Source organism: Magnolia sinica, chromosome 3, assembly GCF_029962835.1.
Source record: "Magnolia sinica isolate HGM2019 chromosome 3, MsV1, whole genome shotgun sequence".
In the NCBI taxonomy this organism is placed as follows: domain Eukaryota; kingdom Viridiplantae; phylum Streptophyta; class Magnoliopsida; order Magnoliales; family Magnoliaceae; genus Magnolia; species Magnolia sinica.
The window spans coordinates 67,311,125-67,383,213 of NC_080575.1; the positions used below are offsets into that span (position 1 = coordinate 67,311,125).

Consider the following 72,089-nt stretch of genomic DNA (forward strand, 5'->3'; position numbering starts at 1 on the left):
TGCGGGGAATATTCCTTGTTCTGCATTCTATTGGAAGAATCACTTTGACACCTTCAGTGCCACTGGATCCTTGTCCATCAAGTATATTCCCAGAGAAGCCAACGCAGTGGCAGATAGCTTAGCCCGCTGGGGCAGCGCAAATCAGCAGAACAGGTGTTTTCAGATACTAGTAGACCTCCCTACTATCTCTCGTGGGGAGCTGGTCTTAGACAGGGCAGGACTGGGTGTGGTTCGCTTTTCTTAGCTTTAGCTGTTTTCTTTCGTTGATATGATAGGAGGCCCCTTGAGGCGGGAGTCCCGAATGTGTTTTCAGTGTATAGCCTTGGGTCTTGGCCCATTTTTTTGGCCGAGCCCCCTGTTTAGGTTGTAAGACTCTTTTGCAATCAATGAACTATAAGAGTTTTAGATTAAAAAAAGAGAAGAAAAAAAGCAAGGGCTTCTTGCCAGGCCATCATCTCCACCCTCTATTAATGTTAAAAGAAGATAATAGTAACTAATTGAAATTAAACTTCATAGAAAATAACAAAGTAGTTACTCAAAACAAGGAAAATTTCTAAGAGGAGGAAGTTATAGGCCAAAATCAAAATAATTTCCTAGAGGTGTCTCATTGCAACTTAAAAATGGTGTTGTGCGTCAGTTTATAAATGTATTGTGATTTCTACATCAGGTAAATTCTCAATGAATTCCTCTAACGATTTGCTGAGTGGCGATGACAATAGTGAGGGGTCAGCCTGACATCATTCGTTTGGCATTACGGTGCCCCTCTAAAGGTGGCGGCTCTTGCATGGCTTGTGGGAAATAGTAAGGTCTTAACAGTTGACAGCCTTTGGATAAGGAAAATGGATCTTCCAATTGTTTGTTTGATGTGCTATCATGCCGAGAAAACGGTGGATAATTTTTCATTCATTGCTCGTTGGCTAAAAATTGTGGGAGTCATTTTTTAATCTATTTGAAGTAGCATGGGTATCGCCCAGTTCTACTGATAGTTTATTTTTGGCATGGCATGGTGGGGGTAAGGGGAAGGTGGGGAAAAAAGTTTGGCATTTATGTTTATTGGCTTTGTATTTGGTGCATATGGTTAGACAGGAATGATCGATGTTTTAGGAATCGGATGAGGCAAGCATGGGAGGTGTTCAAAAGGGCTAAATCTCTTATTATGGAATGGATGATAGTAATACAGGTTCTTGTTCAATTCCCAATCAGTTGGGTTGATGATGTAGGACGGGATGATCTAACCTAATATGATGCGTCGAAACTAGATAGCGGATTAACTAGAGCAATCAAAAGACAAAATAACACTAAACTACCACAAATTAAAGAAACTTAGATTTATAACATGTTAAGGTTCAAAACATGTAACAATCCGGCATTGTGATTCTTTTAAAGTATCAAGTAATTAGGATCGTGTGGTAGATATCAAGTAATTAGGATCGTGTAGTAGATAGGACTCCCACTTAGCATAGGTATTAAATCTGAACATTCACGGAATCACTTGAGTTCTAAGGGTTTCGCATGTTTCGAGCTGTTTTAAGGGTTAGGGAATGTGGGGAATAAGTTTGTAGTATTTAGCAAACTAGGAATTTATGGTTTCGATATATGGATTTGAGGATTTAGGATTTTGGGGATAGGTATTTGAGGGTTTAGGGTTAATAGGTTACGGAAAATTGGGAAATTAGGTGTAGGGTTATAGGATTTTGGGGGAATTCAGATTAAGGTTCAGATTTGAGGATTAGGGATTTTGGGATTTGGGAATCTTAGGTTAGGGTTCGTGGTTTATGTTTAGGGGTTATGTAAAAGGTGATGGGTGATCAAAGGGAAGAGGGAAGTCGAAGATTCGAAGCAAGGGGGCTACAGATTGGGGCTGTCTTTATGAACACTGTTCACGGCTAGAGCTTGGGTTCAGTTAGGTGTAGTTGGTTTAGAATCATTAAAAAAAAAAAGAAAGAAAGAAAGAAAGAGAAGAAGAAGATGAAGAAAGAGAGATGAGAAGAGAAGTATCTTGAGAGAGAGAGAAACAAAACAAGAGGATAACCAAGGGAATCACTCCCCAAATGGCTTCACACCATCAATCCCATCATAGGATGAATTACTAAATCACATAGCAAAAGAGTGGAAACTTTTTTTGATATTCATGATTCATAATAATCCCAAACCTTTTATAGTCTCAGAAAGAGATTTTTACAAAAAAACCTCTCTCATGAAAGAATTCTCATTAAAAAAAAAAAAATCACATCTCAAGTAAAACATAAAATAGTCCAAAAATAATAAAATAAATGACAAAAACTACTCAAAACAAATAAATTTAAACTATCCTAAACTATTCGTGGCTAATGGGGTGGACCACAATCAAGAGTGGTACAAAGGTCTATCGTGTGTGATCCAATGGGCTGATCGATACGCCTATGCAATTCAATGCTCCAAACACTCCAAACAAGCAACCTACATGCATCTACCCAGTGTGGGGTCTTCAACGATGGCTAGGAATGCGACTGGGGCGCTGTGGGCCCCATGTGATGATCATCTAGCCATAAGTGCTTGGACGTCCTCATCAATTGAGTTGTAATTTTATTCATTTTTGTTTTTGTTTTCCGGGTGTTGTATTTTAGGCTGCGGCCTTTCATAAATAAATTTATCAATGTTAAAAAAAGTGATTTCTAGATCTAAATTAGCAAGAGCATTCTTGCCAGGCCATCATCTCCATCCTCTATTGATGTTTAAAGAAGATAATAGTAGCTAAAATTAAACTTCGTATAAAATAATACAATAGCTAGTGTTCAAAATATCATTATCACATTATGTTATCGCACCCTTGGGATGCGGATGCATATCGGTTATTGCATGGGATGTATCGGTTGTATCGTGTAATGTATCACTGTTGTTGGAAACATGGGGAAACATTAGAAAATTGGTCGAATTTTTCAATGAAACTTCAATGATTGTTAAAAAAGACATCAATACACTTTTAAATCGAAGCATTATAAAAAACAAGTGCACATAATAGGTTTTCTTTGTATGGGGTCCTAATCCATGCGTTGTTTAACTGAATTGATTATTGGAAACATGGGGAAACATTGGGAAATTGGTCAAATTTTTCAATGAAACTTCAGTGATTGTTAAAAAAGACATCAATGCACATTTATAAATCAAAACATTATAAAAAACAAGTGCACATGGTAGGTTTTCTTTGTATGGGGTCCTAATCCATGCGTTGTCTAATTGAATTGATTCGAGTATATTCAAAGTCTATTCATATAATCTATAAATGTAAGAAGACGTGTGGAAACACAAGCAATACATTCAAAAGCAAAAGAAGAATCGTTAGATCAGGTCCCATATATGTTTGATTTTATGTTTGAACACAAAGATTGCAACTGATTTACGAGAAATCGGGAAATTTGTAACAATTGGACACTGATTTAACATTATTTATAGAAAAAAGGATCAGAAATCGAAAATGTTCACTAGATCAAACATATGGGATATATCCAAGGTGTCCCAAATCGGTTAGGTATTAGCCGTAATGGCTGATACGTAATGGTAACAGCGGTTACCGTTACACGATACGAGGCTGAAACGGGGAGGTTCAGAAAATGGAACCGAAATGGCCGTTACTGGGGCCATAACGGCCGTTACAAGGCATAATGGCCGTTACCCTTAAAGAAAATAGAAAAAAAAGAAAGAAAAAATGAAAAAAAAAACTAACCTGATTCTTCTTTCGCTTCCTCTTCTTCCACTTCCTCTTCCTCCTCCTCCTCCTCTTCTTCTTCTTCTTGCTGCAACTCCTCGCGGCGCTGTTGCAACTCCCCGCGGTGCCGCTGTAGCTCCTCCTCTTGCTTCTTCATCTTCTTCTTTCCCCTCTGGTGCGGCTCCGTCTCCACCCTCTCTCTTGTTCCCTCTCGTTTTCTCCTTCTCTCTCTTTTTCCATTTCTTTCCCTCTCATTTCTCTCTCCCTCTCTCAGTCTCGAAAAAAAATGAAACAGCCACGCACCTTATTTTGTTAAGTCGTCTGCGGCGCATGCCGCTTAGTGCACTTGCATTGTTTTAGTGCATGCGGCCCACCTTGATTTACTTGTTGTATTATATATCCATGCCACCCATCAATTTTTCCTAATCATTTCAAGGCATGGTCGCTAAAATGAAGCAGATCCAGATCTCAAGTGGACCGCACGGTAGGATTGAATGCCCACTGTGCACTTGCATTGTTTTAGTGCATGTGGCCCACCTTGATTTATGTGTTGTATTATATATCCATGCCACCCATCAATTTTTCCTAATCATTTGAAGGCATGGTCCCTAACATGAAGCAGATCCAGTTCTCAAGTAGACCGCACGGTAGGATTGAATGCTCACTGTGCACTTGCATTGTTTTAGTGCATAGCCCACCTTGATTTATGTGTTGTATTATATATCCATGCCACCCATCAGTTTTTCCTGATCATTTGAAGGCATGGTTCCTAAAATGAAGCAACTCTAGATCTCAAGTGGACCACACAGTAGGATCGAATGCCCACTGTGCACTTGCATTGTTTTTGTGCATGCAACCCACCTTGATTTATGTGTTGTATTATATATTGATGCCACCCATCAGTTTTTCCTGATCATTTCAAGGCATGGTCCCTAAAATGAAGCAGATCCATATCTCAAGTGGACCGCACAGTAGGATTGAATGCCCACTGTTAAAAACTTATTATGGCCCACTATAATGTTTATTTACCATCGAAACTATTGATAAGGTTGCATGGACCTGGATCAAGGAAAACACAAGTCGCAGCTTTAAAAAAATAAAAAATAAAAAATAATAATAATAATAATAATAGAAGTTTTAATTGTGGGAATTCAATCCCTACTGTGTGGTCCACTAAAGATTTGGATTTGCCTCATTTTTTGGACCATGCCCTAAAATGAGTTGGCAAAAAGGATGGACAACATGGATATACAACAAATGCATCAAGGTGGGTCCTATGTTCAGGGCGTCATTCACTAGTGGTCCACCTAAGGTTTAAATCTGCCTGATTTTTTGGATCATGCTTTAAAATGAGCTGGCAAAATAGATTGATGGCACGGATATACAAATACATCAAGGTGGACCCAAATTTCAAGGCCTCACCCGCTAGTGGTCCACCTTAGATCTGGATCTACCTCATTTTTGGACCATGCCTTAAAATGTTTGATGAAACGGATGGATGTCATTGATATAAAATACATACATCATGGTGGGCCCTATGTACATGGCTGTAAAAATTGTCCATGAGGCATGCATTAACTCAAAATTAATAAATTAAATTATGGCACTATTGTTGCCAAGTCACTATTCCAAAATTAAATTGTTTAAATGATTTTCACCATTAATTTGCAAACACTTGTTTTTCTTAAATAGGATCATTTGATATTTTTCATTGTTCACTGTTCAATAAATATCCACCAATCCATTAGTGAGATAAGTGCCAATAGATTGCATGAATTTAACGTTGATTTGGGGCATCAAATGGTCCGCCAAATCAGCTCTAAATCGACAACACTATTTACTTGAATATAATTTCAAATTTTTTCTTAAGATTTATTGGGAAAAATTATATTAATTTGTTAGATATATGAATTACATAATTTGACATAAAAGTCCCTAAATTGTATGTTGAAATAAAATGTACACAAGTCACAAGGTATGTCATACACCACTACTTACAAATATGAGATATTTTAGTATTAGATTTATTCTAATTAATTCATATTGATATTATATAGTTAGATAATTAAATATAAAAGATCTATAGCCAATACTAGGTTGTCAGGTTCACAAGTTCATCAGGCAGTCCGATACAACTTCTCACCAAAGAGTGAACTGTTACACCACCATAAACATGTTCCAAATTATAAATAAATGCACATTTGGAATATTTAGAATATTCCGAATTTAATGAATGTTTTTCCATAATTTTTTGACCCTTTTTTTTTTTGCACCGTTACACACCCCATATCGGCCGTTACGGCCCCGTATCGGTCGATACAGGGTGTATCCGTATCGGTAACGGTGGGCACTGTTATGCCCATTGATACCGCAACGGAACACCTTGGATATATCCCACTATAACAATACATTCAAAAGCAAAAGAAGAATCGTTAGATCAGGTCACATACATGTTTAATTTTATGTTTGAACACAAAGATTGCGACCGATTTACGAGAAATTGGGAAATTTGTAACAATTGGACACTGATTTAACATTATTTACAGAAAAAAGGATCGGAAATTGAAAATGTTCACCAGATCAAACATATGGTATATATCCCACTACTTGTGTGTTCCATATCACACAGGTGGGATACAAGATATATCGTGGGATATATCAGTCAATATCGTCGATACTTAAAACACAGATAGTAGCTACTCAGAACTTGGGAATTTTCTAAGAGGAGGAAGTTACAGGCCAAAATCAAAATAATTTCCTAGAGTTGAGGCTAAAACTGGAGTCCTAAAAAAACAAAACATTGTTACTGAAGATATGGGGAGATGTGATTGAAGATACAAGGGCTAATTTGAAGATGTGATTGAAGATTTTGGAGGATTATTTCCTACAATTGCTTCTACTATTATTAGGCTTTTACCGTCTTAGCTAGATTAGATTGATTTGCAATCAATCTCTTAGCCGGGGGGATTCTTATTGAAGATGCATTTAGGGTCGGGGGGGTAGGCTAATTATGAGTTTTTTTCTCAAATTTTGTAAGACAATAAGTTTGATATCAATAAAATTATTTCACCCTCTACGCTATTATTCTTGTGGATGTATTCTTTGTCCATTTCTTATGATTTGTGTATCGAGGTTTCATTGACTCGATAACCGGGTTGCACCAAATGTTTGTCGTCATCATCACCATATCCATGTCCTAGCTATTTAATTGGCATTACTGATCCTATTTCACGATTCAATTGTATCGAAGTCCCTGTCCTCACTCAGTGAACAAGCCTTCATATCCCTTCTTACCACCTCAATCCAGGTCCTTTTAAGTTTCCTTAGAGCCTTCCTCCAAATCTCATATTCATCATTTTCCTCCTATAATCTCATCATCCAATACTACATCTTGTAGACAACATACACCAAGAGCTCATCCCCAATTAGTGGTTAATTCATTTGTAGCAAGCACAAAAAGTTAAGGATTTAATGCTGATACCTGACGAAGATCCACTATTACTTAGTACAATCTCACAAAGCATGTTCTCACTCTTGTGATGGAACCCTCGTAGATTTCTTTAGTGATGTAGATATAGCCTCTTAGGACCCCTTTTCTCCTTATAACCCACCACATAACTTGTCAAGGTATTCTATTCCGTGCTTTCTCTAGTAAATAAAAACCACGTGTCAATTCTTCCTCCCGTTTCTCTGTCTCCGTCAATTGTCTGAGTAGAAAAATAACTTCAGTTGTTCATCTTCCTAGCATGAAGCTAAAATGATTTTATGATATCCTTGTTTCTTGTCTCAATCTTTGTCCCACCCTCCCCTAGAGCTTCATAATGTGGCTCATAGTTTGGATCCACTGATTAATGGTGCAACTTCGTCCATCTCTTCTGTTCTTGTAAATATAGCTACTGTGATGCTTCTCCACACATCTAGCATTTCTTGTCTGTATTTTATTGAAAGACTAGTTAACCAAACAATCCGATTTCACTCCTTCCACACTTCTATAGGTATATCATCCTGTTCCCACAACCTGCAAGATACATGTGCTCCCAACCCCTAGTGTCTGAGGTCCCTCCTATCATAGTACTAAACTGTGGGTCGACTAGAAACTCCTCTGAGTATACTCAATTTGGGGAGATTTCAGGTCAAGTCCCATGGGAACTCACTACACAGTATGACTCGGTCGAGAGTCGAGACACACCGTGACTTGTCAAGTTGGCTCAAAAACTCAGCCAACTCTATGCGACTTGGCATGACTTGACCAAGTCGCTGAACCATTCAACTCTTCTTCTTCTTCTTCTTCTTCTTCTTTCACAAGAAAAATTCAGAGGAGAATCGAATAGGTGAACTCAAATAAATGGACACAGATGCAACCAGTGCACCATGCAAAGCTGTTATTTATGGATATATTAATACTTGTGTCTCCAACAATTTTAAATGCAGTAAATACTATAAACTTAATTATTAAAATATTGAGTTGATTCCATTAAAGACTGGATTGAGTCTTTGAGTTGACAGGACATGGCTAGATGCTAAGTCAAGTTCTCAAAATTTTGAACTATGCGTCGTAGTTCCGTACCAATGCATGCATCTTCATTCAACAACCTTTTACCATCTCCCACATGGCTGGACGTTGAGTCAAGTTCTCAGAATTTTGAACTATGTGTCCTACTTCTATACCAATGCATGCATCTTCATTCAACAACCTTTTACCATCTCCCACATGGCTGGACATTGAGTCAAGTTCTCAGAATTTTGAACTATGTGTCCTACTTCTATACCAATGCATGCATCTTCATTCAACAACCTTTTACCATCTCCCTTGCTAATTTTGACCAAAACCTTTCTTCTTCTTCACGTTTTGTCATAACTGATAAGTTAGCACTCTTTGAAGTCACCTAATTCTCATATTTCATTTTAAAGCAAGTCTTCATTGTCACTAGGTTGCATCCGGTTGCAAACTTAAGGATTGCTGCTCCTTACAAAGACTCATCTGGTGGGCCCTACTGTGGATGGTTGATTCTTCAAAGAAATTCCGTCTTCCTATCCATCCAATAATTGGCCTGCACTGGGATGGTTAAAAGGAAAGCATGGCAACAGTCCCAATGCAATGAACAAAAGTTTGTTGATTGGATGGTTGGGATTGTTCAGTGGAAGATAGTTTTGGTTTATCATACATCCAAAGTGGGCCAACAGGAATTATCTGGGTTGCTGAATGACGGGCCCTGCATAGCATGAAGATGACAATGTTTTGTGCTGAGCATTGTATAAATACCTCTTTGTTTTTGTTTTTTTTTTGTTTTTGTTTTTTTTTTTCCTTTAAATCTTTAACGAGATAATATCTGTTAGTTCTTTTATTTTTTTCCCCCTTTTGTGTTTGCAGAAAGCTAAAAGACATCTTACAGAATTTTTTTTGGGGCTTTGGCAGGTACAAGAAAAGGTGAATGATGATGGATACAAACAACAAAGTAAATACTGTCAGTTTTTTTTTTTTTTTTCTAAATTATGCATAGAAATGATCTAACAAACCAAAATATTTGAATCTTAATAAAGGTTTCTAATTCATTTACTGACTTATATTCACTCTCTCCCACGTCATCTAATACTGTACTCTGTACTCTCTGTTCCCTCCGTTCATACTCTCTATGCTCTCCTTTTTGTTTATCACTAAAAACCAATCTGTTGAAGCATTTTGAGTCAGTCCTCTCTCTCTCTGTCTCTCTCAATTTTAAAAACCATGATTATTTGTTTTGATCATAGAGAAATCAGGTTTGAATGAGGGTATATTATCAGTCTTTTTGCTTGCTTTGCTCTGTCAAGTCTGTCATTATTGAAATCAGTAAGGGCCTGGTTGGTAGATTCCTGAAAATGAGTCCGTTTCATTTTAGGTAATCGTAATTATGTATTACAGATTATATATCGTCTGGTGAGGATTGAAAAGAATCTAGATAACCAACAGTCTTGATCTCTGATACATAACAATCATTAAGTAAAATGAGATGAAATTCCTGTTTAAGCATCTATTAGTGGAGTTGTAAAACACCTAGACAGTCTCTTTGCTATTTTCTTGTGAAATCTTTATAATCCTTACAATTACAAAAGAGATGCTCGTCCCTTTTATAAAATGTATTTACATCAACTTCCTACTTATTGATTGTGTGTATCCGCAGGGGTTAGTCTCACTTCAAAAAAAGAGGTGGGGACAGCCTGTCTTCAAAAAAAATAATAATAATAAAATTCCTAATTGATGCTCCATTTCACTGGAAGTGAGCTGGAAAGAGAGCTTTCCAACTTCTGTGGTCCGTGTTTTCAATGGTGGGGGTTCAATCTTCATTGTTTCTTGTCGTGTGGCCCATTTCAATTTTAAATTTGCCTGATTCTTGAGATGATGTCCTAACATGAGGTGGCACAATTGATGGATAGAGTGGATAACACACACATTATGGTGGACCCGGCATCACTTATGGTTAGAGGGCTGCCTGTTACAGGGGTTGCAGGAACTTCAAGTCCATCGGGAAGTGCGGTTGGTTGCCCAGTAAGTGACGTTTGGCTAGTGGTATGGTGTATCTAGACTGCCCATGTAGTTGGTCCTTGCCCTGAACTGCCTGCAGTTGAAAATCAAGCGAAATGGACAGTCCTATCCAAAGGAGAATCCAGAGTCGAGAAAGGGGGTTCCAACTGGAATCTGACCACTGGAATCTGACAACTAGGATGAACCTTTGGATGTGATTTTTAACCAAGGGCTATCTACGGACACAACACACTAGATGGACGGAGAGGATCCACCTTCTAACCTGCTTTGTTTCAGGTGTTGGATGATGAATGTCCCTTATCCAGCATAACAGACAAGGGGAATTAATTGATACGTTGCAGAGTATCTCGCATGATATTCAGGCATTCAGTGACTGTGTAAGTAGCAAAAATTAACTCAAATCTCACCTTTTCTGAAGTCACAATTTCATTGGTTTAATAATCTCAACCTCTGATTAGGGTGCCGATACAAAAACATCTGTAAATTAGGGATTCTTCTTGTATCAGCGATATTATCTTGTGTATTGCTGATAGATCTCGGTATGTCAATAATATTGATTGTATTGCAGGCATAAATCTCCCATGTGTCGGTGATATAAGTGATATTAATGCTGACACAGGGAGTGCTTTTGGAAAAAGTGCAAAATTAAGGTTTAAAATAAAAAAAATTGAAATATGAAAATGTCTATTTCTTGATTTTTTATTTTTTATTTTATTTTATTTTATTTTTATTTTTTTAAGAAATTGAAAGTGAGGTGGATTTAGGACCCTTTTTTTTTTTTTTTTTCCGAGGCTTGGATTTTGGGAAGATTTGACACAACCAGAGCGTAAGTGGGCTGAAAGTTGGAAGGGGGGAATTTTTTCAAAAATAATTTTTTTTTCTTAAGATATTAGCATGGATCAACTAATCCATTTCTATGTACAATTTTCATGTATTGACATGGATTTGAGATGAAAATGTCAACTTTGAGGGTAAAAATTGAAGTTGAGAAAATCTTATTCTTTACTATTTTCTCCTCTAAAATTAGTAATTAAGAATTAGATTTTTAGAATATTGTAGTCACGGCCTAAGTTTTATTTGAAACATTCCGCGTTAAGTGCAAAAATTCAGCGTTAACAAACACGGCCTAAGTTTTATTTGAAGAAAAAAAAAAGAGAAAAAAGATGCTGGATTGCTGTTGATAAATGAGGTTTTTCATTTTTTGATAAAGAAAATATTACTTTTTCAATGATTTAAAATTATGAAAAAAAATGCTTATTTATAAAAATAATTCATTTCATATATATATTTTTTAATGTATGGATGGAAGTATGATATGCAAATGGGTGAATGAGTGCATTTCTTGATGAATGGATACATGTATGTAATGTATATGTATATATGTGTAATGTGTGTGTACATACATTTGCATGGATGGATGTATGGATGGATGGATGATGGATGATGTATCTATTTATGCATGGATGAATGGATCATGTATACATGTATGTATGTATGCACAGAGGGATGGATCATGCATGCATGTATGAATGCGTGGATGTATGTGTGCGTAAATACATGAATGGATTTTCTAGTATATGTGCATGTGTGTGGATGTATGAATGTATGTATAGATGGATTGATGGATGGACATGTATGGATGAATGTGTGTGTGCATGGATGGATGGCTATATGGAGGGATGTTTGTATAGAATGGTGATATGAGAGTAGAGGAGAAGCCAGGTATGATGAGATACTCATCCCTAACCCTAATTCTTTATTGGGATCCTTCCCTATATAAATCAAGGGGATCGTGGAACCCCAACAAATACCCATTTTTAAAACTTTGCTTTTCTACACCTGCATGTGTCTTTTGGAGTGGTTTTATTTATTTATTATTGTTTAGGATGAAAATGTCCTTGCATTTGTTAGAGGGTATTCATAAGAGAAAAGTTTCACAGAGAGTAGTAGCAGGAGAGAGTAGTGTCTTGCAATACTTTGCTGAAGAGTAGCAGCAGGAGAGCATAGAAAGTGTAGCAGCAGGAGAGCATAGAAAGTAAGGAAGATATCTTTTTTAACTCTCAAAATGTTTGTAGTCAATGTCAGTGAGTATTTTCATCCAAAAATATATACTGAGAAATCCTTTTTAATTATGCAATTGACAGTAATATCCCTGCCTAGCTGGAAAACATTTAAAACCAATGATTTTATGTAAGTTGTTGGGACCCAAATTAGTAAAGTGATGTTTATGGGACCCACATTTTATGTACGGCCTATGTATTTATCGTCTGAGTCCCATTTGAGCGGCCCACAGACTCATCCATTGGACTGTCCAGTGGGACCTACTATGCCCTGCAAATGCATATTTAAAACAAAAGATTTGGGATTTCCATGGTTGGACTAGGGTACTACGCTCAGCGGTCTGGCTTGGGCCTGTTCCACTCGGCCTATTGCAATGCTTGACATTCAACGACCACAAGATCCTGAATTGTACATGTCTAAGATGGTTAGGTCGGTGTTATTCTCTTGAGCAATCGACAATGGGGCCTGCGGTCCTTTTTTTAGGGTGCGGATTGTGTACTCTGTGGGGCCCACCATGATGTATGTGTATTAACCATGCTGTCCATCTGTTTTACCATCTCATTTTAGTGCGTGAGTACAAAATTGAAGCATATTCAAATCTCAAGTGGACCGCACCACTAGGAAACAGGGAGTATATTAATATCCACCATTGAAACTTTCTTAAGGCCCATAGGGATTAGGGGTGCACACAGGTCGGTTCGGTCCGGTTCTGTGGTAAAACCGGAACTGAACCATTCCTAACGGTTTTACAATGTTTGGAACGGAACTGGACCATTAGCACCCTATAACTGAAACAGAACCAGACTGTGGAAAATGGTTCGGTTCCCGATCGGTTCCACGGTTCTGGGCTTTTAAAAATCCAGCTTAGTTAGATAATGTTCATAGCAAACTCACCCCCAATACCAGTGGCTGCCACCTTCCAATATGGAAGGAATGTTCTCCATCACTATCCAATTGTGGCTACTCTTAACTCTACTTTAGGTGACTTGTTCTTGAATTTTCTTCTACTGGATTCGGGGCAATTGTAGGATTTGAGTGAATAGTCGCAAGTTATGGGATTTTAAGACTGCCTGATAAATCAAATGTATGCTTGACTTTCATACGCATGACCTCTCTTTCCATTTGCTCAATGATCCATTAAAAACTCCATAGTTATCTTTGAAAGGATAAGGAAATTGTAACAGCCATTGCATAGACATGTTTTGCATGCATTCACATGCACATGTATCTGTAGGTACTCAAGCAAGCGTCCTTAGTACACACGTACATGTGCACATATATTTTATTGTGGGGACAGATGTTTATATATGCATAATGAATTATTGAAACCCATCTATTGATGCAGCTTTCTATCCATTAATTGTTCATGGTTTAGATATACGGTTCGGATCAACGTTTTGGTTCACAATTCGGTTCGGTTCTACAGGGCCCTAAACCGGAACCGATCCGTATCAAACGGTTCTCAAAATTTTGGAACCGAAATCAGAACCGGTGCTGTCTAGAACCAGACCAAACCGGACCAATCCAACGGTTCCGGTCCGATTCCACGGTTCTACCGGTTCGATGTGCACCCCTAATAAGGATGTGTATTTGTCATCCAAACTGTTCATAAGGTTACACATACGTGGATGAAGGGACAATACAAATATCAGCTTGATCCAAAACTTACGTGGCCAAAGAAGTTTTCAATGGCATTCGATTCAGACTGTTTCTTATGATGTGGTCCGCTTGAGAATTAGATATGCTTCAATTTTGAGCTAATACCTTAAAATAAGCTGGTAAAGCAGATGGACGGCGTGGATGAGACATACATTTATGGTGGGTCACACTTAGTTTACTCAGTACGCAATCCACTTCACTTTTCCCCACTGCGAAAAACAAGTATGTGAGTTCACCATGTCGTAAATGTAAAATCCACTGCGTCCATCAGGTCCCATCCTTGATGTTAGGCTCCAAGCAGGTGCTATGATGGGTGTATAGATCCTCAACTTAGGTGCGCAGACCACATGGAACGATGGGGATTGGATCCTGATCGTACATAGGTTTGTGTTTGGGCCCATCATGGGTGTATTATTCATCCAACCCGTTAATCAGATGCAGCACAAAATAAACTTGAGGAAGCAATATAAAATTTGTCCAGTTGATTTGGCCATATGAGTTTTTAATTGGACTTATTTTACTTACGGTTTAAATAAGGGTTCTAGTCAGATGGACGGACATAAATTTACATATACAAAATGGTGGGTCCCTCTGAGCTTGTAAGTTTTAGGCGCCGCGTAAAGCATGTGGAATAAACGATTCGGTGCAGTTTGTCTGTTTCCCGAACTTAGGATGCCAGCTGTAGTGCAACACTAAGCTTTAAGAGAAAAACTGTGATACTCAGGTAGGGTGTGATGGATGATACGCAGGCCCTTTTAGTAATTATGTCGACATTGCATGTGATGTGAGGCGTACAAGTAATTTAAAAATTGTCTAAATTATGGGTCTCATCAAATAATCTTTAGTTGACCATCTGAATATCTGATTCATAGACATTTATTGGACGTTTAAAAACGAAAAGTATACCATGCATATCTCTGTTCTAACAAATAAGCGCCCACTGATCAGAGGTTAGGATCGCTCAAGCAATCTAATTTATTGAACGTGATTATCTATACCGGCTTTCAAAATTAATCAGTTGAGTTAATGTTTGCCCACGTGTACAAGTTCTAGCTGCCTGCGTATCAAGAGCCACGTCTGTCAGAGTATATCAAATAACCACCTCCAGTAGTAACGCACGCATGCACAGCGAAAACTGGTGAGACATTTTGGGGCTCTTATTTGGAGAAATTTCTTCAATTGCCCCTCAAATCCTTTACTTACGGGCTAGAAATTTTCAAAGCATTCCGAACCGTCCAAATTGTGGGGCTCCATAGTGGACGTATCGGAGCCTTAAAAGCAGAGTGCTCTTGAATGCCTGATCTAGTCCATTGATAAGGCTGATGCCCATGTTCTATTTTAATAGTCTAAATGCACTTGCTAATGGTTCCCATCGATATACAGATGTGGAATAAATATATCTGAAGCCATATTTCAGTCGTCGAAATAATTTATATGTAGGATTTATTGTAGGTTGAAGACATCCCCAAAAGTAAATACGATATTGGGCCGGTTAAAAGCCCTGGATCACTTAAAACTTTTTTGTTGGCCCGGCCCGGCCCATTAGGGATAGAACCAGGTGTCCTGGCCCAACAACAGTAGATCTCTTACTGTGGGGCGCACTGTGATGTATGTGCGTTACATCCACGATGCGTATCCGTTTTGACAGCTAGTTTTAAGGCATTATACCAAAAATGAAGCACATCAAAATTTCAGGTGGACCACACCACAGTAAACAGTGGTGATTGAATACCCACCATTGAAAGCTTCTTGAGTCCACCGGGATTTTTATTTTCCATCACACCCATTGATAATGTCACAAAAACCTTTACATCGGACTACACAAATATCAGCTTCATCAAAAACTTTGGAGGCTCAAAAAAAGTTTTATCACCACTGTTTCTCATGGTATGGTCCACCTGCGATTTAGATCTGCTTCTTTTGTATATTAGATCCTATATTGACCTGTCAAAACAGATGGACGGCATGGATTTATGGAATATACATCACGGTGGGCCCAACAGTAAGGGATGCATCGAAGGCGTGTCCCAGCCCGCGCATTGCCATTCCTAGACGCATGTGGTAGGTTGTGACTTGTGAAGTGGATGTGATGTGTGATCAAGTAGGTCCTGGCTGTAGATGGCCCTTGATAGAAAATCCACTGAACAGCTGATTCTAGCCATCATTGCAGTAAAATCCATTGTTATGGACACTGAAACAACATGTTCAGGTGACGCATGCATTTTGATTTTCAACTTCAGGCCATTGATGGCGAGGTCCACCACATGGGTGGTGTGGATCTAACCTCATCAAATCTCGCTTGTCTTTTGTTGGAGTTGAACCTGGCTCCCCTATCCAGGTCGACGAATGAAAAAGGGGAGTCATTTGAACTCTGTGGCACCCTTTGGCACTTCAAATGCAGCACCTCTAAGTATATACACGCATCATAATCCAAAAATCATGATTCTTGAACAATTCTAACCGTTGATCCGTTAACACTTGTTGAGGCAGGACCATTGGATTTTTTATTTTTGACGGTCCGATCAACGTCCACTAATCCAATTGTCAGATAACGAAATAATCTTAATTTTTATTTGTTAATGAATTCATTTTTGAACAATTGTATTCCACACGTGTGCAGTAAAGCTCGTGTATATAACACTAGACATGTGCAGCATATCATACGTGAGATATCTAATCCATCTATCAGGTTGGTCCAACCTTACAAAATCTGATCCAGTCAGAATGTGGGCCCTCATATTGGAAAAACGCCTATAAACTACAAAACATCATCCAAGTATTTCAAAGCCGTACATTTGTCTTGCAAACTATGATCCACCTAAACAATGGATCAAACTAGCTCTTGGTTTATGACATCAGTATAGTGGTTAAATTCTGTGAGATGGGCTGGATCATGGATCTATTGGCCATGCTGGAAGATTTGTGGAGGTGTTCATGAGCTTTAGTGTACACGCGTTTGGACTTAGCAGAGCTCATTTCTAAGTGGAAAGGTATTTTGGAAATTCATGGTAAAGCCAAGGTCAATTACAAATATGCATTGAACATGTAGTTGATACCATCATAAGATGACATGCAGTAGCTGTGTGTTTGTGAGAGGTGAGGGAAATGGCGGAAATGGATGGGAGAGGTGAAGCCATAGTAGCTTGCAGTGACAAGCACACGAGTGCAGGCATATGCATATGGGATGTAGAGACTGGAGAGGATATCATGCACATCCCCACATGTGCATCCTCATCCCATGGCCTTCTTTCCTTGACTAACCACTTCCTTGTTGCTTCTCAGCTCCAAAAGCATGGTTCTTATGGTGGTGGTGCCATCTTCATCTGGCCCTTGAATAAGGTCTCCACTTCTCTCTTCTTCTTTTCTTTCTTGGGTTTCCTTTTTTTTTTTTTTTTCCACTAATCATTGTTAGTAGAAGTCATGTATTGTTAGTAGAAGTCATGTTACCATGTGGCACTTTTCATGGTGGTTTTTACATTTTAACCACTTGGACCTCCTTTTTTTTTGTTGAGATTTAGGTGTTTTTCTTGATTTTTTGTAGGTAATGTGGGTGGTTGAATTGTTGTGTGATATGGGTAATTTGTTTTAGGAGGAAATGATCACCCACAATCCATTGCATTTGGGTTTCAAATGGAGCCAATCTTAAGTGTGAACGTGTTGCGTCGGTCATCCGAGACGTTCATAAGGTGGGTCGCTCCATGAAGGTTATCTGCTGTGGAAATCAGTCCGGTTGACGATGCACATATGTTGAATTAGACTGTTGGAAGGTCTAATTTAAACCATCCATTGCTTTTGTATAGTGTGGCCCGGTTGATGAGTTGACCGGCCTGATTTTTCACCAGGTGATCTTGCATGTGACATGTTGGAACATGAGCTTGGTTGCATGTGAAAGTTGGAATGCAATGAGTTCAAATATCAATTTGAGAAAAGCAGGGACTCATAAGATGCATGAAGATCAAAGACCAAGGGTTCTTAAAGAAAGACCCAGAGATTGGGTAGAGATGATTGAAGGCTTGCGTATGAGGATGGTACTAAGAGTAGCCTTAGGCCCTTGAAGGGTTAACAAGGCATGTTTGTTACTTTAGAGTTCAGGCAAGAGAAATAAAGGTGCGATGTCCAAAAATGATATACCAATAGTTGTTTGGAAGATACTACACAAAATTGGATTAGTCGTCTGATATGTTTCTTCAATAAATTTTTACAGTCCAGTACAGTACGTTCACATAGCATTGTATTGCTATATAAATTGATCACAATACTTCCCAATGTTATTGCTTTTAGTATGATATTGAATTCCATTAAAACTATCCAAGGAATGTACACTCTGTATTTGTATTGGAATGTATCAACAATACAAACGATACCTCTTGATATATTCCTGTATTGCACTAAAGATTTTAAATTTATTTGATGAATTTAGTGTGACAATATTCACAATAGTACCTTCCAATATTTTCGATCTTGGAGAAAGAAAATGACATGAGTTGAAGAGAAGCATTGTGATGTATATTACTAGAATATAGGAGAGAGGAGATGGGCAAAGTTATGGCAATGGTTGAGGGGATAAACTCATATGAGTCACATTTTGAAACTTCGGGAGACTGTTGTGGAGCTAAGTCTAAGGAAAGAAACAAGTATGTTTGAGAATCAAATTTCACTTCCACCAGTAGGCCATCGATATTCGTCTATATTGGAGTTACAATGGTGATCTATGCAATCATCATGTAAGTTGTTGTGTTACTTCAGTGCATTGATGTAAGTCGATCCTTGCCCCAGTTTTGTCATGACTGACAAATTGAAAGCTTATGGAGGAAGGACGAGGGGGTGTGAATGTGATTCATGCTATAGAAGAAATGCAGTGATCAAAGAGGAATTGATATTAGAGAAGCTGACATTGGAAGATCAATATCTTTTTGGGCAATTCCAAGATTCTGTTCCTGATGAGTTGTCAAGTGAACTCCCCCAGGGAAGGTGTTACATGCATCTGTGCACATGTATGCACAGAGAGAATATGGCATAGATTTCATTCCTGGGGTTACTTTACTGATTCACACTTTGATCTCATTCTTGATCATACTGATTCACACTTTGATCTCGTCCTTGATCAAAAAAGAAAAAAGAAAAAGAAAAAAAAAAGGTCACTTTTTGTGAAGCAACTTTCTGCAGAGGTCTGGTTAAAAAGAACAACAGAAAATGTTCGGTTTCATTATGGAGTCCAAGAAATATATACTGGAGAATGAGATGGGCCTTCATCATCAATTATCAAAGAAGAAAAGAGAATGAATTAAAGTGGAGTCATGGAAATGAGTAGGCTGGCAATGGGTCTGTTTCACTTGCAGGCCAACAAACTGTCTAAGTAGAAAAATAACTTCAATTGTAAGTAGCAAAATAACTTCAACTATCTATCTTTATGCTTCTCCATCAATTGTCTAGGTAGAAAAATAGCTTCAATTAATCTCTCTAGCATGAAGCTAAAATGATTTTCATATATCCTTTTTTCTTATTTAAATCTTTGAAAAATAACTTCACTTGTTGATCTTCCAAGTATTGTTCTTTCCATTTTTGAATCCTCCTCCTCAATGACTTGCGATTTAGGGACTTCAAAATTAAGATTTTCTTCTCATGTCGCCACACTCATGCATTTCCTACACATGGGTTGGACTTTTCATGGCCCGGTTGCTCACACTTGAAGCAATCGAAGTTGTTACCTGTATTTTGTGTTTTTTGATTCAGTGGATTTGATGATGATCTAATCGAGTGGTCGCCAGTCACCACTACTTGAGCTGGTGGTTGCATGAACTCCTTGGGTCATGCCGCCCCTGTTATGAAATCTGCTCTTTTACAGATACACCTAAATTAATTGGTTATGGGGCTGCCTTATCAAAATTCACTGTTCTCGCAGCAGTATAGTTGAGTCTCAATTTTTGTCACCAATTTTACCACGTCTGTAACTGTCCGGATTTACTGCAGGGATACCTGATCTTGGATTGGCAACCTCAAACCACCTCCAAATCCAGTGACCAGTTAGGAATAGGTCTCTACAAAATACGTTGGGATGGTGATGGAATTCTTTTGCGTACTCTTTGATGTCTGCCACCTTGTCAGCATGGTTGATTTTAGTGGAACAAAATCTGTTTGTAATCAGTAGGAATAAATTTTTTCTGGAGATCTTCATGCAATACCAGGTTTCCATCTTCTGTTTTTCTGGCTGCAGATGTTGCATCTAGAGTTGCGCCCATCATGCTAATGTGTATCCTTTGAATTTGATCACCACCACCAATATCAGCTTCTGATCATCTCGAATTACAATATAGTCAAAGAACCTCTCTACTGCTGCCTTCCAAATAAAAGAATTCCATTATGTGAACTTGCCCATTGAATTTGGGCACATTCATTTTGATTCAGAATTCTCGACACGACATGCTTTGTGCTTGCCGTCACCTCCTCATGGATGACCATGCCGCTGAGATCCAATTTCCTCATCATTTGACTCGCCAAGCATTGTTCCCTGACATAGAGGCTGATGGGGTGGGCCATGGTTCGCAATATGCTCAATGAGACCATGCAAACTTATCATGCTCCAACTAGTTCTGAATCTCATTGGCAAACCATTTAAGCTATTTAAAATCTGTTCTTGTCATTTACTGCGCTATAATATTCCCACAATCACTGTCTCGGGGTTGATTTACTCTTCCACCTTGATTGTCCATCGGATCATTGTAGAAATCTAACCTATTTGAGTTGGATTAAATTTTACCATTGTATCTATGTACAGACCTTTTGATTCACTAAAAGCAAATATGGTTGCATCAATATTTGTGTTGCTTCCTTCCCCTCTTTGCGTTTCCTCTGATGAGTGGGGACCAATGCTTTAAATATCGATGATATCGGTCGATATATCCCACAATATATCTTGTATCCCACCTATGCGATACAAAATGCACAGGTAGTGCCGATATATCCCACATGTTCGATCTGGTGAGCATTTTCAATTTCTGATCTTTTTTTTTTTTTTTGAAATTATGTTAAATCAGTGTCAAATGGTTACAAATCCTTTGGTTCTTCATGTTTTGCATGAAAAATCATGGAATTGGAGCTTTGATTACGATATCCATTGGTTCTTTATGGTCTCCATTTTTTTCTCGAAATTTTCCTTCAACCACCTATCAATTGTGACTAATTTCAAAGTATTTAGGAGTACTTGATGAAATGATTATCACATACACTCTAATTTCAAATTTTGAATGTAGACAGTCCAATTTGGAGAAAATTTGAAATTTCCCCAATTTCTCATAAATTTCTTGCAATATTGCCCTCCAAACATGAAATTAAGCATGTATGAGGGCTGATCTACTGATTTGTCAAGGCCTTGTCAATTTTTGGAAAATTAAAATTAAATTTTAATAAAAAAAATTATTAAAATATTAATTTTTTTTTTTTCAAAATTTCCCTTCAACCACCGTCAATTTAAACTAATTTTGAAGTATTTAGGAGCATTTGATGAAATAATCATCACATATACTATAAACGTTATACATTCAATTTGAATATAGTTACATTAGTTCAGTAAGACAACTTGTAGCTTAGGGCCCTATACAAAGGAAATTTATTTTGTGCACTTCTTTTTTACATGTTATGATTTAAAATTATGTATTAAGGTATTTTTTACCAATCTCTGAAGTTTTCTTGAAAAATTCAACTATTTTTTCTAATGTTTCCCCATGTTTCCCAAAAAGTGCGATAAATTACCTGATACAAACGATATATCCCGTGCGATAACCGATATGTATCTGTATCTCAAGGATGCGATATGTAACGTGATACCGATATTTCGAACATTGGTGGGGACCACGCAGTCCAATAACAGTGTCATAAGCCATGTGCAACTAGCAATCCTCTTATCATTATCTTCATGCTTATTTCTAGATTTAATCCCCAGTTCTCCTTTATTTTTGGGTGGGAATTGATACTAAAGTGTAAGAAACTGAAATTTTTGAGTTGCAATTTGACTAAGGGACACCCTCTTCGTCTTATCTAAATGTCGTTCCTTAAGTTGGGTTGGTTTCTTTTTTCCTTTTGTGTTTATGATCATGGATTGAGTTTTTAGAATGGTTCTATTCTATTGTACTGAGATGTTGAATTTTGTTTGTTGCTTTCTTGCTCTTTTTGTTCTTAGCTGAATATGGCACTTGTTTTATGTTTTATCTTCTAGAGTGGATTATGTCTGATCAATTGATAGCTTCATTTTTTCTTGGTATTGTACCAATCCCTTTGTATATGTAATATTCTTTTGGTCAGCCTCAAGCATTGCTCAGAAGCTATCCAATAGAGCCTATTGGACCAATTTCCTGCACCAGGGATGGATTATTTCTTTTTGGAGGAGCTCCTTCCGGGAATGTGTATGTTTGGGATGTAAGTATCCTCTACTTAGTTTCTTAGCATGTTATGGCTACTGAGATGCATTCACCTAATATTGCATTTGCCGCATGCAATGCTTTTTGTAAAAGAACTGGATACAACTGGATAAATAAGTGTGGACATTAGGTCTTCTATCAATGCATTCTTTTCTTTGATCAAGTTTCCTGTCATTGATAATATTGTCATGTTAGTGTAAGTTTGTGCAAGTTCTTCATGTCCTGCAATTATGTTTTGTTCTTCCGTAAGCTTCTATCTGGTGTTACAAATATTGCTGAAAATTTGAAAATACTGCAATAAAGCTATAGACTATATCATTGTGATATTTTTTCAAAATCTTGGAAAATTTTAAAATATAACGTTTTTGTTGAAATAATATTGCAATAGTAACTTGAAAAATGGTAAAAACATTAGTATTTTATGTCCCTCTTTTGTTGACCCAAATTGATCCTTCTTTAGATTGATAAACTCCGAAGAGAGTTCTAATGGCAGGGTGGCTCTCCTATTATGAGATTTCCTTTGCTAAACCAGAAGGAGGTCTGCTATCCTTATCAGAAGGGGGTGTAGGTATTAAGTGCCTAGATCTTGTTAACTTTGCCCTGTAGGGCAAATGGGTTTGGCTGTTTGGTTTAAAGGAATCTAGTTTGTGGAGATCCATTGTTGTTGCTAAATATGTTTTCCCTCGGGCTAGTGGACTCAGGATTCATCCCTTGTATCAGGTTTCCTTCCTTTGGAAGGCTATTGCTTGTGTTATCGTCAAGGTTTTTGAAGGCTTGAGCTTTTCTGTTGGAGATGGGCTGGAGTTAGATTTTGGGAGGACATTTGGTATGGAGATTCTTCCCTCCGATTGTCCTTCCCGTCTCTGACTAATCACTGCCCTGTGGGGGATTTCTCTTTCGCCAACTGCTTCTTTGGCGATGGTGTTGGAGGTGTTTGGACCCCTCCTTGTCATCGAAATTTATTGGATTATGAGATAGAAGACTTGGTCAACCTACTTTCCTCTTTGCAGGCATTCGGGCTTTCTCCCTGAGTTAAAGATTTTCCATTTTGGATATATGCCGAATCGAGAGCCTTTGTGGTCTTTCTATGGTTTCCTCTCCCAGCCTGAGAATTCTAGATGTGGCATTCACAGGGGTCCTATTTGGTTGTATGGAGCTCCTAAAATTGCTGCTTTTGCATGGTTTGCTGGTAGGAACTGTATTCTCACGATCCACAGTCTTCACAAAAGAGGCCTCATCCTTCCTAATGCTTTTCCTTTGTGCTTCAACGAAGCGGAGTTCGTTGATCACCTTTTCCTCCTTTGCCTATTCTCTTCAGCAATTTGGTCTGATATTTTAAGCCCATTCCGATGTATCGTGGGTTATGTCTTAATCTTTTATCAGCCTCTTCCATTCCTGGCACACAAGCGGAGGTTGGTAGCTTGGTAAAGCTAGATGGAGGATCACCTTCTTAGTTGCTCTTTGGGCCATTTGGGGTAAAAGAAACAGTTTCTCAATAAGAGTGCTTCCGTTGTTGCGGCAGTCAGTTGGGTTTTGTTGTATATTAGTGATTGGGTCTCTTCAGGTTTGCCGGTTTGGTTGGGGTAGGTCAGCCTCAGGGGGTGGGGTGGGGGGGTGGGCGGGTGTTGGCCTTACTAAATTGCTTCATCTTTCAAAAAAAAAAAGGATTTTGTTATATAAATACATATATTTAAAATTTAAATAATCTGATAATTTACAATAAATATTTTTATTTTCGGTGAGATTTCCCGATAATATCCCCAATAAAAACCACAAAGTTTGAAAATCTCCCTAGAAATTTCCGGGCCAAGAAATTGCTAGGAGCAAGATTTTTCATTGTGATTCTAAGTAGTTGAGGTTAGATATACTAAAATCCATCATCTTGGGCATGGTTTGAATATTTTTATGTATAAATTAGCCTCGGATGTTGGGAATGTGCAAGTCAGCAGCTTTGAGTGTTACAAGTTACAACGGTATCTAGCTATATATTTAAGTGCTGTTGGTACAGCTAGCCTTTTTGTGTATTGTCTAAGGCACCATTTGGAGAGGATTTATGGCATGCGCCTATTTAAATGGCATCCACAAGGTGCTTTCTTTGGAAAGTTTGTAAACCATTCCACATTAAGAGGAACGGAGAAAGTCCATAAAACTGGCTTGAAATGGCAAGTGACCGGTAAGAAAAGAGCAGAATGGCCATTTGGCCCAATGATCATTCCACTCGGTGCAAATTTAATAACAGCCAACACAGCCTAGGGGTAGTTTGGCACCTTGGATTTGGATTTTAACTTCAGAATCAAATCCAGGATTTTCAGTCCCTGACATTTTCATTCTATCAGTTTTTTGGCAGACTGGATTTTCAATCCCTTGCAATCCGGAAACTGTGTTTGGTGACCTGAATTTTCAACTTGCATTTGAAGAAAGGCCACTTCATAGGGAGGAGAGCAGTTATGGCAATTGGAGAGATTGAAAGTCCTGGATTTTGCAACCCACCTTCTAGAGAAGAAAAAAAGGAGGTTCTCTTTTGAGGATCTGCAATCTTAGGTGGATTTCAAATCCACTAAATTCCAGTGTGCCAAACATGACTTGGATTCAGGATCCAGGATTGAAAATCCTAACTACACAAAATCAATGCTCCCAAACGATCCATAAGTCTATTCCAATGTTACCTCAGAACTGACTACCCTAGGAGTGGTTGACACTACATTACCTGGGAATGGCATGGGTACTTCATGAACATGGCATTTATGCGTAGAATTTGGTGTTAGATATTGGTGAGACACCCATCGTGGATGTGTGGCTAACAGTGTCCATGTAAAAGATATTCATTTCTTGGTTGAACTTGCCTTCCTATTCCGGGAGTTCAGGCAAAACACAAGGAACAACATCAACAGTACCATTCTGTATGGATTGCTGGTCTCGTCTTTTCTTGTTATGTTAATACACTGTTCTCATTGGATGCTTTCTCGTATCCGCCTTTGTTATTTTTTCAAGGCTTTGCTTTTTAAGTGCTCCAGGTGAATTTGATCTACTAGGCATGCTTTTGGATGTTCCCTGGTTACTGTAAAATAGTAGATGTTGTGTTCTTAGCATCCTTCCATTCATACATTCATAGGTTCATTTCATTGTAAGGTTCCTTCTCAGAATAATGAGAACTTTCAGCAGTCCAAGCCATTTAAGTTCTGGTGGCATACACATTACATAGGCACATGTTCATCCATGTGTGTGAATGGTACACATGCATACGTATATGCAAGAGTATAAACATGAAATCGTGCTTGCATGTGTGCATGTTATGCTTCTGTGCTCCATTTAAATGAATGTATGTTCAATGAATGAAATCAGTTGAATTACTGCTGAAGTGCTATTGGTTTTCCATTGTAGTCTCTGATTCTTATGAGTTCATTTGTAGGTTTCAAGTGGAAGACTGCTCAAGAACTGGCGTGCACATCACAAATCTATGAGCTGTCTTGCCCTTTCTGATGATGACTCTTTTCTCATTTCTGGGGCTGATGATGGTGGGATCTGTGTTTGGACATTGATAAGGTAACTGAATGTTCAGCATTTGATATGTTGATATATCATACTTCAGCAGTCTGTCGACTCCATACATTGTCACCCAGAAACAATTTGATTCTCTTTAATATGATTTGCTGCTCTGATCGATCCGATGGAAGTGTGCTAGATATGGCAGATTCTCAAATACGTGGAAGCTTGCCTTCTTTTCACTGTTGGTTGGAGCATGGAGCCTCTATAACTGGTCTGTTGTTGACATCTGGCAGTTCAAGTTCAGTACTGATATCTAGCTCCTTGGATGGCACATGCAAGGTTTGTCAACCAAGTCCTGTAGTTTATATTGCTTAAAATAATCTGTTGGCTTGTCAGCCTGAATATGAATGAGGCTATAGCTTATTCCAAAAGTGTAATGCGCTTATCCTTAATAGTATGTTTGGGTACTGGCCTGAAACTAGTGGGACCGATGCTTTCACTACCAAATCGGTGGTGGTGGGACGTCTCAGTGTGGAAAAATGCCTTTCTCGGATTCAAATCCAGAAAAGGTTTCCAGCCCCCAAACATCAGTGAAATGGATGCTTCTCTGTTTCAGTGTGGATATCCTATTCCTATCTGAAGCTGATTTCGTGGACAGCCAAATACACTTTAATTCTGGCCAGCATAAGAAGTCTGAAACTCAACCCATTTTGCAACTTTTTTCATTTCCAAATCTTGATACTCTTAAGTATGCTCAATCACTATAACAGAAGTTAGCTTTGGTTTTACTAAATACACATGCTTTCCAAAATTTCTGCTTCCTGAATTTTTGAGAATCACTGTTTTTCATCTCCTGCAATGTCAATTTTCTCCTTCTCTTGCTCCAACTTCACACAACTGGTTTCAAAACCATAAAAATATAGAAGTGCTCATTGGTGCTCATGAATGTTGTAGTACCATATTGGCTTGGTATACATAGTGTTGGAGTGCTTAGTTTCTTCTTAATGCTATGCCCGAGTTTGTGAAGCATTTAAAAAAAAGAAAAAGTGGGTATGTGGTGTGTGGGGAAAAGAACATGTTTTTACTCACTTATCCATGGGAATGTAATTTCAACTTATCTATACTATATATACCCTGAGTAGTTTTAGGCATTTTGAGGGGTGTTAGCAAGTAGTTTTTGGGTGTGGATGGCCCTTCAACTGAGGGTACTTTCGTCTTTTCAATTCATTGATGAGAGTAGCCAGCTCCAGCTTCTCTTCCTCTTTGCACATAGCCTACACGTTAGCATGGGATGAGGGATGGTACATCTATTGCGCCAGCTATTGTTAGGATGTCATCCCAAAAAAGATGCGATCTAAAGCTTGAGAGGGCCACAATATTGGAAAAAGTGGGAATGGATCACAATTGTCAAAAACCCATCTCTCTCTCTCTCTCTCTCTCTCTCTCTCTCTCTCTCTCTGCATATAGCTCACATTGTGTGTAGCCACATCCTTTTCCCTCCCTCTCTCTCTCTCTCTCTGTTTTTCTCTCCATATGAATTTCATGTGCCATACCCTAGTTTTTATAAATAACCAAGTTCGAAAGTTTCCTTGTGAAGTATGTATCTAGATTGTTGTGGGTGTGTTTTTGTTTCTTAACCTTTTAGCATTCTAAAAATTTCCATGAAAGAGTATATTTCCTTTTCTTTTGATGTCTTCTATGGATCAGGTTGAAAGTTTTTTTCTTTTTAAAGTTGTTTAGGTATACATTATTCTTATTATATGGATTGGACTTGTTATTTGTAGGTTTGGGACCTGGCCATAGGAAGGCTGCTGCAAACTCACACCTTTTCATTAGCTGTGACTGCAATTGTTCTTGATCCCACAGAGCAGTTTTTGTTTTGTGGAAGTGCCGATGGAAGGATATTTGTCAATGCACTTGATATCGGACTGCAAGAAAATCCTCCCATTGTTTCAGAGGATCACTCGACAGTTCTCAGTGGACACAAGTAATGTATGAACTCTCGTTTTTTTTTCTTTTCAAACAAATATTGTATTTGTTAGAAAAAAGAAAGTTTATGAAATCTATTACAAAAAGATTAAAATGGCCAACTTTTAAATACATTCAATAACATAGGAGATCAGTTTTATTCAAATGATTTGAGATTGAGGAATTATATGAACCTTGATACGAGAATATCGTGATCCCTGCATCAATGTGGTACAGACCATTGAGATGATGTCCTATAGTTGCACAAAGCAGAAGCGAAGCACAACAGATTCAGGTGTGGGAGTGGGGATATGTCTCTTTCAAAATGTATACTAGTATAAACAAATAGGAAGCAGGAGTCGGAGCGAGATTCTGAATCGGGGATTTGAAGTGGAGCGGCACCTAGTTAGAATGATTGTGCAACTAAGGATGGGCCCAACATGGATAGATCATAGACCATGCGCTAGTTATCTAATATTTGGTCTTTTTCTTATAGTCAATGTTAACCAAGGTGTCCCATATCGGTATCGGTTGGCGTAACGGTGACCTCCAAAACCAATACGGATACGGGGGCGTAACGGTGATACGGGGGCGTAACGGCCCGTAACGGCGCAAAAATTTTTTTTTGCCAAAAAAATATGAAAAAATATAAATTAAATCCGGAATATTCTAAGCATTCCAAATATGCATTCATTTATAAATTGGAACATGTTTATGGTTGTGTAACGGTCCACTCTTTAGTGAGCAGTTGTATCGGACTGTCTGATGAATTTATGAACCAGATAACCTGAATTTGACTACAAAATTCACATATTTAATTTTCTAACTATCTACTATCAATGATAGATATTTTAGAATGAATGTAATATGAAAATATCTTACATTTAGGTGTTTGCAATTATTTTTGAGGGCCAAAATTCATGCATAAATAGAAAAAAAATATAAAATGGCACCCCAAATATGTAAAATGCACATTAACATGTTCTACTATGATTAACACATCATATGGCATCATTAAAACAGCAAAAGAATCATTAAAAAATGATTTTTCGAATTTTCAAAAAAAGGGCTGAAATAAATGCGTAAATAGAAAAAAATAAAAAAAATATATAAAATGGCACCCCAAATATGTAAAATGCACATTAACATGTTCTACTATGATTAACACATCATATGGCATCATTAAAACAGCAAAAGAATCATTAAAAAATGATTTTTCGAATTTTCAAAAAAAGGGCCGAAATAAATGCGTAAATAGAAAAAAATATTAAAAAAATATAAAATGGCACCCCAAATCTGTAAAATGCATATTAACATGTTCTACTATGATTAACACATCATATGGCATCATTAAAACAGCAAAAGAATCATTAAAAATGATTTTTCGAATTTTCAAAAAAGGGCCAAAATAAATGCTTAAATAGAAAAAAATATATAAAATATATAAAATGGAACCCCAAATCTGTAAAATGCACATTAACATGTTCTACTATGATTAACACATCATATGACATCATTAAAACAGAAAAAGAATCATTTAAAAATGGTTTTTCGAATTTTCAAAAAAAGGGCCAAAATAAATGCGTAAATAGAAAAAAATATTAAAAAAATATAAAATGGCACCCCAAATCTGTAAAATGCACATTAACATGTTCTACTATGATTAATACATCAAATGGCATGATTAAAATAGCAAAACAACCATTAAAAACTGATTTTTCGAATTTTAAAAAAAGGGGCCAAAATTCATGCGTAAATAGAAAAAAATATTAAAAAATTATTAAATGGCACCCCAAATCTGTAAAAGGCACATTAACATGTTCTACTATGATTAACACATCATATGACATGATTAAAACAGCAAAATATATTAAAAAAAGTATAAATACCTATTTTTGACGAATTTCTGAAAAATGGCCCACCGAGCTTGGATTCAAAAAAATCTATAATATAATGTGTTTTTCTATCAAATACCTAGCTAAGGTTGGTCGAAATTAGTAGTAGAAGGAGTTAGAAACAGTTTGGAAGCAAGAGGTTTCAAAAAAACAGCAAAAACAGAGCTTAAAAAAAAAAAAAAAAAGTTACCATTTCGGGCCCATTACTGGCCCGTAACGGCCCGTTACGGCCCGTTACGCCCGTATCGGTCCCGTATCGGCCGATACGGGTACAAAAAATCGAATCGGCCGTTTCGGCCCCGAAACGGGTAACGGTTCGCACCGTTACCGTTACGTATCGGCTGATACGGCCGATACGTAACCGATTTGGCATACCATGATGTTAACCTTTGCTGCATTTTCTTCTAGACCACCTATTTTAGACCAACAATAGAACGGTTGGGATTGTTCAATCAGGAGGATTTTAAGAACAACAATGTGAGCCTTTTCTCTATTTCCAGGGTGGGCATGAGACCAACGGTCTGGATCACTGATCTGTGGGCCTCACTCTTCCAACTTCAAGGCTCAAGGATCCTGTGCATATCCCCACCTGGAGGATGATATGATTCCTCTTTAAGATTAAACATATGCTATAACGGTTAATACCAAATGCTTTAAACTAAAATCAAAATGCAAATCTTGAATTGAAGATAATGATCCTTTGAAACAGTAGAGAATTCTCTTTTGAAATATCTAGACATTGGCAATCTTGCAGATTCAACTAGGGCTGCTTGCTATTCTCATGTTTCTAAACATAAGCCCACATTAATAGTTGGCATCCTTTATTTTACAAACAAGTTAGGGCTTAAGTTGGGTTGTCTCTCTTGACCTGTAACTTTCTCCTACTGATTTGATTCAATGAGTCATGCTTTCTTGTTCAAGATGGAGATGTCAAATGACTCGTTCCACGTCATGAGTTTGTGATCAAACCAATCTTGAATTGAATTGTAAGTTGTTTAACTCATTGTCATCATCCTAGCCTTAAACCTAGCAATCTAGGGTTGTCTTTTAAATGTTAGACTGACAAAAGTTTTACAATTGGCTGCCCACACAACCTTCTATTTTTACATGGGCTCAAACCGCCCATGGCAAAGGATCACTATAAATTGTATAACTGAGGTCCCTAAATTCGTAGTAATCTATATTAGCAATGGTAATTCACAATTCCCTCAAACCATTGCTTAAAGAAATCACTTTGTGTGTGTAGAATACTCCAATGGTAGAAGTACCACCATAAGTGGTTGTGGTACAAAAGGGGCACAACTAAAAAATAGGTGAATCCAATCATCCGGCCATGGGCAACCTTGTTAGGTGGGTAAGATGCCGCCATACACACACCATAGTGGCTACATTGTCCTCTGCGGTGTGGCCCATTTGATGGTTGGATTGGCATGACTTTTGATCCTGGTGCACCTCATGCCAGAGTGCCCCTATTGGATGGGTTCGGTGTCATACATACATCACATGGGTCCACAATAGGCCTCTACCACTATAGTTATTGGTGGTACCAGTGTTTAAAATATGTGTCGTGTTACGTATTGCACCCTTGGAATATAGATATGTATCGATTATCGCATGGGATATATCGGTTGTTGGAAACATGGGGAAACATTAGGAAACTAGTCAAAATTTTCAATGAAACTTCAGTAATTGTTAAAAACGACATCAATACACATACTAATGCAGGGGCATTTTCACACTGGGCTCGAGTGGGGTCACCTATGGGATGCAAGGGCATACTCGGGGTGGGTGACCCATGTGATTTGGGGCCCACGGGAGAGGTCTCGTGTTCGAGACTTCCTCACCAGGGGTGATTAAATGCGCATTTCACACCAGGCTCGAGTGGGGTAGCCTGTGAGATGCGGGGACACACTTGAGGTGGGCGGCCCATGTGATTTGGGGCCCACGAAGGGGGTTCGGCCGAGGTCCTAAACCCATGAGATGTGGGGCCTGGGCTATGAGATAAAGGGATTAATTCGCCATACTCTAACAGTTCGAGCTTTTAGAGTAAGTGGTTAATTGTCCTGCATCACATACAAACCAAAACATTACAAAAAATAAGTGGCACCTAATCTATGCGTTGTCCAACTGAATTGATGCAAGTATATTCATATAATTTATAAATGTAACAAGTGTGGAAACACAAGCAATGCATTCAAAAGCAAAAGAAGAATCACTAGATTAGGTTACATATATGTTGCTTTTATGTTTGGACACAAATATTGTAACTGATTTGCGAGAAATTTGGATTTTTTTTTTTTTTTTTCAATTTTCTGCAACTCGGCCCATCTCCTCCAAATCTCGAAATTGAAGCTCCCAATCCATGATTTTTCATGCAAAACATATGGATTTGTAACAATTCAACACTGATTTAACATGACTTTTAGAAAAAAAATGATCGAAAATCTAAAATGCTCACTGGATTAAACATATGGATATATGTCACTACTGAAATATTCCACTACTTGTGTGTTTCGTGTTGCACAGGTGGGATACAAGATATATCGTCATTGTTGTCATGTGCGACTGCATATGTGCTTATCCATATGCCGATCGCATATGCGATTTGGCACATATGCGATTGCATATGTTGCATATGCGATTGAATATGCAATTTATGTGATCACATCCAACAAATGCGATCACATATTGGCCAAAGGTTGGCACATTATTTTTTTTAAAAACAACTTTTTGCTTATAAAATGGCTTCTAAACCTCCCTCATTTGCAATATTCTTACTCCAAAACTCTCTTACTCTCTTCTTCTCTTACATATCTTAATTCCAAGTGGTCTTAATCTCTTTCTTAAATTTTTCAAAAAGAAAAAAGAAAAAAAGTGGTTGCATATGCAACTGTGCGATTGCATATGCGCATATGCATATGCAATCGCACATCATTGCATATGCGATTCGACAACATTGTATATCACGGGATATATAGGCCCGATATCATTGATACTTAAAACATTGGGTGGTACTGGTAATAGTGGAGCATTCTCGTGTGTATGTGTGGGTTTGTATACCTTGGCCAGTGGAACAATGTTGACAAGAATGATTTAACCTTCGTAAAAGGATTTACCTTGAGGGTTTGGCATGGTTCCCAGTCTTCAGCTTGTTAGTTGGTGGACAACTTTTTGCCTAACTGCCATTTAAAAGCCAACTTCAAATTGCTCAGAGAGATTCTAAGATGAAGACAAATGGTGTGTTGTGATGAACAATCCCAAGTGTAGGACTGTGAAGTAATATATTCTTGGTGAGATCGAGGTCAATACATAAGGAATGTGAGAACACAAGTAGAACTAGTCTAAAGTAAAGGTCTAAGATTTAAGAGAATCAAACGGATAAGATAAAGTAAAAACAATAATAACAAAATACTAAGGATTCAGTGATCCACTTTTAGCAATCACGATGTCTAATTCATCGATTCATCTTCTATAACTCAACTAGAATCGAATTTCAATTCGTTCTAATTGGAAGATCAAACAGTTAATCCATTCACAAACACCCAACAAGGTATGATTTCAACTGAATGATTCTTGTTTGAAGTACTCGGTAATCAATTGTAGGGAATTCAAAACATCTACTATGCCCAGAGTCTACGATAGATCAAGGAATTTTACAGATTGGTTTCTTCTCTAAACAAGCTCGGAAATTGCATTTCAAAACATCCAATGTACCCGAAGTTCAAAATGGATCTAGAAATAAACAATCCAAAAGCCTTTAAAGTAAATTCAAATCTAATTCTATTAAATAATCATCATGAAATTCTAAAGTATGAATCAAAACGAATTAAAACATTACAATAAACTAGGAGCTTTTCACCTTAGCCTTAGCTAAGAGATTAGCTAGACATAGCTAACTCTAAAACAAAAGAAAAATAAAAATTACTAGAACCGAAGAAGAAATCGGCGAAGGAAGGCGTTATCGGCGCTCCACCCGAGCCTTCTCTCTCTCTCTCTCTCTCTCTCTCTCTCTCTCTCTCTCTCTCAAAACAACCTAATTTATAGTTTTGGAGATCCAACTTTCGCATCGCTTTGGAAAGTTTGCAAAACTTACGCAATCACTGCCTTCTTCAATAGGTGCTTCGATAGGATTGAGACCTATCGAATGTCTGTCGATGACATTGAAGATCCACTTGATGGATCGAGTAGAAAAACTGAATTTGTCCAGCAATGGATTTTCAAAATCCTATAGTTGTTCGATGGGATCGAAGAAACAATCCAATAACTAATTTGGAAATCTTGGAATTTCTCGATATGTGGCTCGATGGCATCGAACTCCTTCGAAGGCTTGTTGATGGGATTGAAGACCTATCGACAAGTGCTGAACTTCTTCAATTTTCTACTTCACTTTTAATCACTTTTCATCCTTTGGAACTTTGTTTCCTTGGATCTTTAGTACTTGAAATCTTCAACTTCTATCTTAAATTTTCCAATTCTTCATCATGATTTCTTTTGGGCTTAAAATCGTCTCTTTAAGCACGGATTCAACTTAGACTTCAAAATCATCTTGCACGTAGAAAACATTTAATTAGATTAACTTAACACTTAAATGCATGAGAAACTAATGCTTATGAGAGGATAAATATGCAATATTTAGGCGTTAACAAGTTGCATGTGACTTTCACATGCAACCCAACTTATGTGCCAATGTGTTGTTGCCACAAGTATGGGAAATCTAAGCCATACGTGGACCCAACCATGATAGTGACTTAGCACAAAATCAGGTTGGTCGACTTGTCAGACAACCACAAGTTATGAAAACCATCATCAGAATCAAATACACAATTTAAATCAGACCTCTTTCCATGGTCTGATCAAATTGGACAACTGTGGCCTGCCTTATTCTTGGAGTGGCATGACTTTTTCGCCAGGTCATCTTTATGGTGGGTCCCACCTTATGCACAGTTCAGATGTCCTACATGCACAACACATTGGCATGCAAGCTAGGTTGCATGAGAGCTTCTTATGCAACCAGTTTGCGCGAGCATTCCTCGCATGTGTGTACGTACATGCATTTATGTAATATATGTCCATGCTGAGTGGACTGAAATTAATTCCACCGGCTTTTGTAGGGGATCCATCACTGCTTTGTCCTTTACTATAAGTGGACTGTGGCTGATCTCTGCATCAGAGGATTGCACTGCATGCCTTTGGGACGTATCAAATTGGCAGATTACTCGTAGATTCAGCCATAAGAAGGGTATTTCAAAACTCCATTCATGTCCTTCCTTATTCTCTCACTTATTTTTATGATTTCATCAAAGATTATGAGATAGTTCTGGCCTTTTTATTTTGTTATCTTATATCATCATCAGCATCATCTAAGCCTCATCCCAACTTTTTTTTCTCATATCTCTACTATATATAACACCAATAACTTTGGATGTTTCTTCCCTTGCAATTAAATTTCACAACATTGATTAAGAGAGGGTAAGTTCATCATAAAAATGTAGTTACTTGGCAGGGAACGGTTGATATTTTACCACAGATGGGATGGCATAGATTGGACCCATGTCCTTTCACTTCTTTTAATGCATGTACCCACACCTCCTCTCCCCTTCTCTATGTCTAACCACTTCTAACTAAGGAGGCTGCAACAAAGGCTCTATGAGGCCCACCTTGATGAATGTATGATATCCGCTCCTTACATATGTTGCGTTGGCTCATATTAGAACTTGAGTGGGCCACAATAAGGGAAACAGTGAGATGGGCCGCTCACCGTTCCCTTCTTTCTCTCTCTCTCTCTCTCTCTCTTTCTCTGTCTAGCATGCACCTGCCTGTATCCACAACCTTCCCCTCCACCTGTCTCCTCTTCCTTTTCTCTCTTTATCCCCTTTAGCTCAACGTGCATCACACGTGCCATACCCTAGTATTTCATTATCTCACATATTCTTTACTTGGATATCCAAATGATTTTGGTTGTCAAAGATAACTCTCAGCAGTGGAACAATCTCAAATATCTGAGATTCTGTACTCCCTCATAGAATCAATGAAAGAAGTTATAAAAATGGAGCGGTCTGGTCTTGAAATTGCTCAATTGTCGAAGTCTTCCGCATTTGCAGTCTTTGTTGTGTTTTTCACTGCTGACTTCTTCTACACAAAATGTTTTGCTTTCTGAGCAGGACGAATAACGAATCTGGTGGTGATCCCACGGTCATCGCTGTCTGTGATGGAAAACCAGAGAAGTTCCCCTCGGATTCGTGCTTCTCTGTTGGAGAAGGCTCAGATGACCAAAGCATATGAGGGAACAACCACTCTTCTACCCACATACTGTTCACTGGAAGATCATCTTAATGCTACTTGTTTCCGAAGCTCTGATTCACTCAACCAACAGATTTTGGATTTGGAGGTGCTCTTTCTTCCTTCCTTCTATCTATACATAGAGAAATGTGCCAATGCTCTCGGAATACTGTAAGTTAATAGTGCTCCTAGTTGCATCCACTAACTTGGACAGTCCCATAAATGTATCTAAACTGTACCATGCAAAAATAAGACTGATCAGATGATCAAATCCATCCTAGAATCAGCCTTACTTTTTGCAGCCATCCTTTTTCCAACCAATGGATCATGGATGAGATGGTTAGGATTGCTCACCACAAGTGATTGAGAGCTATCAAATAGATGGATCAAATGTTGGTTAGACCTATATTTTGTAAAATGATCTTGACCGTGCATATTATAGGCCATTGATGAGATGGTTAAGATCATCAGGCTGGTTTAATATTTGCATGGTAGCCCGTTAAACATGTTGTTCCCAATGGACAGCATAGATCAATCGGCTGGACTGTTTAAGTGTCTGAATGCAACTATAGTGCTCCTAGCTGCATTAGGGCACTTAGTCCAATCCATTGATCTAGATTGTTCAATTGGTCCAAGGCACATTTTATGGGTTCCCTTAACTAATATGACAAACACTAACCATTTGGTCAATGGCCATAAATATGGACAGTCTAGATTTCTGTATCAATAATGGTGGCCGTAACGGTCACCACCATTACTGATACGGTATCGGCCATAATGGCCGATACGGGGGCGTAATGACCGTTACAACCCCCGCAACGGTTGAAAATTTTCTTTTGCCCGACAAATTTTGAAAAAATTTCTAGAAAATCAAGAATAATGTAAATATTTCAAATATGTATTCATTTTTTGTTTTGAACATGTTTATGGTAGTGTAATGGTCCACTCTTTGGTGAGAGTGTTGTATCGGGCTGTCTAGTGAATTTTTAATATGATTATGTCTCTAATGACTACACATCACAATCAATCATTAGAACTAGAAATCAGAAAAAATGCGTAAATACTACTTTTTCAATTTTTTGAAAAAAAAAGGCCTCGGAGCTTCTATTTGCTCAAATCATTTCAATCTATGGTTTTAATCTTAAAAGCTATAGTAAGATGATCAAAATTTGTTGTAAAATGATCTAGGAGAGTTTTTGGAATGAGAAAAGTGAAAAAAGACAAATGGATTTAAATAGAAAAAAAAGTGACCGTTTTTTTGACCGTTATGGGAGTAATGGTCGTTATGCCCCGTAATGGCCTTTACGGCCATCGTAACGGCTGATATGGTCTCAAAAAACCAACTGCCCTGTTTCACTCTCGTATCGCGTAACGGTCATGGCCATTACTTATACGCATCGGCCTTTACGGGCGTATCGTAATGGATACGAAACACCTTGGTCTAGATCATTTAAAAAAATAGGTCTAAGCAACAATTTGATCCATCAATTTGCTATCTATATCTATATCAATATCTATATCTGTATCATACCATCAGTTATGGTGCTCCTAGTTGCATTGGGACAGTCAGTCCAATTGATTGGTCTAGAATGTTCAATAGGTCCAAGTCACATGTTATGAGCTACCTTTAAAGCATCATATATGACAAACACCAACCATTTCATCAATGGCCATAAATATGGACAGTCAAGATCATTGCAAAAATAAGTCTAAGCAACAATTTCATCCATCTATTGGATACAGATCATTATGGATTGCTTATGATGGTAAAGATTAAAGAATCACTTTTATCAGGTAATCATAGCCGTCCCATCCATGGCTTGGAAAAAAGGATGACTATAGAAAATAAGGCCAAATAAAATATGGATAGTCCATGAAATGCATTCTAAATGTAATGGACAGTTCAGATCGATTGATTGGACTATCCAAGTGAAATGATGGAACCAGGAGCACTGGAGTATTCCTCCTATATCTATATCTATTTCTTTCTATCTAATATCCATATCTATCTAAAACTTACGTTCTCACATCATTAAGGTGTGTTTGGATACATTATTAATTGAATTGCATTTCCTAGTCTAGTGAAGCGGAAATAACTAAATTGTAATTTCCATTATTGGCATCGGTGGGTGGGCATAAAATTTCCCTTCCTTTTTAAAGCTGGAATATAGAAGGACACAACTCAATCCAAGGGTTACTTCCTCATTATAAATAAAAAGATTGCACTAACTTTTGTCATTTCCTCTTCATTAAACTGAAGTTTGCAATTCAATTCATTTGTGCATCCAAACAGAGATTAGGGGTATGTTTGCAGCTGAGACAAAATTAGCTCAACCGTGTTTTGGGGCAGTAAAAAAAGGAAAACACAGCTTAGGGTATGCTTAGGTTTCACAGTTCGCAAGGCAACATGGTGTACTTGTGGCAAATCAATCATGAGTTAGGGTGCAAAAAGAAGGAAATCACTAGCCATCCTGATGCTGTTTTCTTTTTTCTTGCTGTTACAAATGCTGAACTGATTATGCCCTCTCGGGAAATGCCAGTAACCAAAGTTTGGCAGTTTGCCTTAGTTCTACCTATCACCAGTATGACAAATATTGCTGAGATTTCGAAAATGTTGCAATAATATCATGAAAAATACACTGATATTGTCACAAGATTTTTGAAATATTGGCAGAATCCAAAATATCATGTTTTTTTTTTTCAATAATATTATGGTATTAATGGGAAAAATAGTAAAAAACCAAAAGGAAGTTGTTATATAAATATATATTTAAAATTTAAATTGATTTACTAATTAACTAAATATTTTTTCTCAAGAACAAAAATTACAATAAATATTTTTATAAATTTTTTATTTTGGCAATATTTAATATTTCCTGAGAAGAATATCGAAATTCAAATATCTCCTCAGAAATCACAGAGAATGAGATTTGTCACTATGCCTAACACAAGCACATAAGCAGGTGGCACCACAATTTTGGGCTAGTGTTTCTTGACCTGAAATGCATACAAGTCAGTTACCATCCCTATTTAAGTAATATCACATCCAATTAATAGAAATAGTAATGTCAAAATGCTAGACATCATGTTCACATTTCCAAGTTCAAAAAAAAAAAAAAACAACTCATTGATTTTGTAAAAAAGCATACTAATCTGACCATCAACTTGGATAATATTTGGAAACTCTTGAGTTGGATCTTGACATTGAAAGCCCAATCAAACTTTAACTCGTCCGAGTTCTTAGTCAATCACTGAGTTTCTGAACATTGAACCTATCGTGCAAGCTAGGAATCTCAAATGGTTGGCATTTGGCAAGAGCTCACCTTATGCAAGTAGAGTTAGCGTTGCAGTCCATCTCAAGCTTGGGCCATGCTAATGCAAACAATCTTTTTTGTTTCCACATCATAACATCTATATGCTTGTGATCTTTAGAAAGTAAGCATCATGATAGTGTTGAATGAGATAAACGATTTATGGTCGTATTTTAGGAATGAAAATACCATAAAAAAGGTCCAAGTTCAATATTCAACATAAACCATTGGATCAGGTTTTTCTTGAGGGTTGCCTATTAAGAGAAATGGTGAAAATGAAGCTTTTTGCATGCATCTCCTTTGATACACTATGTTTTCTACTTATCCAGAGGAAAGGTGATGAGACATGGTTTCATTTTGTTTTGCAGCAGGGGAGAACGCCGGAGGCAATACAAATGAAGGTGGAGACAAGTGTGGAGAACCGGCTGTGGGCTGTGAGCATGACAAAGCATTTGACAACCATGAACAAACACCTGCGGTCACGGTTGTTGGATCTGATGGAGCGCAGGTTATCTCCTGACTTTGATATCACCATTGAAAAGAGAAAGAGGCCTAAGGTTAACGATCCAGAGGGACGATCAATGTCTCCTGCTTGAGGAAATTTAGCTCATTTACACAAGCTTCCAGACCATGCAAGAAGTAGTAGAAGATGAAGAAACTGCTACTTGAGCTAGTATTTGCATTGAATCCCCCTGTTAAGTAGTCATGCATTATGATAGGAACACTCATTTTCCTGACAAATATGGCACTTTTGATAATTTCTTCACATGTACCTGCAGTAGCATATTCTAATAACGTCTTTTGATTTCACCTGTTTCAGGCTGCACTTTGCTGAAAGTCGGGCGGGTTCAACCTGACCGACCTGTGATTGACCCGACATCGGGTTGGGCTCAGGCATGATGTATTGGGTTTGGTCTTGGGCTTGGGCCCTACAAACACCAACCCAATTAAAATCGATTGGGCCAATCAGAACGATTGCTTTTCACAAGGAAATCCTGGACAATTCACCCATGCCCAAGTCCATGTAAGTTAAGTATAAATCCATCTAAATCAAATTTCCAATTCAATCCAAACCAACTCAGAGCCTAATTTGAACCATACAAACTCCAAAACAAAGCAAAATTAGTCACTTGACAAAAAGGAAAATCCAAAATCTGCCCTCATCTTCTTGCTTCTGAAAGTTGCGACAAATCGGTCAGGTGCCAGAATCTGGTTAAAGATTAGGCTGATGAAGACGACATTATAATATCATATCTTCAGTTTTTTGAATTTTCTATTATTTCTCCCCTTTACATAAGCCATCTTAAAAGCCTTATATATATAAAAACATCTTTAAAGTAAAACTACTTTACATTTTCACCCATGAACTTCACCTAAATTATTCTTAAGCCTACTTTCTAAACCCCAAATGAAAATGTGCTAAGCATCCAGGAGCTTCTAAGAGTTAATCACAACAAATCATATGATATTTTATCCATCACCTGCTCACCAATAACTAAAATGTCCTCATCCTTGACTGTAAATTCTCTACTTTAATTTTAAAGACACTAACAAGCGTTGGTAGAAGGAAGCCTTGAAAATAGGGTGAGTCCCCCCTCATTCTAAGGGCCTGCCATCCCAAGTTCTAGGTAAAGAAGCCTTGAAAAGTAAGGTGAGAGTCTATCATCTCTCAAGGTCCTTCCACTAGCGGTTATTCCAAATTCCATGTGAGGAAGCCTTGAAGAGTAGGGTAAGAGCCTCCCCTTTCTCTAGGGTCTTTTCCTCTCCCAAACTCTGTGTTAGAGGGTCAAGGAATGCTAGCATTCTTTATTTCCTGCTCACATACCTGATCAGAGTTGTAAGTGCTAAAATGTTTGAGCACACTTTAGTTGTCAAATTTCGTAAAGCTAAAATAACTTGACAATGGATTTTCAAGACTGGTCCTCAATCAAGAGAAGATCAAGCTCAAGATCAAGAAAAGATCAAGCTGAAGATCAAAAGAAGATTAACATCAAGACTGGTACATTCTCAAGAGAAGATCAAGCTAAAGATTAACTGATGTTCAAGAATAGATCAAGCTCAAAAGTCAAGATGAAGTCCGTTACCGAGTTTAAGTCAAAGAAGTTTAGATATTTGATATATCTTAGGTAGTATAAAACCCTAGAAAGACCTTATGACTAAGTGCTTTAAAAAATGCTTAAAATTGAATTTTTATGCTTATTTTGCTTGGAATTTGGCTAGCATAACTTTTGGTTCGGCTAGCCTATGTTTTCTCGGTCAGCCCGAACTTCAAGTCGAAGCAACAACTAATTTTGGTTGCGAATTCGGCTAGCTCGAACTTGAAATTCGGCTAGCACAAGAATCTTTAGGTTAAATTCTAGCAACTTCAACATTTCGAATTCGCAGGAATTTGGCTAGCCGAAGGTCAAATTTGGTTAGCCGAACTAGGTTGTTCGACCAGTCGATTTTTTGATAAATCTTATCCCGTACGATCCAAAATCCGTTGAACTAAATCCGGTCTGCTCAGGTTAGTCAAAGACTGCCTCAGGCTAGTCGAAGATTTAACTTCTTTGCCTATAAATTGAGTTTTTCTCTTAATCTGAAATATCCAAGTTAATTATCAAAATCCTTCTATAAGAGAGAGAGAAGCTTAAGTTATTAGTAAGCTACATGAATGGTATTTATAAATTTAATTTATAACTTTTTGTTTAATTCTCTTAATCTCAAGGTCTTTCTAGTTTGATTCTAAAGAGAGTAAACTATATCATTCTTTTGAGATTTAAGAGAAATAATTCAAGTAGCCATTTGTTTGAACTTTTAAAATCAATAGAACCCTAGACCCTTTCTATTTGACTGAACAAAGAATGATCTACATTCAAGAAACCGGTTCTTCGGATACAAGCTTCTGATATGTCCTCTACGGTGAAGATAAGTATACATTCTAAACTTTATTTGGTTTTTCTGAGATACGCAGAAAATCTTAGTGTAGGTTTTTCTTGAGGTAGCTTGAAAATCTCAGTGAGGGGTTTGATTGTGATAGCCTGTGAAAATCACAAGAATTGTATCAGGTTTTAAGGTAACCCTGGGAAAACCTTTTTCATAGTGAAAACCAAAATTACGTGGAGAGTAATTTTGGGAGTGGAGTAGGTGTGTCTGTTTTTTAAAGCACCGAACTACTATAATCCTCTATGTTATGTGGTGAATGGTTGTATTTAATTTCGAGTTGAGTAGTGAATATTGTAATATTTTATTTTAATTTATTCTTGTAAGTTTGAGGTTTTGATTTTAAAGAAATTTGTGAAATAATGTTGTCCTGACTAAAACTTTAGGTAAAGGTTGTCTTATGAATCATTTGGAATCAACGTTTTAATATTTAAGCAATTGAGATATCTGATTTATTTACATATTCAACACTTGTTTTAATTATTTGGCATAGTCCTATTCACCCCCCCTTTAGGATATCTTGAGCTCTCATTTTCAAGAGCCCCGCTATATTGGGACTGAAGATTTTGTAGAGTCAAAGATCTAAGAGCTCTAATCATCTTCTCCATTAGGGGAGTGTCAAAGTTCTTTCCCCTCCACTCATATATTTAGGCCTTGAGTTAATTTGTGCAGCTCATTTATTGTTTTTTTTTTTTTTTACACTGACTTTTGTACATTACTGTTTACTCTGGCACGGTGCAGTCCACGTTGTTCAGTGAGGAGTCACCAAGTGTCGACATAATTGTACAAATGATGGGAGGAAAATGTACTCACACGAGAGATGATTACTTGTACTCATCTCTCAGTGACATGTAGCTTCCCAAAAGGAAACCCACTAAGAGCCATACATACGTCTACACCAAATGGAGCTTTAGTTTTACTTCTTAGCTTTAGTCACTTCACTTTTGTTTAGTCATGTTGTAGCAAGTTTAAAGCCATTACCTTAGCTTAAATTCACTATTGTCTAGTGCATCGTTACAGTACGCCTTAGGAGTATGTTAAATATTCACAACTATCATCATCGGATCCTTCGCTTATCGGGTTCCTACTTGATACATCACCAGTCATTAGGGTTGAAAGTCGGGTGGGTTGGGTCGGGTTGGTGCTCAACCCTAGCCCAATCTAAGATTCCTATACCTCAACCCTAACCCAACCCAACCCAACCCAACCTCGGGTTGGGAATTCTCAACCCAAACCCAACCTAAGCGGGCTCGGTTAGGTTGGTCATGTGGATATATGCTAATATTTTTGTTATTACATTAGTCTATTATATTTTCAATACATGTCTTATTTTTTGTACCTATAATTTTATTAATTATATACATAGTTATTTATCGTAAAGAAGTTCATTTTTCTAAACAAACAAGCTAAAATATAAGACAACTACTTTAAAAGTCGTGTTGTGTAGCATGCAATCTATTTGGGAGAGAAATCCAATGTATCTTGTTAGCTTGAGTCATCGGAAATGACGTGGAGCAATGAAACTCGTCGACGACATTGGAATTTCTCATGCCGTCAACAAAGATGATCTGCACTCAATTATAATTTATAATGAACTTATATATCGATCTAGTTCGGATTGGGTCGAGCAACCCGAGACCTCAACCCGAGCCTGGCCCAAGTTTTATCGGGTTGGTGTTTGTATAGCCCAAGCTTGAGATCGAACCCAGTAAATCCTACTTAAGCCCAACCCAATGTTGGGTTGGTCACGGGTTGGTTGGGTTGAACCCGTCTGACTTTCAGCCCTACTAGTCATATATTGCTGACTTCACACCACAACCGTTTCATGATTGTCTGGTAGTTTCCACGACCATTTTTCCAATACAAGCCACCATAGATATTTATTCTTTTTCATTGCTTAGTTTTACTTTTCTTCTCGTTAATTATACTGCTTTCACATTTTAATTAATAAAATCGATGATCTAGCCTTATTTTTAATTATGTCTAACCTTATTGCTTTATTAAGAAACCTAATAGGCTATCATCGTTGAATGAAAGGTCCTTAGTTTTAAGGCAAAAAGATTCCATTCTAAAGGACTAAAACTCTCCTTCTAAAATTGCTTGATCATTGCAACAATTGGTGGTTGAATAGTCAGGCCAACCTTCATAGGTCTAGTTCTAATCCAGCTAGCTTGACACTTGGGTTCACAAGCATTCAATCGATTCGAGTTTGAGTATGACTCTGGCACTCCTGACAATAATCTAATTGCACAAGTTTGACTGAATTCGGGTTGTTCCTAACAATTGTGGCCACGTGTTTGGGTTGAACAATAACACCACACCTGGTTAGACAGTGTGCTATAGAAGGGTTTCTTAGTAAATCAATATGGTCGTAAGAATGAAATTAAAGGCGAGTAATCCCCGTAAGGTTGCGGAAGAACCAAAAGACGAGGGATAACAGGTGGAACCCGTTAATGTGGACACATGATCCTCTTTCCAACCAAATGTTATGCCAAGAAGCACAAAACATCCGCGACCTATAGGAAGACTTGCGACAAATCGCAAAAGGCAATATGACCAATGTAGAGAGCTTCACCAGGATGATTGATGGCTTCTTTGAGAGGCTTTCATCAATGATGGACCTTCAACATGCTAATAATTCCTTAGAGGAATTAGAGGTAGAACGACCAACTAAACCTCCACCTATTAGGATTAGTCGAGCCAAACCATATGGCCGTCCTCTATCACCTCTGGTGGTGGCTAGGAGAAACGACCAACAGGAGTATGGAGATCCATAGAACTTCTATATGTGTGAAGGGTAACTCTATGCAAGCACCAATCAACTCGGGGGTGAACCTCCCGTGACATCGGCATTGCAAAATTATCATGTTAGAGTTGAGTACCTGGGGGAGGGGACCTCTTATGGTGCCAACGATTCATCTGAGCTATTAAAGGCTGAGATCCTGAGGGGTGACCTCTGATTCCTCAACCTTTGATGGCCAGAAACCCAGTGGAATAAAGGCAATACCATAAGTAGTCGTAATGCCCATTTGACTGTGACAATGCCATCGAACTTATCCAAGAATATGACATCCAACGTCATGGCCGACGGGTCCCTCGGTCCGTCTATAGAAAACCTTATCCTCTTAAGGTAGATCAATATTTTGAGTTGTCCACAGGATATATGGTTCCATATTTTACTCTTTTTTCTAGGGAGGGTAAATCTACCACTATTGAAGACATTAGTCATTTCACCATGCAATATGGTGAAGTCTTAACACACGATTTCTTAAAACTAAGGTTGTATGGTAACTCCCTCATGAGAGTCGCCTTCACATGGTATATCAATCTCCCTCCTAACTCGATCTGGACCTGGCTCGAAATAGAGGAAAGATTTCATATGCAATTCCACCTGCTATGAATGGATTCTTTAAGAGGAGAGTCAAAGGATAAACTCTCACATGATACATATTATCATGACCCTAATTATTATTAGCGCACTGATTTATGCACCCTATTTGTCAATCACGTGAGTCCTTGTGTCGTGTAGTCAGTTGAGCCCTCGAAAGCTGAAGATCGAAGACATGAGTGAAGGTGGAGCATTAAGGAGCGAAGAACATGTAAACATGGTGCCTTGGTGACCCTAATCCTTGACAAAAAAAACCTAAACCTCTAGTGATCTTAAACTCAATAGAAAAATACTTTATTGATCATCTCTTAAACTGTATGAGCCTAATTGACCCTCATTAGATTGACTTTAGAGGTCTCGTATTGCTGGAAAAACTGTAAAATTTCAGCAACCTTTGGTCTCACTAAACCCACCTTCGGTCCAATTAAAAACAACTAAAATAGGACAACAAGTTGAGGCAAAATTTTTGGTATTTTAATTGCAACTGAGTGCTACCTTTAGTCTCATGGAAGACCACTTTTGACGCGACCGAAGACCCCATTTGGTATGACCGAAAGTGCCTAAATTTGTCTAACGACTTTCCTATCGAAATTTGGTTTGACCGAATCTCAATTTGGTGTAACCGAACATGCACTCGGTGCGACCGAAAACTAGCTGTTATAAATCCATTGGAGCCTTTTTTCTATAAATATAGCAACTGAATCTTTGTAAAAATGATGAATTTTGACATTTTAAAGACCTACGTGCACCCTATGTCACTCCCTAAACTCAGAAACTGGGCTCACAAAATTTTCGATCTCCGAATCCAGTGCCGATAGCCTCCGTAGTACCCCATTCTTAGCTCCCAGCGCTCATATGCTAGATTCTGATCCTGGGATCCTACAAGGAGGATTTTTTAAAGTACATTTATCTTGTAAGAAGCATAACCTCAAGTTTACCCAAATCACAAAGGCAACATCATCATCACATATCCACTAATATAAACATTTGAATATAGTGCTGAAAGGAAAATATACATATATCGAAAATCTAAGCTCCAGAAGACCGCTGCACGCTCCAAGCTAAACGCTGCTGCGACCTAACGCCACTTGCACGCATCTATTGTGCATAAGCTTATATAAATCTTAGCGGGTGGTGTAAGTGTGTGCGCAAGGTAAGTGCCAAGTATGCAATATCAAAGCAATGCGGAAACATGGTGGTAAGTCTGTAAATACCATCAGCCTTATCCAGGCTACGCGATGCAAAAAAATATAATAAACTAAATGTTATGTGCTGAGGATGTAATGCAATATGCGGTGCGAATGAAATGACCAAGTTGGAGTGTGAAGTCGAGATGAAGTACGTAGTATCGTAAGCTATGGGGTCCATCACAAGGGATTTTTATCCAAATCAGTCCCATACCTAAATTTGGATAGGCAGACTTAGTGTGGTAAATTCTTGATCTCAGGTTGGTCGTGCGCCCTAATCGAATTCCTGTTCATTGCGAAGGTACACATAACAATTAGTTGTGCACCACCAGCCCGAGTGGATAGTGAATGAATGAATGAGTAAAATGCTAAGTATGTAACTCCTACTCAATAAGTCCACATATCAGTACCGTACATCTCTGGGATCATCACCGGGGTTTAGTACACTCTATGCCAGCTTGCCACCCTTATTCGAGGGCACAACTGGGTAAGTGGAAGAGACCTCACTATCCGTTTGCTAACATCGGCCCCAACTCGTCAATAGTGGACTCATTCCTCAAGCTGGTCAAACTCAACCTAGATTTGTCCCCTCACTCAGGTGGGTAAAGTCACACCCCCTTCCAACCGACCGCGACACAGTGAGAGACACGACCTACTGATGTACGGCCCTCATGCGCTCATGTATATTCACTCGGTCTAGACGTTGGAGCGTCCCTTGGCCTCGGGGGTTTAGGAATTTTCACCTAGGGACATCTATGACGCCCGTATGCTAGAACCAAACATTTTCAGTGTCCCATCTGGCCATCCACGATATGCCTGTGGAGGCTACGACCTTGATATCGCTAGGACGTACAGTAGTTATATCACAAAATGCGTGATGCATAAGTCATACAATCTAGTCATACATCAATCCTTTGCATACCGTGTGCTCATGTGGGATGACTCCACCTATCACGGAGTTCCATAAACAACCTGTCCTATGGCATATGCAATGGTCAACCACATCTCATAACAAACATGCAGATGATGCGTATGGGCATGTATCATGATGCTACGCTGTCACATACTAATAATCGGTATCGATAATCGGCTTCGATAATCGGCATCGATAATCGGCCTACAAGCAAGGCGGGGTCCATAGATGAACAGCCGATCTAAACTATAATATAAGGATCGGCCCTCGACTGTGGATATGCCAAATTTGGTAGCATGGAGCCATCCGTCTACGACGATGATGGACCATGCAACATTAATGGGGCCCAAAGATTTAGGTTAACCCACTTAGAGAATGATGAGAATGAGCCTAACAAGGCCTAAGGGAAGGTCACAATGTGGACATTTAACCATCATTGCCCATCAATGTAGACATTTAACCAACATTGCTCCCAAGGAGTGACCCACATAGAGCCTAACATATTGTGGGGCCCATGACTTCACATGAGGGCCTCACATATAATATAATGGGCCTCATAAAATCACAATGGGCTTTATACAATCACAACGGGCCACATACAATCTCAATGGGCCTCATACAATCACAACAGGCCTCATATAATGACAATGGGCCGCATACAATCTCAATGGGCCTCATACAATCACAATGGGCCACATAAAATCTCAATGGGCCTCATACAATCACAACATGCCTCATACAATCACAATGGGCCGCATCACATGGGCCTAATACATATTACAATGGGCCGCATCACATGGGCCTAATATACATCACAATGGGCCACATACAATCTCAATGAGCCAAATACATCACAATGGGCCGCATTACATTACATCGGGCCTTGCCAAATAGGCCTTATACACATCAGATTGGGCTGTTTGAATCAAACATATAAGTCACGTGGGGCCCACGTCCCATGTGGACGATGTGGATATAAATCATATGGCCTCACGGCTGCACGGTGTGGATTTAACACATATCATGGTGGGCCATGGACGGACAACGTATATATAAAATACATATATCGAGGTGGATCACACACAGATGGAAGGCATGGTATACAACACATCATTAAGGTAGGGTGGACGGTTTGGATATAACACGTACCCCATGATCAAATCCTCGGAACATGTTGACGTCAATGCAGCAGCTAAGCAGCTGCATGGGACCGAGAGGTGGACGATTTAGATATAATACATACATCAGGGCCTCACCATCCCTATGTGGATGAAACACATACAACATGAGGGGTCCACATCTAGGGACTGGACTGGATGAAACACTTACATCTGGTAGGGTCCATGTCCAGGTGCTGGTGTACTCCACCTGAGATTTGAATCTGCCTTTGGATGGATGGTGAGGAATACAACACCTACATCAAGAGGGCCCCACGTCCAGTGGACTGGACGTGGATGAAACACGTACATCACTGTAGGCCCTACGATCTGGACGGTCTGGATGACCCGCGTCATCAAGGCAGGCCCCACGTCTAGGGACCTGGACGGTGTTGATAAAACACTCATGTCTGGTGTGCCCCAGGAGCATCGTCCAATGAAGGACGGTGTGGATACAAGATACATGCATCAAGGTGGGTCCCACCCTCCCTGGACAGATGGACGAAGTGGATATAGAATAAATACATCAAGGTACGCCTCACCTCACATGTGTCACACATGCAAGGTGGGCCCCATCATCCAACAATGGATGGACGGAGTGGATATACAATACACGCATCAGAGGTGGGGTCCCACCGTCCTGGCTAATGGACGGTGTGGAATATAGCACACGTACATCAAGGTGGGTCCCACCCCCACACGTGCCACGCGTGTGGGGTGGCCCTCACACCAGGAAAAATGGATGGACGGTATGGTATAATACATACCTCGTGGTTAACCCACAGAACTTGCTGTCGTCAACACAGTAGCACTACCTGTGTGGGACCCACCGTCCCTGGTTGGACGATTTGGATGAAGTCAAGGTGGGTCCCACGTGCCATCAAGGTGGGCCCCATATGCTATGCAAGGAGTGATACAGAATACATACAATAAGGTGGGTCTCACGTCCAGCCCACCTGTCAGCCAACCAAGCTGATATTTATTTTTCCTCTTCATCTGGGCCTGTCCAGACGAATAGGCAACATGCCCGTCCGATGGACAGTCCAGCAAGGTGGGCCCCGCAGGTAGATGGGTTGGATAGAACACATCATGGTGGGCTACAAACACACACATTAGGTGGGCCACACACCTCATCATCATCATCACCATACAAAAGGAAAGGAAGAGAGAGAGAGAGAGAAAGAAATGGCGGAGATGGGAGGAGCTCCGCCATTATGAGCTCCTCCATGGACATGCATACATCAAGATGGCCCCCAAAAATCATGTGGACCCTAAATCACAACCAAGATCTAGCGCCATAAACACCCACCGATTGCAAATCTTCTTGGTCCCTTGGAATCCTTGGCTCCTAAGCTCTCCCTTTGATGGAAGGTGATGAGGATTAAAGGGTGGAGATGGGTGATTAGGGGGTTGAAAGTGGGCCACACCTAGCTTCTCTTAGAAAGCTTGGACATCCACCCTTGTTGCTCGGAAAGAATGGTGGAGAGAATGAGAGAGAGAAGAGATGTAAGGAGAGAGGGATGGGTGATGGATGGAGTGATGGGTGATGGGTGGTATGGGTTGTGTTGACTTTGGGTGAGAGAGGAATGGTTGTGATGGGATATGTACTTGACTTGTACATTGATTGATTGATTTGATATTTGGTAGAGATTCTCTTAGGTTTTGTAAATGTGTGGTATTTTTCTCAAAATAAACGCGGGCCCACAACTCCTGACCTGGGTATCGCATTGACGCTCGAGACTCGGCGACGACGCGATCGCAATGGTATAAGTCTCGGGTCGAGTCGACTTGGGTTGATAGAGTGCAACCAGGGTAGCGTGCAAATGCTATCTACGCATCACGGGTCGCCGAAATTCGACCGGGAGGACCACGGGATCCTAAGGAACAGTACAGACTAGGATACGGCTCTTATAGCCTAAGCTCCACCAAACCTCCTAAGCTCTATCTTAATGATATCCATGCTCTCTTCTTAGCGATTCTTCACTCTAATGAGCATTCTAAGCTCCTCTACAAGAATATCATGATCTCAAGCCCTCTCAATACTTTAGACATCATTTCTTTTGAAAAATTCTAGTGTCTATCAACTTCTAGAGTATCCATCAAGTAGATCGCCTAGGCTTTACAACTTTCCATTAGTTGTAGGAGATTCCACCCAACCTCCCATTACCTTGGTCACCGCATTGAAGCATCACTTGTAAGGTGTTTAATCTTGTATCTGAAGCCTCGGAAAGGCATCAACATCATAATCGGGGGAGCAAATGGGAGCTGATTGAAGCACAGGAGAGCATTGATCAAGCAACTCGAGAAGGCCTTATAAAAGAGGCTCAATTCGACAAGTAAGTTGTCATGTGTAGGAATTCATATATATTCCTTCATTGTGTAGGATTGAGTGTAAGAGTTTGAATGACCAAAATCAAATAGGTTCTTGTGTAAGACATTGGCTCTTGTGTAGGGCTTAAATCAAAGTCCTTGTGTAGGACACCAAACACGGGTGTGTACGTGCTAGTATCCAAGTGAACCTTTAGCGGGAGTAAACGTATGACCTTGGATTAGGATGGAGGTTGTTGGTTAGCCTATAGAAAACCAACTAAAGTCTCTCGTGGGAGCCTCTAATGATAGAAAAACATAGAGTCTCTTGCGGGAACTATTCCTTGTGTAGGATTATAAGGATTAGAGGTGAAACTGATTAAAAACCTCCAATAGTGAAATCAGGTACACTCATGGGTTGAGTGTGTTTGCCAGGAGTGGAGTAGGGAAACCGAACTACTGTACATGCTTGTATTTGGGCTTGTTATTTGAGCACTTATTTAATTATGCTTATGTGGTGAATCTTTAATTATATATATGCATGATTAGATGAATGCTAGGTGTTGATAGTTAACACATCCCACATACACATGTAAATTATCATGTTTATATATTAATTGCTTACTTGTCACATCCCTTGTAGTTTATGTGATTAGACCCACTAATGGCTCAGAAGTCTTAGTGTTAAATTGCTTTACTTAGTTTAATTTTCACTTTAGTTTATGTTAAACAATTGTGTTTTAAAAGACAATTTGAATTTGGTCCTAATCACCCCCATTTAGGACATAGCCATCATTCCTTAGCTCTGCCAACCTTTTGCACGTAGTCATGGTATCCTATTCCATGCAATTTCAATTATGAGTTGGCCATCATCGAGGTGGTGGCCAAACGATCATACAAATGTTTGGCCTTGAAGAGAACAACCAAATTATCGTTAGAATAAATCATCAGAAGAATATGTTTGAGTTATCTAAATAGTACTCTATCAACATCTCGAAGGCCGACGAAATCTTCGAAATCCACTTAGAGGTCAACTTTACCAGAAGATTCCATCAGTTGAAGAGTTAAAGAATGGAGCGTTCTGTAAATGGTATGGGTCCAAAATTCATTCTACCAAGAATTGTATCACTTTTAGAAACCTAATTTAAGAGAACATTGATAAGGGCCTCCTCAAATTCCCTGATAAGAAGGAGACCATATGGATTGAATGAGATCCCTTTTCCAAATTGACTGACGCTAACATTGTCTTTGACAAGTTGAAGATGATCGGTCGTTCCTCGGAGAAATAAGCGGTGATAACTCCTAGGCTAGTGAAGAAGTTATCATCTTCGCCTAACAAACAGACGACTGACTGTTCCACTCCCATCACCAATCCCAAAGACCCCGAAGGACAAATAAACCTAGCTGAACGATCAGGGGAATGCTCCTGCTGCTAAGCTGCATGAACAACGTATGCTTTGTGAGCGTTGTTAATGGCACATACATGATGACTACAAATGGCCGTTCCTAGCTAGAATAGGAAGCTCTTCGGCACGACTGTCACGACCGCCTACTGTACACCCTAGAGTTGCACGCCAGCTGCCTGTTGCAGTGGCCTGTTAACAGTATTAGAGGTCACGCCCGTCATTAGAACACAAGAAGACAAGCCAATACCACACTATATCATATGCTAGGGGATAAAGGCCTCGTTCGACCTAGACCTAAGTCCCAAAGAATCATGATCCAAGGATTTGAGAACTGGCCCACCAAGTCGCATAGAAACATATCTTGAATGAAGGGTGCGATCATCAGACCAAATGACCGTCCGAAAGACGGAGGATGGTCAGGCCAATTGAGTCCTGAATAGATCAGTGGACCATTTTCATTCATCAAAAGTTCTCATAGGCACCCCAAGGGCTGATCTGGACACAAAAACTGAGGTTATAGAGGTAAAGAGCCATGACTAGAGCATTCATGATAGAAACACGCATAATCTAAAAAAGGTCATGACCGATTGCTAAAAGGCTGGGACCTTCGTTGAGGAACAAGCGCCTCAAGAAATACGTATTCTTGCTTAAAATGTGCTCATGAATGAAGACCTCAGGGATGGCCACTTCACCTCTGAGGAATACTTCATGGCCAATCAATCCTTCCAGGGATCACCTCAAGCTGAAGACTTTCAAGAATACAATGGGAGCCAGATTGAAACACCTGAGCTTGATGATGGAGAGAAAAGCATGGAATTCAAATTTGGGACACTGTTGCCCCTCACGCTTAGCTATAACATGGTTTTCATGCTGCCAATAGTGTTCTAGGTGAAGCCTGGCCAACCTAACCATATAACGGGAGATGTGGAAGAATAAAGAGAAATCTCAAGGCAATATGAGATATCTTCTCCCACTAGTGGCCATGGTTATGGTGCCAGGGCAATGACCGCCACTGAAGAAGGAGATGAAGTTGAGAAGGTTGCCATCATAAAGCCATCCTACATGATGATGGAGCATTTGAAGCCCTTATACGTGACAACATATATGGACAACTATCTAGTAATCTGAGTCTTAGTTGACAATGGTGGTACTATCAATATAATGCCAACGACAATGGTCCACGAGCTTGGGAAGATCTCATGAGATTTAATACCAACTGAAGTCAAGTCCTTAGTTTTGCTAGTGGGATTACAAACACAAAGGTGTCATATAAGTGGAGTTATTGGTCGACAGTCAGAAGGTCATCGTAACTTTCTTTGTCATCGATTGTACGATCAACTGCAATTAACTTCTTGGTCAGGATTGGATCCATTCTAATGGTATATTCCATCATCTTTAAGTCAATTCCTGATCCTCTAGTATGAGAATAATGTTGAGATTGTTTGTGCAAAAAATCAATCGTTCTTAGCTGAGTCAAATTGACCGAAGCCAACCTCTATGATAGGCAGATAGGGTCGCTATGATTCATCGGTTGAGATAAATATGGTCGTCTGACAAGGGTCACTGCTTCAATGGACCCTGCATTGGACATCGACACATTGCTCAACAGAGTGGATTCAACAGAGTTCGAGTCAGATATCAACTCCTTGATAAGTAGTATAACCACTCTGATGTAGGATCTGCCAAGCAAGCTGAATGTGATCGTCCCACATCGGCCGCCAACTGAATACTTTGTCAAAGAAGTTCCTTAATAGATTACAGAATAAAGATTAATAGAGGAATTGAAACCACAACTACCCTTTACAAGATCAAAGATTATCTTGAGCATGTGAATGATCATATTAGATAAAATGTCAACATTGCAGAGTGTCTGATTGAGAAGGATGAAGTGATTGAAGACGACATGACATTCCACAAATTGGAACCTACATATGTAAAGATGGACGACGCTAAGGTCAATGTTTAGGATCCTCTGCTTGAAGTAAACCTTGGTACAATAGAAGACCCACGACTGACTTATATTAGTACAACATTAGAACCTCAGGCTCAGATGGAGATGGTTGCATTCTTCAATGAGTTCTCTGATTATTATATGTGGAATTATCATGAGATGCTTGGCCTCGACAAAGATTTCGTTGAGCACCGTCTCCTAATCTAGAAAGGGTTCAAGTCATTTAAGCAACTACTAAGGAGGATGACTCCTGAAGTCATTCTTAATGTCAAAGAGGAAATCAAATGGCTACTCAGGGTTGAAATCATCCAATACGCCGACTGGATCTCAAATATAATACTATTCATAAAGAAGAATAGAAAGTTGTGAGTTTACATTGAGTTTGGAAATCTCAATTTGACGACCCTAAAGGATGAATATTCAAGCTAATTTTAGATTAGCTTGTCAATAGGGTTGCTGCATATAGAATCGTATTATTCATGAATGGCCATTCTTGGTACAATCAAATCTACATCATCACTAAGGACGTTCATAAGATAACCTTTAGGTGCCCTAGGGCAATTGGGACTTATTGTTGGGTCGTGATGCCATTTGGATTAAAGAATGTCAGGGCAGCGTATCAAAGGGCCATGAATGTCATTTTTCATGGTATGAATGGAAAATTTATGGTGAATTACTATAACGCCCCAAAATTTTGCCACCTGAGTACTTTGCTTTTGTGGTAAAACCCGAGGGTCACCATGGAAGAATCGCATGTGAGTGTACTTCTCCCGTGACAATGGATCAGGTTAAATTCATTCCATATACCAATAAATCGGAGTAGCACCTACCATGTAAGCGAAAAAAATTAGAGATGAGTAGGGATAAATAACCATAAAGCAAATGGGCAAGTACAAAAAAATGTACCAATCCAAATGGTGCCCAAGTGGCTACACAAACCTTGAAACGAACCAATATGTGAGGTATCAATATGAAGGGAAAGTCCTAAAGAAACTCAAATGTCTTGGGATCCTACAACCCAATCGAGCTAATGCTGTGTAGCACCTCGAATTTTCTTAAACTCGGGTTCTAAAAATCCTCAAGAAATTTTTTACAAATTTACTTTTTATGTGTGAATTATTAGTGTTAATTTACATACATGTGAAAACCACATAACTTTCACTGACCAAAATTTGGAATTCCTAACAAGACAACTTCTGATAATACCCCATCACTATAATCTTAACTATCTAATCTCGAGGTATGATCACCCATGGTGTACCCATAAGATTTGAAATCAGTCCGCCCTTAATTGACCATTGACCCTTGATTTTTCAACGTAGGTTAATATCATTAATGATGGTTCAACCCACGATTTAAATCAGCCCGTTGAGAGACATAATATCAGACCTAAAGACTTTAAATTAATCTAATTACAAAGATGAACCAATCCCTCAATTTTTATCCCAAACTGACATGATTTAGTCCTTTTTAGATATGATCATCAATGAATCTAAACTTTAGATCATGATCTTGAGACAGGCCAACATTCTATACCTGCGAAATCACAATCTAACTGTTCAATTTTGAGATTGACAAAAAATCTACATTTAAAAACCTCTAAGAAATCATGTAAACACTCGATCTATGATTTGAAATAGATCTGAGTGTTGGATTTCAAATTTGACAGTTGATGTAATGGCACTGATTTTCTTGACCCACTTGAGACCTTGAGTAAAACAAATTAATATTTGATTTTTCATTAGTAAAAAAAAATCAAGCACTTAGCCCAGTTAGTAAAAGAACTCTTGATAGAGGGATTGGTTAGCAAATTGATTCCCTACACTGTAGGAATTATATTTTTTCCAAAATCCACCAAAACCCCAGTGGAATCTTCTTGAATTAGGGTTCCCACTCTATTTAAATGGGAGTTTTGCAGAAAATTCCTGCAGAAAACCTTAAACCCAAGAGCAGCCAGAAGAGAGAAAGAATCCTTGCGAAAGGAGAGCCACCACTGGTACAATTTCAACTTCCTACTTTTATTTTCTTGTAAATTCCTATTTAAAACCCCTAGATCTAACCAATGGATGTGTGGGCTTAACCCTATGTCCATTGTTTTGACCTATAGAGGAGCTTTTGAATAAGGAAAACATATCCTGTGCTATTTCTGCGTATTGGTAAGTTTGGCTTTGGGAAATCCAGCTGTATCAATCTAGGAGATTCGAATATAAGGATCCTAAAGCCAAACCATGTTTGGACCTTGAATCCTAGAGTGATCCGACTGAGGAATCCCACAACAATCTGTGAAGTCATATAATCTATAAGAACTTTTATTGAAAACAATTTTCAACTATCAATTATGCTAGATATTCAGATCTAACCAATCCTGTGGTTTCTCCAAATTTGACTATGATAAAAACCAATGGATGAGTTGGACCCAATTCCATAATCAATGGAATCTATCAAAACTAAGGAAGAAAAAGAGAAACCCTAAAATTTTCAGAAAATCAGACTGTATAACTGAACTTACTCGACTTTGATCGATCGATCTAAATCAGTTAATTTTTTGTCCAGCAACCAATTTTTAAAATTCATAACATGGTTCGAGCAATCGAACCCAAGGTTCGATTGATTAAGGGTATCTTCGAGCGATCCTGATCGATCAAACTCATTTGATCGAGGATGACCAAAGTAGTCCATCAAGCAAATTGATTTAATCCGACCATCCTCGATCGACTAAGGAGCAAGGTTCGATCAATCGAAGGTGGCTAAAAGTGTCCAACGACTTAAAAAGTCAATTCAAACTTTGATTGATTTATGGTTGATCAATCTATCGATCGATCGAGGGTTCTCGAGTAAGCTCAATTGATTGATTGTATTGATGTCAATCGATCTGTTGTTTTCCAAATTTTAAGTTTAGAATTTATGTTTGGTCATCATGCATGGATAAATGGTGGACTCCACTTGTTAGAATGTTATGATTGAATTAGAATATGCTAAATCATCTCAATAGGAATTCGAAGTATATTTTTTAACAAAGCGTTCGATTGATTGAAAGATTCGACCCTACCTCAAATAGGTGAGTGAATTCCAAAGTGTCTCATATATGTATGATTAAGATAGATGAATTGATGATTGTAATTGTTTGGATTGGTCACCTTGTTATATCTATTGTGCTAGTATGATTGTTGTTCTATGATTTGTGTTTTGAGAGATTTCTGATATATATTAATCATGTAAACATGTCAATCATTGATATCATGAAATTCGTGGTTCCTTTCAAAGAGAGATGTATCTATTGACTATACATGTTGATGCATAGACACTGAACATACATTACATGCATCCATTGAGAGTGCATGCACACCTTGTGCCTTGGATTCCTGGGGGATCTCTTTGGATGGTTGAGCCTAGTAGATTAGTTGATAGAAGCAATGTAAGTGGAAGCCTACTTATAGAGTAGATGAATGTATTACCCATGCCTACCTCGGTGGATGTCTATAGGGTACAAGTTACTCATGCGTACATAGGTGGATGTCTGATGGGTATGATTACGGGTTGACAGATATCCAACTTAAGCAAGTGGACTATCATCCCACTTGACATGCATATCATGACATCTATGCATTTATACTCATACCACATACCCTTTTTGTTTATACTATCTTATATTGTGCTACTTATGAACCAGATGGGTTCACTCACTAGCTGGCCAGCTAACGTTGTGGATTAAACAACCATATATACGGATGATGTAAGACAACTCAATCAGGTGCGGGAATATGAGGCCGGGTTGGTGGATGAAACTAAGGATCAATGGCCATACTTGGCGGAGGACGAGGTCGCTGCATTAGATGGCTAAAGAGATTTTTTTTAGGAAGATTAGTTTTCATGTTAACTGTTTGATTTGAAGCATGTTTATAATTATGATATTATTAGACAATGATTGATTATTTAGTTGAATAAAGTCCCAAATGGGTGAACTTAGATTGATTTTGAGAATTTATCCTATGAATGTGAATGTTTTGAATAAAGCATTGTTAGATAGAGTATAACAGTTGGATATATGAATGTTAATGTGATAATAATCTAGGATACATATAATTGTGCCTCTTAACAATTATATAATGGATGGATTTATGTATACTTAGTGTACAAGTCATGGACCATAACTTGGTATGAGGGTGCACACTTTCTATTCAAAGTATGTGGCGTGACAGAATGGTATCAGAGAGAGGCTTTCATTAAACTTAAAGTGACAGGTAGTTATGTCCCCACATACACTTGCATAAATGGTAGATCCTTGAAATTAGAAACTCCACATGTAAGATCCCCCTTGTTTGTGATAATTGACAAATGAAGTAGAGACAAATTAAACGTTGTTAACACTCTAAATGGTGCATGGAATTTGATACACAAACTTTGAATTCTTGTACATCTTTAACCATCTGCTTGATAGTGATGGACAACAAGTATCACTTCATTACTAAAGTTAGTTCTTTTATAGGATGAAATGGCCCCAAGGAAGATGCATAGTATCCTAGATATAGTTTCATCGACTGGCGTCGCTGTTCATCATGAACCGATGGTGGACCCGGATGCGCCATTATAATTTAAAATCCTAGCAAGAGAATGAGATGAAAATGTGGAAGAAGGAAAGGAGACGGAAAGTCCCGCCCCTCTAGTAGGAAATTCGGGTGGTACTGAACCTAGTGCGGAACTTTCACTATCACCAACTGCTATGCATACAAATTTTGTTGGACCCAGTTTCCCGCCGTGGGATGCTGCATTTGGATTGGTTACTCAATTGACAGCGATGATGAAGTAACAACAAGATCAGATTACGACCAAAATGAACATGATATCTAATATGAGTTAGGCTCCTCAAGGATAGAGAATTCGATTTCATGGCACGAGCAACTTGGTGAAGTGGACCTACTAGAGAAGTTCATGAAGCTACGACCATTGGTATTCAAAGGAACTTCAGACCTGACGATAGCAAAAGACTGGCTGACGCAAGTGAAAAAAAATTCTTGAAGCTATGGACTGCCTAAAGGACCAGAAAGTCCAGATGACGATGCTTGTACTACAAGGAGAAGCGGATATATGGTGGGGAGAAATGAAGAGGATGGTCACAATAACTCATGTGTGGACCTAGAGCGAGTTTAGAAGCAAGTTCCATGAGAAGTATTTTTCTAAAACATATCATCTTCAGAAGATGTCAGAGTTTTCAAAGTTGGAGCAAGGAGCTACGATAGTGGCCTAGTACAAGGTGAAATTTAGAGAACTATTGCTATTTGTTCCGAAAGTGGTGGAAGACGAAGAGTATAAAGTTTAGAAGGCCTTCATCAGAACGTTAGAACCATATTTTGTTGTGTATATATTAAAAAATATTCTGAGATCATTGATAAGGCTGTGCGAGCCGAAAGAGACATTAAATAGACTCATGCTCAGATGAGAGAACATCATAATAGGATGACACCCGCTTAGCAGCAACCATCAGAAAAGAGGCAACAAACCACCACTCTGATCAGGATGTCGAACAATCAAGAGTGAATGTTTGCTAGGAATTGCACAGATTGTAGGAAGTACGGGCATAAGACGTAGTTTTGCAGGACTTGACTTAGAGACATCAGATAATTACCACCGCTTCAGTCAACACCTTCACGAGTACCATCCCCTACATCGACTTATTAGTTTGTTCAGTCACCCCAAACGTTTAGATTGTCACACCCTTACCCTTAGTTATCGCACTCCTCACCATCTCAACCACTCCAAAGTTAGCAGAATCGCCCTCAACAATCATCACAGCCTATGAACTCTCTAGGAGGACAACCATTCAGACAATAGCTCATGCAAGCTAAAGCTTATGTCATCATTTCTGTTGAAGAACCTAAAGCAGATAACAATTTTATAGAAGGTACAATCATATTGCATGACCAGCCCATTATCATATTATTTGATTTTGAAGCTTCATTGTCTTTTATTGCAACTGAGGTAGTCAAATGATTAAGCATTAAATCTATAACTCTTAGTGTAACAACCCCAGTTCTGGTAGCTAGTGGTATACGTTCATACATACAAACAACCTTCATAGGAAAATAAATGAATGCTTAGAATCATAGCAAATTATATTATAATCGTCCCCAATCCTATTAGAAGCGCTGAATCTCGAGGACGAGATTCTCTTTAAGGGGGATAGATTATAACACCCCGTACTTTTTAGTACTCGGGTGTTACTATGAATTCCTAGTCACAAAACTGTTCACCTACACTTTATTCAAAATCTTACCATTAGAAGTAATCTTCATCTATAGATCGAGCTAGATGACCGTTAATTTTCAAGATCGATCATTGCATCATCACGATACCTACATTTCTAGGGTCACGATCACGATGAAACAATGATCAATTCTTAACTAGACCAACGGATATGTACAGTACCAGTTTTGAGATTTCACCTATTAGATCCACCGTTCACCCTATTCACACTACTCAATTTAGAAACCAATCACTTGACCACTGCAATCAAGCATCTGACCACAAGTTCTCATCTAGACTAGGAAGAGACCTTTAAAAAATTGATAATGGGTCTAGTTAGCAATCTGATCGTTGGATCAATGGAGATCATAAATTAAATTCAAAATTTATCTAGTATGGCACACCTAAGTTTTGGATATGCCTGAACTTTTGTTAGAGGCCATGATTAGGGCCTCCAAGGGGAATGGATGGAGTGGATTGCATTGAACATCAGGTGGACCCCACTTTTAGACCTGTGTGGGTGCACAGAATGTGCACACCCGCGGTGCACTAAAATGCACAGCCCAGTCAATCTGGGCTTAACTCGACCCAAATAGGCAAAAGCCTCTCTGGCTTTTCAAATCTTCTCGCTCAGCTGGGATTCGAACCGACGACGTTCGTTGGCGTCATCTGAGGCCCACCATCGTAATCCACATGGACGATCAGAGTCGTCCATCATGTTAAGGGGAAGATTTCGGTCCCAACCAAATGAATCTCGCACGTTAGAACTTGTGTACATGCGAACACTAGTAGGTGCAAAAGTCTAGCGTGCAAGTGCAGTTTGAACAAAGCAACTCCAAATTCGTTGCCGTGTGACCCATCCTCAACACGCTAATAGACGATCTGGACTGTCCATCTAGTAGGACAGAGGAATTCGACCAAAACCCATAAAACTCACGTGTTGATACACACCTATTTGCACACAACCATATGCACAAGATGGCCTGCGTACAGCTATTTTCCAAAAATGGAAAGCCATTACTTTGCTAGCAATTCGTCGAGCGCGAGAATCCATCATCTTAGCTGTCCACTTGCGAACAATCGTAGCCTTTCATCCGCATTTAGATTGCCCTAAGTTTCTACAATATGTGAGAGAGCATGGGAGAGAATATTTTCGGTTGCATGTCGTGGCGAGATCCTATCCATCTCTGCTTTAAGAAACCTCCCCAAATGCATCATAACCCTAAAAACTAGGGCATTCTCAAGCCTCCATCTTGGAGATGTCGCATGAGATCTTCTTATTGCGAGAAATTTGGCCGGGGTTGAAAAACTCGGAACCCATCAAATGTGGAGAATGGTTTGATGATTGGTGGGTCCCACAAGTTCCTTGAGACCAATCTGGTCTATCTAGAAGCATCAGGTTGTAAGATAAGCCACCCGACCGAGTTTTGCCATGATTGCTCAGATCATCTTCCTCGATCGGTCAGGAAAACGCACCATTCGATCATGGGCCATAAATCCTGATCAAAGACGATCATACGGAGATCCACTTACCCAGAAACACATTGATCAAGGAGGATCGAATCATGTCATTAAATTTTTATATAGGCAATGAGGTTTTAACAAAACCTTGAGACCACAAACGGATTAACTCATGAACCCAATAACTAATCCTCTGATTAGTTACTACCGAAAGTTCTGGAGAGACTTTCGAGAGCTATAAAAGCTCTCCTTCTATTTTGGGCAGCCAGCCCTAAAAATCTAGAAAAGAGAGAGAGAGGGTGAGTCGTGAGTTGTGCAGTTGAAACTCAAGTCGAGTTATCGAGTTTTATGGGTTTTGAACTGAGTCAGTGCGGGTTTAGTGAGTCTGGTCTGAAGCCAGGCTCCTTGCTTGCCGATTCAGAAAGCAGAAGAGCAAAAGAAAGAAGGAAGAGGAAGAGCGAGAGAAGAACGTGGGCGTGTGCATCCCCGTCGCATCGATTGTGCCGCGTTGAGTCAACTCAGCTCGACTAGAATTGAGTCAGATCAGCTTGAGCATACGTTACTAGTTGTTTCCAGCAGAGAAACAAAAAGAGAGCAAGGAAGAAATGAAATGGAGAGAGAGAGAGAGAGAGAGAGAGAGAGAGAGAGAGAGAGAGAGAGAGAGAGAGAAGGCGAGTCGAGTTGGGTTTCCGACGTGTTCGGGAGCATGGCTCGCTACCTAGTCATGGTCCGTTAACTCGACCGTCCTCCGTCGAGTCTAATTGGAATGGGCCAGGTCGACACTTCCAAAAGAAAGGGGAGAATATAAGAACAAAGGAATGGAGAAGGAAGAAGAATAGGAAAGAAAGGAGGAGAGGAAAGAGGAGGAGCGAGAGTCAATGCATACTGCTGAGTTAACTCGACTGAAACTTGTCGAGTTGAGATGTACGAGTTGGGCTCAGCCTTGGTCGAGTACACATGGTGAGGGGTGCTAGTTGAATGCAAACATGAAAGAAGGAAAAGAAGAAAGAGAGAAGAAGACGAAGAAGAAGAAGAAGAAGAAGAAGAAGAAGTAGAAGAAGAAGAAGAAAGGGGTTTCTACTCTACTGAGTTAACTCACTGAGTCAACTCGCTCGTCCACAACAAGCCGGGTCAAGCCTACTCAGGTTAGTAGCCTTTCCCAAATACTATGTTTCACACAAGTGTAAGTTCATGGAAATTAGGATTCTGTTATTCTTTAATAAACTTGGCAGCTCATCGAGTCGACTCATCAAGTCATCTCGCTAAATTGGGCTTGTTTTGACTAGGTTTAATTCCATCATAGCTAGTTAATCCTAACAAGGTAGTGCGATGAGATTTGGTTTGAGTAGAGAGGCAGATTCACATCAATTTGAATCATATAAGTTGATTCGAATTGAATCAAGTCACACCATGACTCATTAAGTTGATTTTAGAGTTTTAGCTTAAATTTCAATACAACGAAACATTTAATCATGTTATTCTTATATTGGAATTTGAATCATCTCCCGTTAATCATAGATTCATACTCAAATCCTACACTACTTAATCTTTAGGATTAATCTTAGGGATTGGTGTTACAATCTAATTGATCTAACGATTTAAAGTGCGGTTGGAATTGGATTCGTAGACATGTGCAAACAATTCCAATAACATAGGAAGCCAATTTGACTCTTGAAAGGTGAGGATTACCTTCAAGCTTTTTCTACATTACGATAGTTAAGCTTGTTTATTCATCTTCGTTCACTTGTCTTATTGATTGCTTAATGTGGTTCATTGCTCTTATTAATTTTGATTCCTTATAATTAATTAATGAATTGGATTTAAATTCATATATCTAAACATGCTATGGATCTTAAATATCCCTATTGTGTTTTAAAATGAATATTTTATATGTGCAAGTGTCTTTGAGATTATTTATGGCTTGTTTGACCACTTGTGATTACTTTATGGTGCATTTAGAGGTCCTTGAGCTAGTGGCCACTCTATCTAATAAATTAAATAAAAGTTTATTGTGGACTTACCATCTAAGGGAATTGTTGTGCCTTTATGGCTTTTGGGGTCGATCCCTTTCACCGTGTCTTGGAATGGACTATTTGCCCTATATGGCTTCGATTGACTTGTTGCTCTATGTGGCTTTGATTGTATGAATGCCCTTTATGGCTTGATGGAATAATTGCCCTAGGTGACTTTTATGAATGATTTTTGTACAACCTCACGATGGTAAGTTCCACTTGTTTAATTAGTACTGGCTACTAGTTGTGTAGGTTACCTTTAAACACCTTAACTGTTAGTCTCATGAGCCAGGGATGGTGGAATGTGACACTATGCTTGAGCTGTTGGTCTATGCTGGGTGACAAACTTCCCATAGTGACCTTTGAGCTTTCTTAAAATGGTTGTTTGAAATTGGAATAATGTGGTTGGACTAATCATGCATCTTCATGGCATACGGACTTTACAGGGTGGTCGATACAAGATGTGGGATTTTCTTGTGTCACTACGGGCTGTACTGTAGAGTATTTTACCTAGTGATCCTAAGTTTTCATTGTGTGTATTCGAACCGCTATGGGTTGTCCTTGTTGCATGGAATTTTTTAGGTGCCTAGTTCTCCTTAAGGCGTACCTTGGAGTACCTTTTCGGGAGACTAGTTCACTTTGGGTGTCCTCGTTGCATTGTCTTTTCCGGATGGTTAGTTTCCCTTAGGGCGTACCTTTGAGTACTTTCTTGGGTGGCTAGTTCTCCTTGAACAACCTTTTACCAGCTGGATGTGCACCCCCAGGTCTGTGAGCATGCGCATGCATCCATATATTTAAACAAGATTATCTTTGTGGAATTTATTTAATGAATGCGTATCTGATGAACCTTTTCTGATTATTATGATAACCATTGTGAAATATTTGTTATGCACTGTTCTTGATAACTATGCTTAATTATCTTGATGATACGATAAACTTTGGGGGTATACCTCATTGGGATAGACATTAATGCTATCAAACCGTACTCAATGTGCAGGAAACGCAAATGACGCGCATGTTGGCGTTCATATGGAATAGGAGGAGCTAGATGATCCTGTGAGTCTCTATTCCTGACTTCATTTGTATTAAATTTGTACTGTCATGTTTTGTAAAATTTTAAGACATTGGTTTGTATAAGTTTTTGGGTAACCGCTTGAAATATTTGGTTTTGTATATTTGGACTCCCTCTTATACTTAATTATTTCTATTCCGCTAAAATTGTTAACTCTAATAAAGTAAAAAAAATGTACGTGAAATTTGAGCTACCGTTAAAGGTTAATACTCGGGTTTTCGGAAAACAAGTAGTGTGCTCGGGTTTCTGGAACCGGGGTGTTACACTTAAACTAATTTCGGTAGAATCACCTATGGGAAAAACTATCACCTTATACAAAATTTGCAAATAATGTGGAATTGAAATTAAAGGAACCCAGATGCTAGTTGATATAGTCATGATGGAGATGAAGGGTGCAATGTTATTCTATAAATGGACTGTCTTACTCCCTATCATACTAAAATTGATTGTCATGCTAGGACATTGACTTTCTCTATTCCAGGGAGAGAGCCTTTCCAAATTTAAGGGCGGCAGAAGGATGAGGGAGTAGAACGCATCATGGTGTTTAAAGATGGAGAATCGCCAGAGTTGACGATAGAATATATTTCAAATTGTGAAAGATTATCCAAAGGTTTTCCAAGATATTCTTGGATTGCCACCTATAAGAGAAGTGGATTTCAGTATCGACCGTGTATTAAGAATATAACACCCTGAAAATCGGGGGTCGAGCAAAGCTCAACTCCCGAGTTCCAACGTATCACTTATGCAACATAGATAATGAAGATTAAATGTTGTCAATATTAGTGGATTAAACATAAGTGGGATTATACTAAAACAGCATATCATACTCTAGAGATAATGTAATTTAGCAAGTAGAAGACTGAAATATATGTATTGAGATAAGTAAGCGGTTATCTACCTCCAGAGTATGATAATGTCACAGGGTTTGAATACATATATGTATGATTCCAAAATTTATAAAATATCAAAGTGTAACTGTCCAACTAATCCATGTAACCCTATAATCCCGTCGAATCAGAACAAGGTCTACGAAGACTCGCCTGATAGCTGAATATAGGAGAATTCCTCCTCCTCATCCATGACGTCCATTTCAGCTGCATAGATTCCGTCATTACCTGCATCTACAACAGAGTTTGGTTGATGTTTTAAAACACCATCCTAGGTGGGAATGAGTAGCTAATTCAGTGGAACTATAAAGCAAAGGTTAACATGTTATCAATTCAATCAGGTAGTAATGATAAAACAATACATCAAACAATCCTAGATACTCTTATTAATGCAGGAATGATATGCGGAAATGATACATGCCCTCGCCTGCACTCCCTCAGCGACACCATCTCACAGTCGCGCATGGCAACTCCCACTGTGCACTTCCTCACCAAATCACATGTAGTGCGGTGCATGATAGTGTTAGCCAAGTACTTAGTTAGGCTTATTCATATAGCAGATTCGGAAAGCTAAGGTACCTCCCTTTATATCATTTACCCAAACGATAATCCATCTAGGGTCGTTAATCCTAGTTAATCACATACGATAGGCAAGTTATAGGGCAACATCACCCCTTGTTTGAAAAGCAGTGGATAGGCAAGTTAGATAGATTATACACGAGGTCACTCCACCAACGCCCTATCAACTGGAGCACTATTTTCGAAGAGGGTTCGGATCAGACGGTACGCCCCAACCTACGCTGGGACCGCAGCCAAGCTATGCTGGTGTAGGCCGAAAGCTCGAATATAGTGTCCCATACCACCGTATTTAGCTTACGAGTTGGGTTGCTCACTAGTCACTATGGGGAGGCTCGTCACCCTAGCATATGTCGACAGCTCAACCACGGTGTCCCATACGACTATGCCCGGCTCATGAGTCTTAGCGGATCATGGTACCATGGTTGAACGGGCTTTACATTGGTAAGTGGTACCTTAGATTCAAGCAGTAGCGTCCATACATGGTAAACACACAATAGGCCAATCTGTTTATTAGACAAGTTCGATTGGTACGAGCGTATGTTGAATTAATCGACATGAAGCGCATAAGCACTCCACGTGGCCTAACCATTGTCGACAATCATCGTACGACTCGAATTCACCGAACACATCAAATGTGGCGAGACTAATTCGGCCACTCAAATAGGAATTTTTACTGATTGCTACCTGCACGCATCAATCATGCATAAGCTTATAAAAAGCTTAGAGGGTGGTGTAAGTGTGTGCGCAAAGTAAGTACCAAGTATGCAATATCAAAGCAATGTGGAAACACAATAAGCCAAATATCAGATGCCAAGGATGCAATGCAATATGCAAATCCTGACTACTCCACGAATACCGTTAACCTCATCTAAGCCATATAAATGAAGAAACATAACAACCTAAAATGTCATATGCCACGGATGTAATACAATATGCAGATCCTGAAAAATCTATAATACCATCAACCTTATTCAGGCTGTGCAATACAGAAGCATAGTAAACTAAATACTATGTGCTGAGGATGCAATGCAATATGTGGTGCGAATGAAATGACCAAGCTAGAGTGTGAAGTCGGGATGATAGTACGTAGAATAGTAGGCTATGAGGTCCATCACAAGGGACTTTTATCCAAACTAGTCCCATACCTAAATTTGGATAGCACACTCAATGTGGTAAACCCCTGATCTCAGGTTGGTCACGCGCCCCAACTGAAATCCTAGCTATCGCTAAGGAACACATAACAAATTAGTTGTGCACCAGCAGCTCGAGTGAATAGTGAATGAATGAATGAGTATGCAACTCCTGCTCAGTAAGTCCACATATCAGTATCGTACATCTCTGGGATAATCACCGGGGTCTTGTACACTCTACGCCACCTGCCGCCCCATCAAGCGCACAACTGGGTAAGTGGAAGAGACCTCATTATCCGCCTATCAATATCGGCCCGGCTTGTCAATAGCGGACCCATTTATGAGCTGGTCAGACTCAGCTTAACATTGCTTACTCCCTCAGGCGGGTAAGGTCACACTCCCTCCTAACTGACCACGACACAGTGAGAGACTCGGCCTACTGGTATATGGACCTTATGCGCTCATATATATTCACTCAGTGTAAATGTTGGGACGTCTTCTGGTACCAAGTGGGATTAGAAAATTTCACCCAGGGACATTTATAGCACCACATGTAGAAAAAGATTTTTGGTGTCATATCTAGCCATCCATGGTATGCCTGTGGAGGCTACGACCCTGATGTCGTTAAGGTGTACAGTGGTCCTATTACAAAATGCGAGATGTATGAGTCATACCATCCAGTCATGCATCAAACTTGCGCATACCGGGCGCTCATGTGAGGCAAATTTTTTTTACAAGGAGTCCCATAGTAAATTAACCCAATGACATATGCTATGATCAATCACTCCTCATAACAAGCATACATATGATGTGTATGGGCATGTATCATGATGTAATAAAATACATAGGCATGATTATCTACTAGGGCAAACAACAATAATCCATAATCGACCATCACTGGTATATCACATACAAAGAGTAGGAGCTAAATGACATGCCCCTTTTACAAATATAGGAGTCCATATGGTATGTCCTATGTTAGACTAACATTAGCCTCCAAAAGCACTAATATATGATATATCCCAAGATGGGGTCTACTAGAAGGACGGATAGGCCATATAAATGTAGAAACATAGCAACCTAAAATGCAATATGTCACGGACGTAAAGCAATATGTGGTGTAAATAGAATGACCAACCTGGAGTGTGAAGTTGGGATGATAGTACGTAGTATTGCAGGCTATGGGGTCTATCACAAGGGACTTCTATCCAAACCAGTCCCATACTAAATTTGGATAGTCAGACTTAATGTGGTAAACTCTTGATCTCAGGTTGGTCGCACTCCCCAACTGAAATCTTGGCCATTGCGAAGGTACACATATCAATTAGTTATGCACCACCAGCCCGAGTGGATAGTAAATAAATGAATGAATGAGTATGCAACTCCTATTCAATAAGTCCACATATCAGTACGTACATCTTTGGGATCATCACCGGGGTCTATTACACTCTACGCCAGCTTGCCACCCCTATCCAAGTACACAATTGGGTAAGTGGAAGAGACCTCACTATCCGCCTGCCAATATCGGGCTCGACTTATCGATAGTGGACCCATTCCTCAAGTTGGTCAAACTCAACCTAGATATTGCCCCCTCACTCAGGCGGGTAAGGTCACACCCCAACTGACCACGACACAGTGGGAGACGCGACCTACTGGTATACGGCCCTCATACGCTCATATATATCGACTCGGTCTTGACGTTAGGGAGTCCATTTGCTACGAAGGTTTAGGAATTTTCACCCAGGGACATCTATGGCACTCTTATGCTAGAACCAAACATTTTTAGTGTCCCATCTGGCCATCCATGATATGCTTGTGGAGGCTACGACCCTGATATCGCTATGGCGTACAGTAGTTATATCATAAAATGCGTGATGCATGAGTCATATAATCTAGTCATACTTCAATCCTGAGCATACCGTGTGCTCATGTGGGATGACTCCGCCTATCAGGGAGTCCCATAAACAACCTGCCCTATGACATATGCAATGGTCAACCACATCTCATAACAAACATGCAGATGATGCGTATGGGCATGTATCATGATGCTATGCTGTCACATACTCATAATCGGTATTGATAACTAGCACCGATAATGGGCCTAACAAAGGGCCTTAGGGAAGGTAACAATGAGGACTTTTAACCATCATTGCCCATCAATGTGGACATTTAACCAACATTGCTCCCAAGGAGTGGCCCACATAGAGCCAAACATATAGTGGGCCCATGGCCTCACACAATGGCCTAATATACATCACCATGGGTCTCTCTCAATGGCCTAATACACATCATGATGGGCCTCACTTATGGGCTACATATGCATCACATTGGGCCTTGCTCATGGACCTCATGTATATCATAATGGGCCGTAATACATGGGCCCCATGTATGTTAAATGGGCCACAATATACGAGTTAGAAAGTACATCTCATTGGGCCTAACCAAATGGGCTAAAAATACATCATAATGGGCCTCATCATATGGTTTGAAAATACATCACAATGGTCCTCAACGCATGGCCCGGGAATATATCACAATGGGCCGCTCATACGAGCTTAATATACATCACTATTGCGCTACTTCACATGGGCCGAAAATATGTCACAATGGGCCACAACATATGGGCCGTAAATACATAATAGGTGGGCCTCAAATATCCAATAGTTGGGCCTTAAATATACATCACAGGTGGGCCTTGCACATGCAGCAAGTGGGCCTACTCATCACAGCTGGGCCTACCAGTAGTCTAGCCAAAGGACAGCCTGAATAAAATACACATCACGGTGGGTCCCACTATGATGTGGGTCGCCTAAAATCATTTCAATAGTTGTGGGTGCAACATGTGTATCATTGTACACTATCATTCTATTAGGCGCACGACGCACGGTGACGATCAGCACTGCCCAAACATTGCCCATGTAAATTAACACTGTACAAACATCGTCCATGTAAATCAGTACTGTCCAAACATCGTCCATGTAAATCAACACTGTCCAAATATCGTCCATGTAAATCAGCACTGTCCAAACATCGTCTAGCTCATCAGCATTGTCCAAACATTGTCCAGCACCGTCCATCACAATTTGGACGATGTGGATGAAATATATACATCATGGTGGTCCTATGCTGGCAAAATAGGTGGACGGCTTGGGTAAAACACATATACAAGGGTGAGCCCCACCCCTTGGACGATGTGGATATAACAAATACATCTACGTGTGGTCCACTATCCAGATCTGTTAGATGGTGTGCATACACCACATACATCATTGTGTGGCCCACAGAACTGCTGACGTCAAGTACAGTAGCTATGAGAGGCTACGTGGGACCCACCGTCCAGGGTCTGGACGATGTGGATCTCATCAGTTGGGACCACACATGCCATCAAGGTGGGCCCCACGTGCTAAGCACGGGCGACGTGGGTATGAAACATATACATTAAGGTGGATCTCACCGTCCAGCTTGCTAGACAGTGTAGATAAAACTCATAAATCACGGTGACCCTTGATGGATGGTATGCATATAACACATGCTTCTGGTGGACTCCACGTGCACTTGTTGGACACAACACTACATCACGGTGATTTCCACCGTCCAGATCACTGGACGGTGGAGATTAAAACACATATATCATGGCCCACCGTTTGGCCCACCGTCCCACGTGGACGGTAGGGATGAAACACATATATTAAAGGGTGGGTCCACACGAGTGAGACCTACCAGCTATAATATTTTATTAATATTATATATATATATATATATATTTATTATACAAACGCCTGGCTCTGGATGTCCATTGACAGACGGTCTGGATTTCACATAGATGCCATGTGGGACCCATTGTCTTGGCTGCTGGATGGTGGGTTCACACGTGAGAAATCAAGTGGGTCCACACGTGTGTGGCCCACCATGGTTGGATTAGCTAATATTTGTATTTTCCCCTCAACTAGGCCTGCCTAAAACCGTCCAGCAGGTGGACAGCAAGGTGGCTACCACTGATGGACGGTGTGGATCTACTCCATTCATCAAGGTGGGTCGCAACAGGCAAAAGAGGGATAGAGAGAGAGAAAATCACGTGATGGAGGGGCCCCGCCATTATGGGTCCCTCAATACATGATACAAAGCATACATTAAGATGGGTCCCATCATATGTGGGCCCTCAAATCATCAAAATCGAGATGATGAACACCCACCATTGG

The 72,089-nt window shown here is 39.2% G+C and overlaps 2 protein-coding genes across 14 annotated transcripts in view; both read left to right on the plus strand.

The window, feature by feature from the left end:
• The window catches only part of LOC131239998 (OVARIAN TUMOR DOMAIN-containing deubiquitinating enzyme 4-like), a 26,331-nt gene extending 15,733 nt beyond the window's left edge, over positions 1–10,598 (plus strand). For 4 of the 7 annotated variants that reach the window (XM_058237976.1, XM_058237974.1, XM_058237979.1 and 1 more), the window contains exon 6: positions 9,057–9,250. In XM_058237976.1, coding sequence (XP_058093959.1) covers positions 9,057–9,117 — 61 coding nt within the window. In that variant the 3' untranslated portion in view covers positions 9,118–9,250. Of the gene's footprint in view, positions 1–9,056; positions 9,251–10,161 lie in introns of those variants that run through there. The other 3 variants (XM_058237975.1, XM_058237978.1, XM_058237977.1) reach the window with 3 other exon arrangements.
• Positions 10,599–16,976: 6,378 nt separating this feature from the next.
• LOC131239999 (protein ROOT INITIATION DEFECTIVE 3-like) lies at positions 16,977–41,534 on the plus strand. 7 transcript variants are annotated; one of them, XR_009168549.1, is made up of 9 exons: positions 16,977–17,264; positions 22,224–22,337; positions 25,749–25,882; positions 25,960–26,164; positions 27,610–27,812; positions 34,800–34,927; positions 35,850–36,138; positions 39,647–39,786; positions 40,099–41,534. XR_009168549.1 is itself a non-coding variant. In XM_058237983.1 (9 exons), the coding sequence occupies exons 1-9, from the start codon at positions 17,031–17,033 to the stop codon at positions 40,133–40,135; spliced, it is 1,422 nt and encodes a 473-aa protein (XP_058093966.1). In that variant the 5' UTR covers positions 16,980–17,030; the 3' UTR covers positions 40,136–41,530. The 7 variants fall into 7 exon arrangements, 6 of the variants coding, with proteins under 6 accessions (XP_058093969.1, XP_058093965.1, XP_058093966.1 ...); XM_058237983.1 differs by having other exon boundaries at positions 16,980–17,264; positions 35,850–36,076; positions 40,099–41,530; XM_058237986.1 differs by lacking the exon at positions 40,099–41,534 and having other exon boundaries at positions 16,978–17,264; positions 39,647–39,809.
• Positions 41,535–72,089: the final 30,555 nt, after the last annotated feature.

What these genes read in the sequence shown, in the direction of transcription:
- LOC131239999 (XM_058237981.1), top strand. Translation starts at nt 17,031, where the DNA reads ATGGCGGAAATGGATGGGAGAGGTGAAGCCATAGTAGCTTGCAGTGAC. An exon ending in TAGATTCAGCCATAAGAAGG is followed by an intron (nt 34,928 to 35,849) that starts GTATTTCAAAAC and finishes CTTTCTGAGCAG; the next exon opens with GACGAATAACGAATCTGGTG. An exon ending in AACAGATTTTGGATTTGGAG is followed by an intron (nt 36,077 to 39,646) that starts GTGCTCTTTCTT and finishes TTTGTTTTGCAG; the next exon opens with CAGGGGAGAACGCCGGAGGC.